This window comes from Choristoneura fumiferana, chromosome 13, assembly GCF_025370935.1.
Source record: "Choristoneura fumiferana chromosome 13, NRCan_CFum_1, whole genome shotgun sequence".
Taxonomy (NCBI): domain Eukaryota; kingdom Metazoa; phylum Arthropoda; class Insecta; order Lepidoptera; family Tortricidae; genus Choristoneura; species Choristoneura fumiferana.
The window spans coordinates 14,290,343-14,362,431 of record NC_133484.1 but is presented as its reverse complement, the minus strand read 5'-3'; the positions used below and the strand labels follow the sequence as shown (position 1 = coordinate 14,362,431).

The following is a 72,089-nucleotide window of genomic DNA, read 5'->3' as shown; positions in this document are numbered from 1 at the left end:
TTAGTAAAATTACAGCGTCGGGTATGTTCGCAGGGGAAAAGGTAGTATGTGCTAAGCGTAGGCGACGTGGCCTCGCGGCTCGAATGTTTCTCACTTTTTTGCTCATTTGTAAATCCGTCATCTAAAGCTGGTCCACATTTATATCATTATGTCGTATGGTATCTCCGTCGTTGCACCGACGCGTATCAAGATCGCTAGTATGGACGCACAAACAGCGCGATCATACGGTGCGCTGTATCTGTATCTGATCGCTCGGGATCGAAGTTACGCGTACCTATATTATATACCTATACAAGGTGTTAATCTGAAAACCTCAAGCACCCAGAAAGTTGATTGCATTAATTTTTTAATACCTTCATTATTTTAAAAGATACTTGTGTGTTTTGCTAAGCCAGTAATTCTACTTCATTTCTAACTCAACACTCATGATTTGTATTTGTCAGTTGCGGTTTGACGTTTTTAGAAGGAAATCACGCAGTGACAGCAAACCGGCCAGTATTAAATTATCGAAATAGTAGGTATGCAACCTCGCTAAAATATTTAATTGGCACCTGTTGCAGTCGTAACTTTAGGCACAATAAAAGAGGGAAACACCAACACAACCTAATTTAAAACATAGTGTAATCGATTATACTCTCGATTCTGAGCAAACTACTTTCTGGTTTTCATATGTATAGGATACGCGTGATCGTGATCGGCAAAATGATACAAATGTGGACCCATCTTAATGTGTGGTGCGCCATCATAGGGCCTCGCAAAATTTTATCTCGCCCACGCCAAATTTAAGTCCTGCGCCGCCACTATGCAGAGGTTGATACTGACGGCTAGACTAGATACTTACCATTCCATCAGAAGGAAGACAATTATGTCTCTGCTGAACAGAGTCTTCGGCAGTTTCAGCACCATCCTAACTATGTTTACTAAGCTCCTGAAATCATACACAATACAATAGTTTTCATCCCACTAATATCATAAATGCGAAAGTTTGTAAATCTGTTTTTTGTTTGTTATTTCATCACGTCTAAACCATTGAACCGATTTAGATGAAATTCGGTACAGTTCGTTTGAATCCCGGAGAAGGAGTTTGATAGTTTTTATCCCGGAAATTGTCCGCGGGATAGCGATAAACGAATTCTACACGGACAGAGTCGCGGGTAGCGGCTAGTGATTTAATAAGATAGAATTGATTTTCAATAAAAATCCTCAAACGAGAAAAATTGACAAGTTCCATTATAAAATTACTTTCACTTACCTGTGCTATAAATGAAAATCGACGAGCGCGGAATCCATTTGAAGATCGCCTTGGGAGCAACGTGGAAAACGTTTTCAGAAACCTGGCTAGCCAAGAAAATTAAGTGTACCATAACTTGAGGTTTCCACAGTCCACAAACTTTCTAGTCATAATCATTCCCAGTAGGCCAGCGTTCAGACTCCTAAATACACGCACAACTTTACACACAGCACTCCCGTGTCCTTTTCCCAAACTCCTTGAAGGTAAAACAACCCGTAGGTCTGCAATTCATATTGAGTGTTATTATTATTGCTGCGTGAAACAGCACCCTATGCTCTGGAGCCAATTTGCTGTAACTACAAGCAAGTTTTAAGAAATGGTGTCCGTAACAAAGTTGAGGGAGGCTGGCCAATTTGCGCGGGCTATTTAGACTTGACACAAGAGGCTGTAGTTAGCGAGAAGCGCTGGAACAGAGTCAAAAATCTTAAAGTCTTATTATCTATCTGCTAGCTTGCTACTTTAGTTCTGTTATTTGACGGGACTGAAATTTGGCATATTTATATTATGCTAAGTTCAGGGACAGGGCTTTGGTTAAGAATTACTTGTTTAACACAAAATATTATTTACCCCTACTTATAGAGTCCTAGAGAGTATGAGTTATTTCCTACTATTTAGAGTCGTCAAAAACGTCCTGAAAAATCATATAGCATTGGTCGGATATAAGTTGATTGAATTAATTGATTGATTATTACATGTTGCCAAACTCCATCCCACAAAAATATACCAATACCTGCCGAAATAAAAGCAAATTTTGTTTTAAATCAGATCCATGTAGCACGTACGTAAAAACATGACGTGAATGTCGTCGCCCGACCATAAAATCCGCCAGATCATGAAGCACGGCCATTAGTAAACTCATTAATACCTAATATTAACAATGTAAGTATAAAAACTTAATTAAGCGATCTTATGCATGTAGCAGTAACATGTCCATATAGACGACCGATCACGACCCGCGCCGATCATATAATCCGCCAGATCACGAAATTCCTAGGCATATCATGAAATGGCGCCATATGCCTAAAAGTTGGCCAGGCATATCACGATGTGCCTGAGAAACAATACGGCAGATCGATTAGAGCAACGCATTCGTCGTACATCGTGATATGCCGAAAAAAAAATTTAGGTACGACGAGCGAAGCAAAGAGTGGCTAGTATGAATTGTGACCACAACGCACGAGCCGAGCGAGCAAAGCGAGCGTGCCGCGACGGCGGCCGGCGAAGTGCCAGAACCGATTCGGCGGCGTTTATGATATGCCTAAGAATTTCATGCTCTGCCTAAACTGGCCAAATCATGAAATGGCGGCGTTTCATTAAAAAAAAAATAGCCTAGGAATTTCATGATCTGCCTAAGCGTTAATAGGCAAATCGTTAAGCCGTGAGTTTCGAACGATATGGCGGATGTCCCTTAGCAAATTCATTAAATGGCGCCATTCCACGATATGCCTAGGAATTTCGTGATCTGACTGATTTTACGATCGGCCGCCAACATAGATAAGTCGACGTTCCACATTTGAAAAATGACTTAAGTTCCACATCAATTCTGTGCACTAATACCAAACAACAGGACATTTACCTACTTAAATTTTTCAGCTATACAAATCCTTGCTTTAATAGCTACAGACATCTCATTATGGTGAAAATCAAAATAACAAAAGACTGTGCTCTCCAAAGCAAACGTAATATGCAATGAGAACTCGCCACAGGCCAAATCCAGCCCCAGGCCAGAGATACCAAAGTTCATCGCAATGCGCAAACTAAAACTACAAATGAGAGCCCCTGCTTTTAATTAATTCGCAAACGTTGGCCGCCATTAGGGCATTAAAATACAGCGTTGATTTTAAGCCCAATCGTGCTGAGTTGGATCGTTGTCTAATAGATGGAAATTTTATTAGGAAGTTTGGTTTTAAAGCAAATCCTATTATCTATTGTTTTAGTACCTTCTAGTACCTTCTACTGCACTCTACTCTACTGCACATCTTGCTTTACAGCGACCCAGACATCACATTAGCTTTAACAAAACGTTTCTAAGAAAGTTTCTCAAGTCGTAAGCCACTAACCATCGCTGTATTCGCTCTAATTAACAGTATTCCATTCTTAATAACACATAATTAATCATCTGTTGCCACCGCTTACCGACTTAGGACCCATCTCCCAGGGCCATTTCCTTACGCGAAACGCCAACTTTGTATTGTTAAGTTAAATTAATGTGAAAGATGTCAGAAAGCGATATTAATTGCCACCTCGTTTAACCAAATATTCACATTTAGGAGGCGACTGCAACGCCATCTCGGGGTAATTACAACATTAATATTAGGAACTCCACACACTGAAGATGTAACCGCGTGATAAACGGCGGCTTCAAGACAACGAGCTTTAATTTTATTTACTTAAATTTATGCTTATGGCAACGTCTTTTGTTGAACGTGACCGTTTCCTTTGAAGCATTACGCTATTAAAGCATTAAAACTTTATATTAACAGAGTTTGGAGTTTGTTATCTGGTACTCGAGAGATTTCAGCTCGTTTGTTCCGCTTTGCGCCTGTTCAAGAATATTTCGATTTGGGACAGATAAATTTGCTAATCGCTCGTTTAACATTCTCACTTGAAGAAAATTTGAATGACTGAATCCCTGTTTTTAATAGTACTCAAGTATAGGTAGCAAGAAAGAAAAACCCCACTTGTTTCTAGTAGTAACGTATCAAGGGTCTATTGCGTAACGTTTCTGGCACTTGCGATCACAATCAAATGACAGTTTTCGCGTACAAAAACTACCACTTCATTGTGATCGCGCCTCAGATTAACCTTGCACAAGTCAATTCATGTGGAGGTAAAGTGTGTACACGAGAAAAACTGGCCATGCATGATCTGGCGTTACTTTGCAATGAATGCTAATTTTCAAGCACCGCTTTTTTTAAGTAATTAGTGGTTATGAAACTACATAATACAAATAATCATAATAAAATGTTATAGCGTCTGTGAGTTTTAGCTTTATGTCTTTCACTGTTCGGGAAGTTTGAGAAAAAACATTTAAAAACTCATATCTCCAAAACCGTGACCCTTAGGACCCAAGGTCCAAGGGTGAAAAGATAGCAAATAACCCTAACAATATCCACAAAAAATTGACGGTCAATGTGCCGAACAACCTGTACCTATATTGTATATATATTATATATACAATATCTTTTCACCCTTGGACCTTGGGTCCTAAGGGTCACGCTTTTGGAGATATGAGTTTTTAAATGTTTTTTTCTCAAATTTCCTGAACAGTGAAATACATAAAGCTAAAACTCACAGACGCTATAACATTTTATTATGATTATTTGTATTATGTAGTTTCATATATATTTTGTGCCATGCCGTGCGTCTTTATAAGGTACCTACAAAATGAACATAGGTTATACACGGCACGTCCCACCGCCACGTTTCCAAGAATTTCTTTTAATTTCCAGAGCAGAAGAATGAATCTATATTAGGCCCAAAACAAAAGCGTAATCAGAAATAATAAGGCCCTGAATTCAATTAAGTGGCTATCGTTAACCGAGCGCGGAAGAATACGGCCCTAATTTGAGGCAAACGGTGTCTATTGCCACCTCGCTCACGTCTCTGCAAATTGATACACCGTACGTGATCCACTCAGGGCGATGACGCTCATTTAGGGTTCACACTACCGCCGCCCTGCCGAATGACTGTATGAAATAACGTGTCTATTTTAGGGAATCGTGCCCGCAATCGCTGGTAGATACTAAAAGCCTTAACTGCTTTAGATATTGAAGCCGATTTTTGGAGCGCCCCTGTGCGGTGAAGTACCGAACCGTTTGATTCCTGAACCGATCATGAAACGTTTCCACAGTAAGTTTTGTAATAAATTCCTTTGTCAAGTGATGTGATATCACTAAGTATATTTTTTTCGGAAAAAGGTTTCACTGTGGGTCACATATCGGTTAGTTACACATTTTTTTACCTATTTTATACTTTCTGCAGGTTATTTTGACACCTACACAAATATCATGCGAGTTGCGATGCGAATTACTGATTGGTCGATTAAATGAATTCGTGGCCTCAAGCTGATCGCTTTAAGCAACATGTGGTAACCGCGAATAGTGCAAAAACATAGTACTTGGCCGCATTCGACGAACGTCAGCTGTAACCGCCTTAACTACCGTTTCGACCAATAATGTGCGAGGAATGTGTATTTCATTAATCAATCTCCACCAGAGATGTGCTGTGCGAGGCGAGGAAAATGAAGCGTTAAGGAAAAACTCTTTCCTCGCAACACATACTCGAACATTATTACTAGTCGAAACGCAACTTTAATATGCCATCGCTGGCGCACAGACGCTACGCGACATTCAAGCGACGTTCGTCGGCCCAAGTAGTTTGAAACGGGTTCAAAAAGGAATTACGGCTAGCCACTATCAATTTTTTAGAATCTTAAATACTAGGTACTACTACTGCTTGCTCGAAGAAAGGATATGAAAAAATTTTATCCAGCCAGAAAATGTATTTTTGTTTTACTTAAAAAAATCTCACTACTTTAAAAAACAGCAGCGACGTATAAGTTTAATTTGAGTATTTTACGATTTTATGTCAAAAATAAAAATGACTAACGTTAAATTTCAATTCACAGTCCCATTCCATTCACTTGGTTTCCTTTACCTCGACAGCTTAACACTTTATGATAATTTTTGGCAAGTCAGTTGTAATTAATTAAGTAATTATGGCTATAAATAACGCTTTACGTTCCTTTTCGCCTTAATATTTTACAAGATAAGACGGGAGTGTGACACTTTTTTAAAATTAAAACGCGATGGTATGAGGTTTTCTTTACTTGATGAAAATTCTTTCGTAAAGCGGCTGTGTTATTCCTACCGGTACCAAAATATTACACAGTTGAGGAATAATTAATTATGCATTTTTTCTGAATTTAATTACATGAGGTTGTTCCATAAGTAAGCCTAATAAAGTATTTTCATAAGAATATTATGCATGCTAGCGATTAAAAAAAACTCTACTTAGGTGGACTGAGGCGTACCTATATTCTAGAGAACCTTATACAAAATCTATTTCAGTTCTAAGTTTTATTTACAGAAACAAATTACTATCGTCCAGTCCTTAAACGCTTATAAATAAATTTTATAAATTATCTTATCTATGTGTAAAGATTTTTTCCTCAAGACCAACCGAGCATTTCTTTGATTATATTTCCATATTTTATTAAAAGAGCTAAATATGTTGTACTTTTTTTTTAATCTGCAGTCCTCATAAAACACGCCACGGCGTTAAAAATGAAATCTTAAACACTGTCAAATAGTCCCGTGATCATTCCAAAGCAACCTTTATTTGGTTTCACTCGAAACCTTTTAAAACAACGAAGCATCCTCTCAAAGGGAAATTCCCAAGGTTTCGCAATGCCACCGGGCATCGTTAAAAGCGGCTTGTACTGTGATTTGTTGTGTTTCGCAGCACTCGGATAATGGCACTTGTCAGTAATAGCTCCTTTACTTTGTCATCCCAGTCATCCCTCACCGGAAGACGGTAAATAATTATATTTGAAGTTTTAAAACAATTGTTACTTTCGACTTCAATTTAGAAGTTAAATTGCTCGCACCATGCGTATTAGAATTCGTTTTGAGCTGCGTCAAAAATAATTCGATGAGTTTAGGGCACATTAGGAAAAAAACCTCTAAATATCCCTTTCTTGAATTTAGGTCTTTGTTTAGATGTTGTTTTTGTAAAAACGTATAGATTTAACCTCGTGAGTATATTATAAAGGATAGGTACTGAAACAAATATAATATATTTTAAAAACTAACCACGGTTCGTGAAATAAAAAGCAAATTGCGTTACTCTGAAAAGAGACTAGATTTTTATTAAAAATAAACTTTTCCTTTACACAGTGTGTGGCGTAATATATGTTAAACAATAGCTAATAACTAAAAAGAAATCTTACCTGAAAAGAGAAACAACATTTAGAGCTATACTAATGTAACCATCATTCTATCTGTCCTAGTCTCAATAACTCTACGAGTATGTATGTAACATCACTAATAAAAAATAGTTTTAATTAAATGAACCGAAGCAACCTTCATTTACGTAAATAATAAGTGTGATTCTCCACAATTACATCCAAAGACGCTAAAGAGACGTGCTTATATGACAATTTCCCAAGGCCTTCGTACTACCTAAAAATTGTATAACAAAAAATTGAACCGTCTACAAAAAACCATGAAAATAATTTCCTACCAGTCTGAAGTCGGTGCCTCAGCACGAGCCAGCAGGAGTGGACTTATCGTCGTCTACCTCACCTACATTACTTATATTTTATATTTAAGTAGGTATTCGGCTTCAATCACTCCTGTTGGCTCGTGCTGAGGCACTGACTTCAGATAGGTAGAAAATTATTGTCGTGGTTTTTTGTAGTCGGTTAAATTTTTTATTATATTTTTTTCTTTCGCTCTTTTTAGTGTAAATAATCTAAGATACAATAGTTTAATGCCAACTGCTCACAAAAGTGCTTTTTCCGATGCAGAAACGTTCATTATTTAGGAGTCCTGGTGCTTTACCACCCGTTCCATTTAACCATATGCATTACGAGGAGCATAAATTGCTTAGCTACTGTGTTAAAGTAGCTAATTGAAATTCAACCCGTGAAATACTTGTGGTCAACTGTGATCTTCATCATCAGTTCCACTTCACCAAATGATGATTTTCAAGAGCATACCACGAGTTACTACTAAATATATCCAATTTATCACCGTTGTCCCTACAATATTTGAAGACTTCCCTCGATTTCTTTAAGATCAAATCATCAGATCCCAATTTGGTGCTTATGGGACCTAATTGAAGGCATTCCTAGACGAACGCAAAAAAAAATCTAATCTGTTCATAAATGACAGAATTCTGAGGTAACAAACGAAAAAAATACAACCGAATTGATAACCTCCTGCTTTTTAGGGTTACGGAGCCAAAATGGCAAAAACGGAACCCTTATAGTTTCATCTGTCTGTCTCTCTGTCTGTCTGTCCGTCTGTCTGTCAGTCCGTCCGTATGTCAACGGCAGGCATTTTACTCGTTGTAAGTATATCAATGAAATTTGGAGTACAGATGTCTTGTCAAAGCCGTAGCAAAAATTGTGTCCCCCCCCCCCCTATCTTGTAAACCGTTTGTACAAAAAATATGGAAAGGTAACGCTTAATAAATACTTTCAACGAAAATTGGTTTCAACATGATCGGATATACCGTTTTTGAGTTATTGCCGAAAAACTGCGCTTCTCAACAAAAGGACGTAAGTGCCGTGAAGATACGCTCTTTTTCTGGTAATAGATTTTAAGACTGTAGTAAGTGTTTTAATTGTGTTATAACGCACATAATATTACTTGTTTTTTTTCGTAATGGCTACGGAACCCTATCTTGGGCGTGTCCGACACGCTCTTGGCCGGTTTTTGAAGTCGGTTAAAAATAGAAATATCTCACTTAAGAAATCCTTATCTAACACGAAAGTTATACGGTAAGAACAAATCAAAAAAAAGAAACCCTGCCGTTACAGCAGAACGTGAAGACGCTACTTACACCGTATCGCTTAGATTTTCCTGGATGCTCGTAATCAGGCCAGTTGACCCAATTTTTCTTAAGTGGGATCAATTTTACGGTTCCTTTATCAACAGCAGATTGGGCATGTGGCTCACGTATTATTGAATAAGCCCGAAATTAATACAAACATCGGACGTGAGGTGGCGCTCGGAACGGCCGTTTTTCGCTACGCTCCCAATGAAATTAGACCGGGCCGCAAAGTTTTACTTTGAGCCCTCATAATATACCTTTCTTGATTGATTGGGATAGTTGGCACACAGTCATCGTGGACACGGATATTGCTACACTTTACGATGCAGTCTTGGCTATGTTTAAGAGCGTTTATACCTGGTGAGCTGGCAACGTTGCATTTTTGTTAGTTTTCTCGATTAGGTATTCCATAAAAAATAATTAATGAAAATTAAAAATGTAGTCTGATAGAACTGTTCTTAGTACCTATATAAGTTTATGTGTCTACTCCAATAATTATTCGTGATAGACTTTTATATTCCTTAACAACGAACAAATGTTCATTAACGGTTTTTTAAGAAAATAAAAGTTTATCACGCATATTTAATAGAGTAGACACATTAACTTATGTATTAAGAACAGTTCTATCAGACCACATTTTTATTTTTTATTAAATTTTTATGGAATAATCGAGAAAAACTAACAAAAATGCAACGTTGCCAGCTCAGCAGGTATAAACGCTCAATATTCAAAGTAACAAAGAAATTCGAATGATGGAACGACATAAACAAGTTCATCAGCTCTTTCACTAGGTGTGCAAACTATTGTTTGATAGAAATAGCTTTTAAGACTTTTGTTACAAATTAAGTGCTATTCTTCAGGAAATATTTTTTAGTAGACTGCCCCAAAGAGGGTTATGTTTTTTCTTCGTCACCTTTGTTGACGTCAACGGGTATCTTCGTTCCAAAATAGAACCCAAAATTATAATTGTATTTATTATTGTGTCAGCAACCATCATGAATATTTAAAACTTTTTCAATTATTCTTGAGTAAATTGATAGAGGTTATCTAGTTATTAGTTCATTAATTAACGAGAAGAAATGAAGAGCTAATTAAATTTATAAACAGAACTGAAGACGTGCCATGAAAGTTTTAATTAACTTTAGCATGTTTTAGACAGATACTGTAGCTTTTTTCTCCTGCGTGTCGACACTCAAATACCTATCTTAACGATATTAATAACTCGTGAACTTACACATAAAGAAAAAACCTAACTGAAATTAACTTAATGTGGAAAGCAGGTACGTTCCGTGTCCCCCGATTTTTGAATTTACAATAGCTTAATCATGCAGGGATCAAAAAACAAGAACCAACCTATTGATATTGGTACAAGCTAAATTCAGCATATTGGTATTAGTTACAGATGTGTCTTCAGCCTATTAGATACACGTCCTACTGCAGGACAAATTCTTCCTCCCAGAATGAGAGGGATTGAGCTATAGGTACTTAGTTGCCTTGCCAGCAGTTCAATCTGAATTGGGATCTTGCCTTACACTACTTCGTAACTGTGCACCGAATTTCTCACGATTTTGTCCTTCATCATTATCATCATCGTAATAATAATATCATCAGGACGTTCACAGTTGGAGATAGGCCTCCCCCATAGATCTCCAGTTGCTTCGATTTCGATTTTGTCTTTCACCGGCAAGCTTAAGATATGTTGCAAATGTACATTTATAATTTAAAATATAATTTAAAACATAATTTTAATAGATAAGTTCAAAAAATATGCTTCAGAGATTTAACTACCGGGCTATCTTGTATAAATAGGTACCTACTGCCACTATTAACTAACACAGTAATAGGTACAATATAACTACTAGAAACACCTATCATTTATAACCCAAATATTAATTGTCTGCCAAATAACTTTACGAAACAGTTAACTAACCGACAGGAAAACTTTCTCTAACCCAAATATTTAACCGCTTTAATGAATGGGTGAAATAATTCAGAACCCTGGCAAAATTAGGGAAAACCATCATAGCACCCCAGGCGGGAATTGGTAGGCAGAACACGTATCTTATTAATTTTCTGCAATAGATTTAAATACATAAAGTTGACTGTGGGACTCGAATGAATTAGAGCAGGTACTTAGACGTTATTGGACTTAATTTAAATGCCTCGTGAAAGACGTCGTTTAATTTGTTAGCAAAGGTAAACTGTTGAGAAAAGTGCTATTGTGATTTTGTTGTAGGTACTTGCCTACATTAAATTAACAGAGGTGCCTTATGATTATCGTTATCGTGCTCCTGAAAGGTTGTTTTTAAAAACATGTTTTTTTTTCAAAATATTAGTATGTAATATATTTTCGTAGTTTGTACAGTCGTTGCCTTAACAAAAGTAACTATTTACCTATTCTTACCCCATTAGAAACCACAGAATTAACAGCAAGAGGAATATTTAAATGTCACGCGATCTACATAAAATCGAGAGTTAGTAGGTATAATGAAATGATTAAGTCCTAGATTTTTTACCCATCTTAGTGTGTTCCAAGCATTTTTATTACTCTTAGATAAGTAATTTAATTACCTAGAATAATGGCGTCATGCAGAAAATGCCAATAGGTTCCTACCAATAATTAGGTAGGGTAGTCAAAAACTTAATTAATTAAATCTCATTCTTTATTTACTTAATCCATAAGATCATTTGTTAAGTAGGTATATATAGATAGTACCTAAAAATGACATATTATGTGCCTTAATTCTTCAAACTGGGTGAATTAAAGCCAGTTTCGTAGAAAATTACCCAGATTCCGAGGGAAATCATTAAAAAAATAGCGACTGAAGTTGTAGACAAAGCCACGCGCTTAAGGTTCGCGGATGCTCATTTCCACGCGGAGAATTATCTCTTGACCTCATCCTTCTGAACTGTAGCTTTTCCACGTCTCATTAGCAAAAGAGGTGAAAAAAATCTCTAAGGTTTTCCCTTTCAAATTTCCTTTGTAAATTACACTCAAAATCTGCTAAGTTGGAAAGAAAGGGAATCAAAGTGGACGTGATCTGGAACCGATCTTCGATGGAATTTCCGGTTGAAGCACTCTCGATATAACAGAGCTGATTACATATTGTGAGGTGTTAATTTTTTTGCTAGGGTTCTGCAAAGGGTTCAATGGGAAACACTTTGCTCTCACTAGTAGTCACCAGAGGGCCTACTACGAAATTCGAAAATCGAATTAAATAGTATAACGGAAACACAAGAACATCGATTTTCGGAGTAGCCCCGCAGCACCGATATCTGACAGAACAAAGAGTCGAATAAATATCTGATACAACTCTATTTAAGTAAGACGTGTGAGATATTTTAGCTCGCTCCGCTGTGGCAGATATTAATGCAGGCGACTGTACGTCCTTCAGTGTTCTTTCTGTCATAAAAGTCACCAGAGAATTTGACTATGGACAGACTATAGACAAGAAAGTCTTTCCATTTTTTTTTGTTATCTTCGTAATGGAAGGTGTACGGTAGTACAACACATCGTATACGAGTCGGCCTTGCTGTTGGCCAGTTTTTTTAATGTTTTACTTGAGTTGTTTAAGTATCTCTGTAATAGTACATTACTGTAGAGGCCGGGAAGTAGGGGGTTGCCGGCCAAGCAGATATAGATGCAATGCGATGGATAGGGATGCGAGGCCGGCAACTCCAGGTTCCGGCCGAGGCCTGTATAGTGCTTTTCTCAAACATAACATGAAATAAAATAAAAAATGAAGCTGGCGGCTGGGTATGTATGTATTTATCTCCATATATAAGTATTAAGCATGTTTATCCATTACTTATGGCCCATAAATAGAAGCTTTGCTTAGTTTGGGACTAGGTGATTTTTTATTAAATAATTGTTCCACGATATTTCTATTTATTTATAACGTTAGTAATATATTTTTTCACGATTATTTACTACTTAATTTCAAAGGAACCTGTTGTAATGGTAAGACGTTAAAGTTGTCATTAGTGTAGCTTAAAATTATAGCAGTTTAAATTCCTTCACGTTCATTATGAGTTCGATGAGTTTTCCAATACGAAGAATTTCTACTTAAACGTGGAATGAAACTTCCTATTAGAAATTGCTAGCCACAAAAGGAAATTATGTTCAAAGATACAACCTTTGAAACTGCTTGCTTATACATTCAGCTCAACTGTAAACGATGTTGCCAACTTAACAGAATAGTTTGGCTCTTTAAAGTTAAATGGAATGAAGTTGAACACTATTTGATTTCAGTTGAATTGAAAATTTGTACCGAACTGCGAGCCTGAATCGGGAATAACTTGTTTTAGTTTATTTGCATTTATATGTAAAATCGAGAAGAGGCTCAGTAAATAACGTATCCGGGCGTGCTACCATTGACGACCGGCAAATTAGTCCTGTAGTTAAAGAACCTGACTACGAAGCATGAGTTCCTGGGTTCGATCCCCGGTCGGGCTAAGAAAGAAAAAAAAATACGAAGTCATGGGATTGGAAACGTAAAAGATGGATGTATACTTTTCTTACTGTTTTGTTATAAAGATGATAAAAAAATACAACCGAATTGATAACCTCCTCCTTTTTAGAAGTCGGTTAAAAATCAACCAACGTAGTCGCATTACATAGGAATTCGCCCTTTACATAGATTTCAATTATGTGATTTGAAAATTCTGTACGCCTCCGCTCCGCTTTGCGTTAGTGACTTTTAGTTTTATTAAATTATTATACTCGAGTCAAGAACTAGGCGAACTAGATTAACAGCTGAAAATGTTACCAGATACAGCAAAAAAATAGGCATAGGAATATGTCGACGCGGAATGGAAATTTTTGTCACTTTTGGACTTTATTTTTATAGCTTTAAGCCTAAAAAAGAACAAAAAGGATAACAACAAATTAACATAAATCAATAACGTAACAAAATTTCACAATACCAGAAATTACATATATGAAATGTCAATAAAACAAAATGGCGGATGGCGTCCTTACCGATGTTTAAGATTATTTTCCAAATCTTTAAAATAAAAGATTTCTTTTATTGGGTATTATTTTGTTTTAAGTTTTTTCTAACATCGATATTAAGTTTTTTTTATCGATATTACAGCACTGGTAAAACTGCGGCAACATAAGTATGTGTGTAAATGAACTGTCAAGTTGGTTCGCCTAATACTAGACTCGAGTATATGACCATTCAAACTCTGTACCCGCAAAAAACCTATACCCACAAAAAAGTGCAAAAATACATCCCATCCCATCAATCTTATTTTTGCGGGAGTAAGTGAAATCTGTGTACATATTTTCGGGATCCGGTGGTTTATACGTGTCGTAATAGTAATCTTGACATTACCTTCAGTCATGTTTTACAAAAGAAAGAACTGTGGAAAACTTTGGTGAAGAAAATAAGACATTAAGGGGCTGTTTCACCATCCATTGATTAGTGTTAAATGACGGTTAAATGTGATGCCGTCCCATCTATTACAACAAATCAAAACAAATCATCTGTCTTACATAATGTGGACTGCTGAAGAATGGTATTCGCTCCCGTCTTCTGTATTTCTGCTGATAAATAATGCGCCTTGTATTTAAATAATTTGTTTGTTTATTTGAAGGGATATTTTCTTATCTCCACGTTATAATTATTTATGTAAGGTCTGTAGGTACATATAATCGAAGAAACTGAATGGCGTTCAACCCAGTTATGCGATTCAGTTTCTTCGATTGTACCTTATATTGTGATTTTATTACGGAACAATAACAATTTCGCCCTTTTCTAGGACTTTTTCTTAATCATCTACGAATAACTTAGAGTATAACGCTACTTTTGATTATTTAGTGTTTTACAACAACACAAAATGTCGTATCCCTCTTGATTGATTACAATTTATTCTACTGCAAAGTCCGAGGTGTCATCCTGAGCTTTGTCTGTACTGAAACAAAAAAACAAGTCAAATTACTTATATGATAGCAGTTCCCTGATTTTCTTTTGTATTATGATGGATGAGCATTACCTATAACCAAACCACCTGTCCCCTACTTGCCGTACGGACAATAATGTCCTTCATCCCTGGAAATTATTTAAGTTTTTAATTTAATCCGCATTCACATTTATCTGTCGTGATAATTTGTGATGCTCTCTGTCTCTCTCACAACAACACAACACAAGCTGTCACAACACACTGCATCAAATAAATGTGAACGCAACCATATAAAACGTATGAAACCGATACCGTTCTGATGCGTCACGACACAACACGACAGATAAATGTAAATGCGGCTTTAGGCTTGTCGATAATAAGTTGTAATTTCAACAAAATATTCACAATTTATAATTACAGATATTCCAAAATTGACTGCCCTTTGCCAGTTACATTTCACTATTCCTACACCTACTCATCCTCATATACGTCTCAATGCTGGGCTCAGGCCTCATCTCACAATAAGAGGGCTTGGGCCGTAGGTGTGCATCGGAAACTTCACACATACCCTAGAATTTCCTCACAGGTGCGTACAGGTTTCCTCGTTATTCGAAATATAATTTCGCTCATAAACTCCGAAAAATTCCGAGGTGTGATCCCCGGGTCGAACCACGCCCTCTGCTTGAAAGCTATAGGTGTACTTAATGCTATCCTATTCCACAATTCCTTATCGATGTATGTTGCATGTAGGTATAATAATATACATATTGCACCTTGCTTAGTAATTATACGTCCTATATTTTTGTTATTTATATGGCCAATGAAATGCTTCCCGTTATTCCCGTACAAAAAATACTTGTGTATTCTTGAGGGCATAAAAATAAAGATATAAATTCGTAATCGACTACACACAGCAGCAACAGGCGACGTGTTGCCGCGACACTATTGGTTCCTACTTATTTCTATGAAATATCTTCTGCAGTGCTACTACGAAATTCGAAAATCGAAGTTCGTGTCGTTCGGTCCCTCTGACAATTATACTTTTATTAATAGGAGAGCGAGAGGGACGGTACGATACGAACTTCGATTTTCGAACTTCAGAGTAGGCCCTCTGTAGCTAGCGACATGTCGCCATCACAGAAATGCTTGTCGCGATTTCAGAAGAGCTTATCGGTTGATTGCTGTCTGTACCTATGTATATAGTTGGCGACGTACTTGTGCATTAAGAGTAATAAGGAAGTGGACTAATATAGGGAGGTTAATTGATGATTAAAATGATGAAGATATCCTCACACGTGATAGGGCTGTTTCCCTTGTAGCATGAGGGATAAGGCAGTCTTTGAGCTCCGTTTGTTCGCCATGCCTTCCGCCCACGACTCCTTATTGAGCATGTGATCTGTGCAAAGAAATCATTAAAATTATTAGCTGAAACCGCTTTGATCTGAAATTTGAGTGATTCAAAAAAAAATTTTTTTATTATTCGACTGGAAAACGAGCAAGTGGGTCTCCTGATGGTAAGAGATGTATGAAACCGGCCGTATTTGGCCGGTTTTACAGTCTGTTTGTAATTGTCACGAAGAAAAACTTTCCTTCACAACATTATGGCTCTTGTTGCCATTTTGGTGCCTACGTATAAGTGTGACTGTTAAGTTTTTGGTACACCATTATATAGAAGTTAAATCACTTACTTTTGAACACATTCCCTGTCCTCTTCTTGTATTCTTGTTCTAGCACTGGCAGTAATCCGGGGTATAGCTGCAGTGGTGTCCGATAGAAATCTGGCAAAGAGGAAAAAATACTAAGGCGCTTATGTGCAAGCCTTTCGGAAACATTGGATAGGGTTTCCTATTTTTCGGGACCTAGCTTGCTCGGGCCATCACTCAACGGAAATTCGTACGTACACCCGTCCTTAATTTTACCCCTCGTCTACATCATTTATAGAACTTCTACGTAAATGAAGCTTTCTAGAGTTAGGCTATTATTCCGGTCAATATAGACATTCCAATTTACATAAATTCCGACAAAGCTGAATTTTGGTGGACACCCAGGGTATATATCCATGGGCGTAGCCACGTTGAGGCAGGGTGGGGCGCTTGCCCCACCCTGGCTCTGACCTGTAAGGTACCTAGTCAAACTCAAAGGGGTAAGTTTGCTAGTTACATAATATATTAGACTGCTGCCCCACCCTGATCCCATGGCTGGCTACGCTGATGCATATATCCCATGTGTGCTAAAAAAGTTATTCGGGGTCAAAGGTAAAAATTTGAGGTTTTTGTTTTTTTTTCTAAAACGGTAAGTTTTATCAAAAAGCCGCTTAGGCAAAAATTATAGATCTTAAAATTATATACAAAAATGGGTTTTATACTTTTTTTTCTAAGACTTACAAAGCATCCGTTCTGCGGTCGCAGGTTCTGGCAATTCATCAGAGCGAGCGCGTAGATAATCTGTAATCGAAGATAAACGTATTTAGTTTTACATAGATAGATTCAATGAATGGATAGAATCAATATTGATTTTTTCTTATCTGAGAAAATTGAAAACAGAAATGAAAAACCGAATTTTTCGCAAACGACGTCACGGGCGACAGACCCCTCCCTTAGCTTTCTCCCTGTTGTCATGTATTTGAAGTACTCAGTTACGCACAATTTACCATTTTCAGTTTGTCTTTACGTCATACTTAATCGCCGGGTGGGACATGAGAGACAGATCGACAGGTGTCATTCACTTAATGCATGAATTTTTAATATATTTTCCCATAATAAAATGTAAAAAGATAAATTCTGGATATTTAGCTTAATTTCTCTAATGAATCAAAATCAAAAATTCACTGTCATATCGTCTAAACTATTCTAGTTAATAACCGAAATGAGAGCTCTCAAATTCAAAACTAATTCTTGGCATAAATATTTAGGTGTTCATTGCTCGACGCCGCGACGAATCTTGTCTTTAAATATTCTAAAAGCTGTTTTACAAGTCCTCAAATCAAGTAGTGTAGGTACACAATGAAAACGAAAATCTACCTTTATAGTAATTGACATCTTTGCCAAGGTCCAAGCACCGCGCTGCCGACACCAGCAGCAATATTGAAACAAATGTTTCGCGCATCGTGGCCGTTATGAAGAATAATGAACGTCGACGAATGCAAGGGAACTGAGAGAATAAGACGCGGGAACTCTTTTATAATCTACTTTCCTAGTGGCTTTCCGCGTCGTGGGCGGAGGGTTGGGAGTTCGATTCTGGTACGTAGATGGGATTATTTTTAACTGGGGAAAAAAGTAGTCAGTCTGTGTCGGCTTTTATTACGTAAGAATTAGAACCGTATTTTCACTGATTAGGATCGGATTCGGATTGTTGTTATACAAAACCGCTCTTAGTTTCAGACAGATTTTTGGTTTTGGTTTGGATTCGGCTCTCTGCTGAAACCGAAACTGGGTTCGTGCGCCTTCGTGCGCCATTCGGGTCGGGAGCCATCGGCGTCCTAGAGTGGTTCCGTCCACCGCGCACCGGCCTTTTTTATTGTGACTGTGGTATTATTTCACATCAGTTAAAAATGTAATTAATGCATGTTTCAAAAATATACCTACTCTAGGTAAGATATTATTATTCCTCGAATAAATTTTCGGGTTCGATTTTGGCTGAAACTTAAACACAGACCGAAAATGATTTTCGGTTTTGGTTGGAAATACTAGTTTCGGTCGGACATACCTGTGCTTCATTTCATCTTAGTTGATAATGATAAATTAATTATAACTATCACCACCTACGTGTAGGTATATGTAATTATAGTAAATACTTACAAAATTGTGTATATGTAAGTATTTACTATTTTCATGTGTCTTTCTGTCATTTATTGTTTTTTTTTTTTTTAGTTTATTTGTGTACATTTTGCTGCATATGTGTGTCTTCTGTGTTAGTGAATAAATGTCTTCTTTATTTCTTTCTAGTAAAGTGTATTTAAGTCTGACATTTTAACACATTCTGACACTTTAAACGAATAGATAGGTTTTAGACCATTTATGTTATTTCAAAGCTGACATTTCCAGGTTAGATTAGACCGGAAATTGGATCAGACTAACCATTTCCAATCCAATCATTTAACTTAGCATTTCTACGTATAATATTATTGATTACGTATTTCGTTTAATTCAATCTTAGTGTGAAGAGTCCAACGTTTATCTGTATAATAATAGTTGGCCTTCCTTCATTAGTGATGGGTGGTCGTTGAGAGAGTCTGTACATTTACTGTTGTACGTCTAAATCTATACTGAATATTCAAAAGTTCTACATTATCAAAAACACATAATGATCATAATGTTTCTACCTCATTAAAGCCGTGTTAACCTGGTTTGACCTATGGCGTCTCAAGCAAAGGGTCGCGGATTTGAACCCGAGCTCGCTCCTCTGTAGTTTTCAGAATTTATGTGTGAAATTACATTTAAATCATCATCATCATCTCAGCCTATATATGTCCCACTGCTGGGCACAGGCCTCCTCTCAGAACAAGAGGGCTTGGGCCATAGTTCCCACGCGGGCCCAGTGCGGATTGGGAACTTCACACGCACCATTGAATTGCTTCGCAGGTTTGTGCAGATTTCCTCACGATGTTTTCCTTCACCGCAAAGCTCGTGGTAAACTTCAAATGTAATTCTGCACATGAATTTCAAAAAACTCAGAGGTGCGAGCCGGGGTTTGAACCCACGACCCTCTGCTTGAGAGGCGATAGGTCAAACCACTAGGCCACCACGGCTAGTCCGGCTAGTAGGTGTACTTAATGCTATCCTATTCCACAATTCCTATCCTATATAAATGGCTTTACGGTAAAGGAAAACATCGTAGGGAATCCTGCGGACACCTACAAAGCAATTTAACGGTAACTACGACCTAAACCCTCTCATTAAAAGGAGAGGTCTATGCTCTACAATGCGACGCACATAGTCCGAAATAAGATGCTATTATATAGGAATCTCTTAGTCTTATTTTAAGATACGGTCTATCTCTTGTTTCTAATTTCAAATAGGTTGATATAAAGTAGGTATACTTAGTAGAAAAATACCTACCTAGGTATCTCACTTAACTTACGCTTTACCTAATAGAAACGGCAGAAATAAACATAATCCCGTTTTATATTATTCTTATTTGGCATCTCAAAAATATTACCCAGACTGATATAAAAGTTCATTACAGAGCCCTGGAATCTTTAAATTACGTCATAAAATCAAATAGCTGGAAGGAAAGTGAAGCTACCAGGCTCTGGCAGAATGAGGTAGTAATAAAATGGGAGAGAAATACCATAAATAGGACTGCTTTCTTCGGCTCAGTCAGAGACAGGGACAGCCCAGCACGAGGGCCTAATGCAAATGACAGGCGTTACGTAGATGGCCTTTTATTTAGACTGCACAGTTGAATTGAATTGCGTCTTCCGAAAAAAGGTGAATGGTAAACGTAAAGAAAGGAAACTTTCTGGTTACCTGTTACGTCATTGTGTAGGTACAGAACTCGGTCGATGTTTTGGTAACCACCAGTTACCAGGTTTACTACTATTTTATTGCTCTACGAGAGCATTAAATAACAGATTATTCTGACCCAAAGTGCGCAAATGGGCAAGGTGTAATTCTAAAGATGCAAATTTAATTTAAAACACAGAAAAATAACATAGCATATGACAAAATAATGATAAAATAAGAACAAAACTATAATTTAAAATAAAAGCAACTAATAACTAAACTAAAACAAATATGGCTTCTCCCGTAGATACGCTATACGAGAAAAATGCCAGCTCTTCGGTTTTGAATATTACATATTCTATGTAACTTTGATGTACTAAGTCCATTCCACTTGATTTCAACGTTATTTAAGTACATCAAAATTCGAACAAATCTTCAATGGTAGGTATAATAACGCTACACGCATAATTGTGGTAATATATTTTTGACCCAGTACATTTAACTATAACGGTGAATGTAAGTTGCACATAAAGAAACTGAAAACGTCATAGTGAACTAGAGACTTGAAGCGAAGGCTTTCAGCAAATGAGCGACGTGGCCTTTACACCGCTCAGTGCAACATGGACAAAGGCGCCCTCGTGCTCTCGGGTCTTACAGCCGACCGACTTAAACGGGCCTCCCGTGCTCTCACGACACCCTTCACATAACAAGTGGAAACGCCAAGCCGGAGATCTCTCTAAAATTGTTGTTGAAATCCCAAGCACTCGTTGCACATTTCAGCACCAGCCAGTGTGATAATTATCGTCACAATTTTCCCTCTTTAAGATTCCGCCTCGCATATTTTTAATGATCGTGTACTGTTACATTTTTAAATAGAAGAGCTACGGGTTTTGTTTCGAATTCGCGGTTTCCCGTAATTAAAAGTTTATTCAAAGTTGGCGCGAAACTGGCTCTGCACTGATTTCACTGACGACTGCCTCCGGAATTATTTTTTCTTTACATAAAACACAATATTGAAACTACAAAAAATCTCGGCGAAATGCTGATTTAATATTAATTACAGCAACTCAAAACATCAAAATGTCAACGACAAAAGTTGCGGTTGCATCACGTTGTTATTTGTTCAACGTGTAGTGCGGTAAATCATTTAACTTTTACGACATTTCAAATATTTACATAGGATTTTTAAGTACGCAATACTTTTTAGGGTTCCGCAGCCGAAATGGCAAAAACCGAACCCTTATTGTTTCGCCATGTCTGTCTGTCTGTCTGTCCGACCGCGGCTTTGCTCAGGGACTATCAATGCTAGAAAGCAAGAATGTTGCACGAATATATATATATATATATATATATATATATATATGCAAAATTATATAATAAATATGCCGACAAAATGGTACAATAAAAAATTAAAAAAAAATCTATGTCTCCCATAGACGTAAAGGGGGTGATTTTTTTTCTCATCCAACCTTGTAGTGTTGGGTATCGTTGGATAGGTCTTTTAAAACCATTAGGGGGTTGCTAAAACAATTTTTCGATTTAGTGATATGTTTGCAAAATATTCAACTTTAAAGCGCAAATTTTCATTAAAATCGGGCGTCGTTTGCAAAAATTTGAAAAAAAACAGGATGGTAGTAAGTAAGTATATCAAACTTACAAGGAAAACTATAAAGGTTAAGTTTTCTTGAGAATCATTAGTAGTTTAAGAGTAAATAGAAGCCTAGGTACCTAGGTATCAAATATACCTAAACTTGGAATATTCCGTACAAAATACGAAATCCTTAGAAAAATATTACTTATTTTTTTCGTAATGGCTGCGGAACCCTATTTCAGGCGTGTCCGACATGCTTTTGGCCGGTTTTTATTTAAAGGGTATACGAGTAGGTACCTACTGTGTACTTGAATGACATACTTAGGATGTTAAAGACCGTGACAAAAGCAAAGCACCACTTTAGATTGATTAAGGTAACTACTTTTCAAACCATTCCCCTTTTACAGACTTAACTGAAAAAAAAGATTTACTAACAGTAACAAAAAAATTGTTGCTTGTAACATATTCGATCTTGAATGACTACAAAAGTAACTAAGGCCTACTGGTATTTAGCTAAAAGTTAGGTAATGTCTTACAAAATCAGTTTTGTAATTTTAGCATAATTTGGTTCCTATTTAGTCAATTTTGGCTAAATGTCATGTAGCCAAACTAGTTCAGCTATCCTTTTTTTGAGTGTATAAGTTGTTAGTTTGTCATGCGGACACTTCAATTTTGCTGTTTAAATTTGCTACATAATTCCTACGTCATTCCCAGGATCTTAAACTTTCTCTGAAATATTGACATCTATAACGGTTCAGCGAAATTATTTTCGAATATGGATTAGCTTTATGCACGCAGCTTTAGCCGCATTAATGAATAAAATAAGATAGGTAGTTTCTATTTATACGGTGAGAGTTCCGAAAAATCCGTACCTACTTACGCTTTTACGCTATACAAAAGGAATATTTAGTCGAAATTTCAGCTTTCGACGTGCGGAATCTGAATTTAGTCGTAAAAAATATTTAAGTAAGTAGAATTAAAAAAAAATAGTAAAAGTCTGAAGTGACACAATTTAATTGAGAGCATAACCAAGATCGAGTAATTAACGAGTCTAGCAAAGTTTTACGTTATTTACTCCTAAGTCTGCCGCTGTCTCCAAAACGGGCAGAAATTTATTTGTTTTCTCACACATTGTGCGTTACAAATTAATTAATTCTATGAGCTACTTACCGCGTGAATGCTTCTTTTGTCTTGGCCGGTGATTTAGCGACGAAGTCAAGGGACTGTCTGGGCTAATGTTCAAGCACTAGGCCGTTAAGTCAGCAGTTTTCTGATTAGTTGCCTAACATCTTTTAGCCACAAAAGTGATAAGAAGATTCCTTTGAGTACTATTTATTTTTGCTATAGGCCACGAAATAATTAAGTTTCATACTTGGACCAGAAAGTTCTCTGTCTTAATTAGAAACAGTTTTGGTTTATGTAGCTCGTAATATGCTGCTGGGCAAAGGCTGCCCTTTCCTTTTCTTTTTCAGATACAGTTACAAAATGGAAAATTTACAACTGACTGAGTAATAAGAAAGAAACCCAATTTCATGATCTCATGACTTTAATTCATGGGCCACCATGGAACCATTTCACAATAAACGTCATAGTGGCATCGCATTAATTGACAAGGAAAATCGTAATGACTTTTCCTTTGAAAAGGTTCCATGGGCGCTCATGAATTAACCCTTTGACTGCCACGGTCGGTAAAACACGAAAAAAAGTGCCAAGTGGCCATGTCGGCATTTCGTGGCGCATATGGAACGATTTTCAGAAAAAAAATAATGTGGCGGTTAAAAGGTTAAAGTCCTTGACTGTAGGTACCTACATCTTTTTGTATAGGTAAACTTTTAATTTTTTGTAAACAGTGTCGTAACATGCAGGCTACCTTGGTTGCAACCCCCCAAATAAAACTCTCGACCTTAATGTGCTTCTCATGAAACCCGTGGTCGGTAAATGAGTCATTCCCCGTACTAATTCTCATGTCATGAAGCCCAAGGTCGGTAAATGAGTTTGTTACTGCATGGTGTGCAGGAGCGCGGCGCGCGCACGTGGGGCACATGCACATGCTGTGGGGAAGGGGGGCGCGGAGCTGGCGCTGCCAAGAGTGTAGTCAGCGGTATCGGCAATTATTGAAAAAATATTACTTTTTCTTTTTACAAATATACAATTTTACTCGCAAATGTGATGAAAAACATTGTATGTCGCACGGGCGGTACTAGAATTACGAACATCGACTCATTAAAGCCCTCAGTCTTCGACTTCGGGCTTCTAATAGACTCTCGTTCGTAATTCCTTGTTTACCGCCCTTAAGACACAATGTACTATTACGAGCAATACATACGACAAGTTTACATATACGAGTACATACTTTCCACAGTTCGAATATTACCTACCTATAATACTTAATACAATATTCTACGATAGCCATGATAAAGTTATACTCTTTACGTATATAGGTATACATAATAACAAAATAACTAAAACATAATTCTGTAGGAGCTACATTTATGTTGCTCGCTAATCCTGCCGTGAAGCAGCAGTGCTTGCACTGTTGTGTTTCGGCGTGGAGAGTAAGACAGCCGGTGAAATTACTGGCACGTGAGGTATCCCATCTTAGGCCTCTAGGTTGGCAACGCGTCTACAATACCCCTGGTGTTGCAGATGTTTATGGGCGGTGGTGATCTCTTACCATCAGGAGCCCCACTTGCTCGTTTGCCATTCAGTCGTATAAAAAAAAACATTTATGTATAGGTAGACGCAAGGTCTCGCATGGCAGTTCTGACGGATGGCGACCACTCGAGAAACTGTCCACCCCTCTTAGCTCCTAATGCTTAAGGTATTTGTTAATATGCCCTAAGAGAGTTGATTTATCGCCTCCATCAAGCTACAAGTTCCTTGTAATTTACAGATTAATGTCCCCTGCCAGGTCTTGAACAAAAACGCGGTCAAACTCGACTAGGCCGGCTATTAGTCAGTTCTAGTTCATTTCGCATTATTCATTAAGTATACCTACCTACCTACCAATTCTAGATTCTTTCTATGTCTGGATTAGATCGCATTGAAGCGATCTTGCGACCTTGTGTTCCTCTAACTGATTTGTAAGGTTTTGTTATGTACCTACCTATTTCTACTACGGAACTGTATTTAAACGGATGATACACTGGTATCATGAGTCATCTTTGCATGTTAGGTATACACTTTGCTTTTTTTGTCTTTGAGTATAAACTATTTGGTGTTTTAAGTGTTTATTAATATAAATCATACAAGTATGCACAATACACGGTTATCACGGCACTGATGTGTGGAGTTGCACTTACGTGTTGTGGAGAAATAGAATGGAAAAGAGAGGGAATTCAGCTCTGCAAAGCGTTATATACTGAACCCATTCGTCATTCCGTTCAGAGTGAACAGAATGTACTTGCGACTGGCTCAACCAATCAGTGGCCCGATCTTCGCTAGAAGACCGGGTCACTGTGGCCACCATAGACACACGTAAGTGATTCGGCATCCAGGCTTTCTGCCCGGGAGTGAGTGGCGTTTCAGACGCCACATCACCCCCCTAGGGAGAAAACAAGGATGTGGTTAACAAAGTTCTTAAAGTAATTATGATTAATGGTTGTACATATAACTACTGTAGGTAAGTACAAGGGCATATGTGACTTTAAGTTAAACATGATCCAGAAAATGACTAAATGAGGCAAATATTCAACACAATAGTACAACCAGGTTAATATGACTAGTGTTAATCAAAAACAGGCCAGCCAAAATTCTACTTTAAGTACATAAGAGTAAAGGCTGGTATAACAGCTATTAAGTTATAAATGAATACAAGAAAATAGGCCAGTCGAAAGTCGACCTTATCGAAATTACAATAAAGGCTGGTATAACAGCTATTAAGTTACAAAGTAATTGAAGAAAAATAGGCCAGTCAAAAATCGACCTTATCAAAATTAGAATAAAAACTGGTATATATCAGCTGTATAATTATACATTATGCAGAGAAAAGAATTGGGCCAGTCAAAATTCGGCCTTAAGAAAATACAAATAAAGCACAGTTAAGAAAAAATATAACAAACTTAGAGATCTAGAATTTCTTTGAATTTAACTGAGCGACCCGACCGAGTGGTAACGAGCTTAGGTACTACGTTAGGTACTGGAGCGGTTTCAGGGACTAGGGGCGCTGGCGGTCGCGCTGAGGGCGCTGGCGATTGCACTGGCAGTGCTGGGGACGGCGCCGGAGGCGATGGCAGCAGCGCTGGTCGGCCTGGTGCGGCAGGTTCGCTGTGGGTGAGATAGTCATTATTAGAAGTGATGTATGCGGGTTTGACCCGGTCTATACTGACGGTGGTCCGTCGTCCGGCAATATCTATAGTCATAGTCTTGTCGCTTCTAAACAAAACCTTATAGGGGCCCGTGTAGGGTGGCTGCAAAGCCCGGCGGACCGTGTCATCGCGCAGGAAAATATGGCTCGTTGTGGCTAAATCTTTAAAAATAAACGTTTTAGGCTGCGCGTGACGGGAGGCCGGAATTGGACGGAGATCAGCCATTCTGGCCCTCAATTGGCCAACAAAGTCATCTGTCTCATATGAAGGGGAGGCGTTGGGTACCAGAAATTCTCCTGGTAGGCGCAGCGGTTCCCCATAGACGAGGTCTGCGGCTGAACAATTTAGATCTTCTTTAAGGGCTGTACGGACACCTAACAGTACTAATGGAAGTGCTCTATGCCAGCTGTCATTGTGGCACATTAGGGCAGCTTTTAACTGGCGGTGAAAACGTTCAATACAGCCGTTAGCTTGAGGGTGGTAGCTAGTCGTTCGCGTGCGTTTAGAGGTGCCCAGGTCCATGAGGCGGTTAAATAAAACAGACTCAAACTGTCGGCCTCTATCTGTAGTGACTGTGGCGGGCACACCAAAACGCGCGATCCAACCGTCGACGAAACGATCGGCTACCTCCTCGGCAGTGATAGACATCATAGGCCATGCCTCAGGCCATCGTGAGAAACGGTCAATTGCTGTCAGGCAGTATGTGTAGCCATTTGACACAGGCATCGGGCCGATGATGTCTATATGCACATGTTTAAATCTAGCCGTCGGAGCAATGAAATCTCCAAGTGGGGACGATACATGACGGGTTACCTTACTCCTTTGGCACGGAAGGCACTCACGAGCCCACGTGCGACAATCTTTGTTGACGCCAGGCCACACGTAGCGGTCGGCCACAAGTCGCGCTGTGGCTCGAGCGCCGGGATGACTCAGGCCGTGCAGGCGCTCGAACGCAGGTCGGCGGTGCTGCAGCGGCAGGTACGGTCTCGGCTTGCCCGTCGTCATGTCGCACAGGACTGTGATGTCTGTTCCTGGAATAAGAGTTGGCATTAGTTTCAGCGAAGACTTATTTGAGATACTTTTAAGCTCATCATCTGTCTGTTGGGCTTGAGCGAGGCTAGTATAGTCTTCTGAGAGGGAAATGGCTTCAATGCGAGACATGGTGTCCGCTACCACATTGTCCTCTCCCTTAACATGTCGAATATCAGTGGTGAACTGAGATATAAATGTCAGCTGATTTAACTGAGCCGGTGGTAATTTCTCTCTACGTTGTTGAAAAGCATAGAGCAACGGTTTATGGTCCGTATATATTGTGGCATGTTGTGCCTCTAATATATGACGGAAATGTTGGACTGCTGCATAGACAGCCAACAGCTCTCTGTAATAGGCGGGCCAAACAGCTTGGCTCGCTGTGAGCTTCTTACTGAAAAATGCTAATGGTTGCCACCCCTGCTCAGTTTGTTGTTCAAGAGATGCACCAACCTGCGTACCGGAGGCATCCGTGTATAAAGCTAAAGGAGCGTTAAGTACTGGATGTGCCAGCTGGGTTACCTTTGACAAACTGTCTTTGCAGTTGTGGAAAGCGTTCTCGAGTTCAGGGGTCCATGGCATTGGCTTTGCACCTTTAAGTTTTGTAGCTGTGAGGAAGTCTATGAGTGGAGCTTGTGTCTCTGCAGCATTAGGTATGAACTGTCGGTAGTAATTAATCATACCTAGAAACCTTCTCAAACCTTGGGCTGTTTTGGGTAAGGCAAAGTCTTGGAGAGCAGATATCTTATCTGCAGGAGGCTTGAGACCATCCTTGGAAACATGGTAGCCAAGAAAAATGACTTCTGCAGCACCAAGTACACATTTAGCAGCATTGACAACCATACCATAGTCAGCTAAACGCCTGAACAATGTGCGGAGGTGAGCAGCATGCTCTTCAGCATCTCGGGAGAAAACCAAGATGTCATCTACATAAGGAAAACAAAAATCCATACCTCTCACTACTTCGTCGATGAAACGTTGGAACGTCTGTCCAGCATTGCGGAGTCCGAAGCCCATGTAGGGGAATTCGAAGAGCCCAAATGGAGTTGTTATAGCTGTCTTGCAAACGTCTGCAGGTTCCACTCGGATCTGTTGGTAAGCTTTAACAAGATCGATAGTGCTAAATATAGTGGAGCCAGCCAGGTTGTGGCTGAAGTCCCCTATGTGACGCACAGGGTACCTGTCCGGCACGGTGCGGGCGTTGAGCGCCCTATAGTCACCACACGGTCTCCATGTTGCATCTTTCTTGGCCGCGAGGTGAAGGGGCGACGACCACGGGCTCTTGGACGGACGCGCTGTCCCAACTCGCACCATCTCAGCGAATTCTTTCTGCGCAGCGCGTAGCTTGTCGGGCGCGAGGCGGCGCGGCCGAGCCACGACTGGTGGGCCGTCGACTGTCTTTATGTGATGCACGGTGTTGTGCTTCACCTCACGTGTGATGCCAGGAGGTCGGGTTATTTCTGGAAATTCAGAAAGAATTGTGTTATTAGGAGTAATATTTATGGCTTTTACACTTAACTGCCCACAGTTAGCGATGGTGGCCGGAGTTGTTAACCCTGTGACACCACACCGCAGTACTTTGTTACGACAGTCAGGCAGAAGGTTGTAGTATGCTAAAAAGTCTGCTCCTATTATTGGAGTTTCCACATCGGCAATGATGAAATTCCAGGTAAAATCCCGACGGAGGCCAAGATTTAAATTTAATCTGCGGCAGCCATATGTTTTGATATTTGAGCCGTTAGCTGCACACAGAGAGTAGTCCACAGGTTGTATCCTATTTGTTAACAGCTTCCTGGGAAAGCAACAAAGGTCTGAGCCGGTATCTAAGAGGAATGAATACTTAGTGTCTTTGTCTGTAACAAAAAGGCGGCTACTACAGTGACGGTCAGATGCCGCCGCTACTGACCGTCGGGCTGGTTTCCCGACCAGCTACATGGAGACGTGCACTTAGTAGCCTTGCTTTTATAATTGTTATGGTACCAGCACAACCTACCTTTGCTACTGTCCCTAGGTTTGGATTTTGATCTAGATCGAGAGCGAGCCCTGCCCCTTGTTCTGTCGGCTGTTAAAGCAGCCACTTGTGAACAAAGCTCATTAAGTCGAGTGTTAATTGCATTCCAGTCTGGTATAGGCGCGGGGCTAGCAATTGTTGCAACAGTATTATGGACTGGACTCACCTCTAATATTCTATCGGCCAGTTCTGCAACCTTGTCCAGGTTAAGGTCACTCTGGGCCGTCAGTATGCCTTGTGCATTGTGGGGCAGTCGCTGGAACCATAGCTCCCGCAGCACTGTATCATCCTTCAGGGAGTTCCCCGCCAAGGAACGGAGATGTCTAAGAAATTGAGACGGCTTTCGCTCACCCAACTCTTCACCAGAGAGCAGTTGTCTGACCTTCTGGGATTCCGAAGTTGAGAACCTGTGGATCATTTGCTCCTTAATATATAAATACCTTTCTCCCTTGGGTGGAGGGTTAATCACCAAGTCCTCCATTTCTTTAGACAGACGGGCGTCCATCTGGCCGACGACGTAGTTGTATTTCGTTTCGTCTGCCGTGATGTGCGCGAGTGCGAAGTTTGACTCGATATGCGCAAACCACGCCGCGGGCCGGTCCGACCAGAAAGGCGCTAGATGTGGGCGGATGGCATGCGCAGACATTTGGGGAGTCCGCGCGGGGTCTGCCGCCGCCAGCGTCCTCAGCTCTTCATTGGTACCTGCTAAAATTCTGTTTTGCTCCTCTAATTGTTGGAGCTTTCGCTCGATTTCCTCTAATTGAGACATTACGCTCGATTATTACACTCGATCGGTCGGCTAAAGACAAAGTATAAGTAATTACAATAACGTGCTTCGACTTTAAACAGTGGACAAAACAGCAAATTACAAACTAAAGTACGCTATACGAAAAAGTCACTAAAAGTTCGTAAGTAATTCTTCTTTTTTCGTTGCGCGATGACTGCGCGATGACAGATGAATGAAGGTTAGGTTGTCCACGAGGTACCAGCAGGCGTTCGGATACTTGTACAGAGCGTGGTCGCGAAGTTGCGCGTACGTTCTAGTTGGATAAAAATCGATGCCCGCATCCAAGATGGACGATCGATGAAAAATTAATTTTACGCCAGACCATGCGTTTAGTAGAAAGTTAGTATGAAGGTTATAATATTGTGCACACATACACACACCAACACCACAGAAAAAGTCTCTGCCCTCGCAGGCCGACGACGTATCGCTCCTCAAACTTCCAAATAAGCACGTGCGTGGTTAGTACTTTGGAAAGCGAAAAACCCTTGCAGCGAGGCACGCCCGCCCGGCGGCTGATGGTAGCCCGCCCAGGCAATCAGGCAATGCGGGTTAAAAATGGGGGCTTCCGTTGTGCGTTGGGGTCGGCGCCTAGCGCGCCGCGTGTCGGAGAAGCTGGCGTGTTTTTCTATATAGCACGGGCCGGCTTTCTAGGCCGGATCACGTCGGGGTCACCAGTTTGGTGTTTTAAGTGTTTATTAATATAAATCATACAAGTATGCACAATACACGGTTATCACGGCACTGATGTGTGGAGTTGCACTTACGTGTTGTGGAGAAATAGAATGGAAAAGAGAGGGAATTCAGCTCTGCAAAGCGTTATATACTGAACCCATTCGTCATTCCGTTCAGAGTGAACAGAATGTACTTGCGACTGGCTCAACCAATCAGTGGCCCGATCTTCGCTAGAAGACCGGGTCACTGTGGCCACCATAGACACACGTAAGTGATTCGGCATCCAGGCTTTCTGCCCGGGAGTGAGTGGCGTTTCAGACGCCACAACTACATTGACGCGATCGTGGGTTTACACTATTCAGCAGCCCGAACAATACCGACCCAAAGTTTTGTGTACACGCCCATAGAATAGAATATCATGTCAGTTTGACACGAGTTGGTATGGGCGTGTACACGAAAAATCGGGTCGGTGTTCCACCCGGTAAACCGTGCCGTGATCCGTGCCGGTAAATGTAAATAGTGTCACCCGCGATCGTTACGTGTAACAGAAGCGAAAATAGTGGGTTGTGTGTGCGTAAGTAACGTTCATTAAGATCTCTGTCGCACTATACCTAGGTACGTCTCAGCATAATATCGTATAAATAAATACCTACCATCTATTTTTAAATACCGTATGAAAGACACATCTTCACAGAAAATTAAATCCACAGCTCCATTCGCAGCTGTAATCTATAAATCCAATGTAAGTCCGTATAAATACAGGCTTGCAGGATCGCTGTCGAGGTGACAAATGACGCTCGACGTGGAGTGGCGTTATCCGAGCGAAGCGACGGCGATTCGATATGACGCGTAATCGAATGGGGACAAGTGAAATGCCTCTTATTTATTGCCTCTCATCTAATTTGGGAGCAATTCCCACTCGCTTCTTACGGAGGCGAGAATTTTTTTGGGTCGACTCTTGATTACTTTTTAACCAAATAAGTTGGATAGGTTGAAATTTTCACGGACTTTCCTACCTGAATGTACCTTGTATTTTATGCCTAGAATTACTGGAATTGGGTAGTGTTGAAAGTATATTTCTAGGGAGTTTTCGAAATACAACTTGAACAATCAGTTAGAATATAATGTGAACTTGATTATTACGAGTAGGTACATTCCCTACAACTTTTTTTTTCAAAGATATATATTTTGTGGCAGACAGGTTTCTAAGCTAAGCCGAATAGGCTCAGCCCATGACACCGAAGTTGGATAGAATAGGTGACCAATCTCTACTATAGGCATAGTAATTGACCGAGTGCAGAGAAGCAACGAAGATCGGCATCAGATCAGATCTGTAAACTGTAACCCAGACGTTCTTCACCATAATTAAATATCCCGTTTAGATACACAAACAAAACAAATAGCAAAAGTCACCTAGCTCCTTCCTTCTAGTTTCTCGGCGGTATTGCGGCCGTATTTTACGCGGCCAATAGTCTCCGTATTAGTATGTGTCCCTGTGCTGGCTTAACTCACAATTCGTTGCGGAGTCCATTCGGAAGCTAAATGAAAGTAACGCACCATTTCTGTCGGACTTACTGTGCTTTACGTCCGGACGTGCTGTCGAACAAACTACTTTACGGACCAGAGCAACGACGGAGTAATGGACATGGAATAATGTATTGTTTTATTAACTTGTAAAACTTCTTAATACCTGCAATAATCATACTCATGGGTAGACGTCGTTTGTTTACTCGTATACACTCACTCTGGGCATCTGGAGTCAGTTCAGTCCATCATTCTGGTTGTCCGTCAGTCAAAATGGATTGACGAATATTATTGAATTCATTTAATTTTCATCAGTCCGTGAAGGTTACATGTGAATTCTTCGTCATTCTTACCAGAATGATGGGCCGAATTAGTCCAGAATTAGAGTGTAACCGATGTACTTATACCTACTAGATTATAGTACTCAAAGAAATAAAGGTAGGCTCATCAGCGGTGTAGCGGCCTACCGTGGAGGCTTATGTCAAGACAGGACTTTTTAGCAAGTACAATACTACTGGCACGTTGTATCGAGTGGCGGGGTCGTACCTCGACGTAGCACTACCTACTCGTCGTTGGAGAACGTCGTCCCATTGGATAAAGCCTTACGTTTTGTTTTGAACATGAAACTACCGTGAGACTCGTGGGATTTCGTGCTCGTGAGGGCTACGCCCGAAACATGTCAAGCTAAACTCCGTTTAAGATGAGAGTTATCCGGTGTTTATTATGCTACGAAGTCTTACGGCAATCCAAGACTGAGCAAATTGATCGCTTGAAAGATTGATTGATTGAATTTATTAATTTAACTTGTATTTAAGATTTTTATTTAAAATTTTACTTTATGCACAAAAGCTGGAAAGTTATTAAGCCTACCCCAGCCTACGGCCAGCATAAATTATGCACAAATGATTAGTAAAAGAAATTCTAGGAACACAACACGGTACGGTTATACGGTATTTATTATGTTATCATCATCATGAGTATCATCTCAGACATAGGACGTCCACTGTTGGACATAGGCCCCTCCCATAGACCTCCAGTTGCTTCGGTTGGAAGTGGCCTTTATCCACCGTGAACCCGCGGCTTTTTATGTAGGGTAGGATATTCGGGAAGGTAGTAAAACGTGTTTATATCGTCATAATTATATAACTATATTTGCGTATAAAATATTTTACATTAGGTACGTCTTTCTGCCAAGCAATATAAAATCCTACGTCCTACTACATACTTAATTTCCATAAATTGATGTACTTTAGGTGTCGTTATAACGTTTCTATATGTAAAAAAATTCTTAGCCAACCCAAGGAACAAAAATTATTTGTTAAGTATAAAGTTTCAAAAATAATTTACATAATTTAAATAAAACTTTATCACTGTACAAAGTGATCACATAGTCTGTTCGGTTCTTGTAAACATATTTCAAATTGCAATTTATGTTTTAAACTTACAAGTCTTTATTTGATATTAGAACTATTTGCACTTATTTTTATAAACATCAAAATTACATCAAATTCACATAAAAATGGGAAGCATGCACAATTTATAAATTACATAGTTTGCGAACCTGAGCAATATTAATACATTTTTTTATTAAGATTCCTATCAATAAATAAAAATAAAATAGCCAATCATAATTATACAACCCACACAGCATTATAATAATTGTGTCAATGTAGGTATTTGCTAAATTTTTCGGTACTGGAGATATTTTCATACAGCTAAAATGGCTGCGTTGATTTTACTTCCGTTTTTAACAAGCCACCTTTAATAGGGCCGATACCTATACGTAAATAGTCATGTATTCGAAATCTACTGATCTTCTTTCAACAAATAAAATATAAAATATTTTATTTCAGTTCTCCTTAAACATATTTATTACATGTCAGAATATGTATTAACATAAAAGCATCAGGAAACGTTTTTCGAGATCGGAACAACTATTTTGCAGTTGCCGGTAAACTTCTTGAGCTTAAAAGCCAGAAGCGATTTCAACTTCTGTGTAGTACTTAAACTACACTTTAATTAGGTGTTTGTTAATTTCATTCGGAACTCGAAACAAAAGATGGGTTTTCTTTTTCCTCCTCATTTCAATCGTTAGGAAAACGAAGAATACCGACGAGTCCCGAGTGACATTAACATTCAGGTTGTAGTGTGCATGCGCCTAAGCCGTTATCCAATGCTCAAGAAATTTGTCGGCACCTGAGTCATTTGTTTAATACAGGCACATGTACACTTTTCACTCTCGGATAGGTTTACACTTTAGTTCGTTTAATAGGTCTCCTTTATCGTATCGGTATTTATTCTACAAGACGTAGCCTATATAATGTATGTAAACTGTTTATTATACAAAAATGGAAAAACAAACAATTGCCAAACGTTACATGTACAGAGGCGAACTTATCCTTCTAATGGATATCTACCAGGAGAGAATGAGAGGAGCATTCAGTTAGCGATCGACAAAGAGTAATTTAAAAATTAGAAAGAGTGGAAGCTACCTCAGCTCATAAAAATTAACTACTATATACAAGCATAATAAGAACAATACATTTAAAAAATTTACGAAGGTGTGAGCCACGTCTTTCTCAAGCCTTGCCTGAACGATTCTATAGTGGGAGATTGTCTGATGTCGGTTGGTAACCAATGTATGTAGTTGTATGAGCGAGTTCACATGCATAGTTTACAGTACATCAGTACCTACTGTACGGTGTGTGAGCTCACCATATATATACCGATACGATAAAATGAACCTGTTAAATGGACCGCTGCGTGACCGTGCCCTTAGATATACAGGTGTGACATCCTGTATACAATTTAAAACAAGATGTTTAGAAAATAATCCCTGAAGCAGGCGAAAGAAGTTACACTTAACTCGGATTTTTAATCCCATGGGAAAAATGTAAACAAAGGTGTTGCCGTTATCAAAAAAACATTTGCAGAATTTAAGATATTTTATTCTTTCTACATGTGCCAGAAATCGACTTCCCATTAAAAACTGTATTTCTTAATCAAGATAAAACATTTTTATTTACTGATGAAAATCTTTACTTTGGCATTTACTACGCTTTGATATATTCATTTACAAAGAGAGTACTGTTTTCGTATGCATAATTTATTTATTGTTCTGGTATTACACCTGGGTTTTTAAGCTGTGGGCCGCTTGACGCGAGACGTCACTCAATGCACTAAAATTCGAGACTGAATTCGTAATCGTTTTCCAGTGACTCATGTTCTGTTATTTTTTTTACTGTCGACATTTTTGTTATATTTTTATTGTACTTGAGTTGTTCATGGTTACGTTTTCCGTTGCTTTTCGTTATTTTTTGTATGAAAGGATGGACCCCGGTCCGAGTACTTCTCGGTCAAAAGACGACTTGTAAGTTGTCTCCCATAAACACGGCTCTTTTATCGAAAATAGAAAAAGACAGAACTTTATATAATATTTTCTAGCGGGCCCCTAGCTTGAAATCCCCTGAAATGTCACTTTGACAATGACGAATTTTTTTTCCGTGGGATTAAAAATCCGGGTTTATGTATCGCAAGTCAGTTTTAAGACCATCGAATAAACTAAACGGAATAGGTAATTGTCATTTAAAAAAATATATTCGGTGGTTAGTAAAACATTTTAACCTAACACATGAAAAATATCTAATGTTTGTAGACAGAAACAATCAAAAATATCAAAGATCTCTAATATCAATTATGGCTATTGAAGCAACAACAATGTTCAAGTACTTAGTCAAACGGTCTTAAACGTTTTAAAAAGCAAATAACTGTATTCGATTTTGTACTTCAAATTGAAGCCCTAAGAAACTTCTCGAAGTTATTTCAATTGGACGATAGTTACGAAATAATCAAGATACAACAGAATTTCTACAAAATCAGTTGAGTAAACGTTTCAAAATATTTAAAGCTCTAATCCTCTATAAATTTATAGGAGAAATTCTACAAGTAGGTACACATCTAGGAGTAAATTGAACACTTTATAATTCATTTGTGCAAATAAATTTAAGATTTAAATAAAGGTCGATTCACATTAAATAAGTTATATACATACCGTTGATTGACATAGAATAATTAAACTTTGAAATAATCTTAATTTTAGATGCAAAGATCAAATGTTAACTTAAAACGATGAGTATTCCTTATACTAAGATTCGTTAGTGATTCATAAGATATACACATATAATAGTAGTAAATAATACTTATAATTTTTATAGAGCATAGCCATTATTCTCCTGCAGCATGGCTCACAACCCCTGACGCTCGACTACAATTCAATTATCTAAAGCACTTTGTAAAGCATTCGCAAGGCTTAAATATATGCTAACGACAATAATCTTAAACGGAATAGCTAGAGGCACCTCCCTAAAGTTACCTGCAGTCTAAATTTTGACGATAGTATATTAGTATATTCGAATATTTAGTGAATGGTAAGATCCAGGCTGACCAAAAAAATCCCAATAAATGATTAAATAAATACATAATCGCCTCCGGGATATAATATACGTGCGGATGCTTCCTCCTGAAGAGGGCCTAGGCTATAGATTCATCGCAAGCCCAGTGTGGATTGGGAACCACATACATATTATTGAACGCGTAGGTGTGTGAAATCGTTAATATAACCATACGTATTAAGTTAGGTTTGTGTGCGGAGTGGAAGCGTTATTTTTTTGCCAGCCGAAACGAAAGTGCATTTTTCTGAATATTCGAACACTACCTATACAAAATGGATGCACGTGTAACAAATACATAATAAATCATAGTTAAATAAATATTATGTTCATTTGGAAGAATTTAATCGTTCATTCACATGATACACCTAATCGAGATATACCTCTAATTTCCATAATTATACTATATTTTAACTATACAACCAAGGTGGCAAAGAGAATCGCAATACATATTGGAATGAGCTGTAAATACTTTCGTCTCTTCACTCACATTTATATAATAGGTTATTCCAATACTATTTCTCACAGCTCTTTTAAGGCTTGCATAGTTGGCCGAATCATGAACACATTAATGTGCAGTCAGTCTAAAATCAGTCTATACTTATCAAATATATTTTTATAGAAAGACTATAAATTAACGTATTAACAAGTACATTATGTGCGTCGACATATACGAGTAATGTGTGCAAAAACTAAACTGAAGCAAGACAAATTCAACTATATAAAATCAATACCTAATAAAGCTACACAGATAATAAATTCATCAGCAGATATTATAATAATCACCATAGCAATGTAAAAACAAAACACAACTAAAAAAAACTCTATTTCATTACCGTACAACAGAGCAAGATACTGAACAAAATAGCCAGTCGAAATTATAAGTATTTCTTGATAAATCGAACTGACTGCACCTTCGTCATAAGAACATTTACACATCGAACAACAACGTCAACATTTATTCATAAACTTTGTCACAGTCGAGATAACGTTAATTATTCTCTGAGGAAAGAGCGTGAAAGTGTCAGATTGGGAAGTGGTGAGACGTTATGAAAAGCTATTAAACATGAGTGCAGAAGCTAAACATAGGTATATGATAATTTAGGTCAGATACATCCAAACTAAATAAAGATTTACTTTTACTTACTACGAGTACACAAAAAACACTAATTTTGAAAGTTCTGTAATGGAAATTTAAATAAAAGGTATTATTTTGAAGTAGGTATTGCAGTCAAAAACAATAACATTTTTTTTTCTAGTAAGTAACGTTCAAGTTTAAAATATTTAGCTAAATAGTTGGTTTGTCGTGCGGTGAGCACTGAGTATAAAATTTTTCAGGAACGAAGTAAAGAAGCTACATTAAAAACTACTAGTAACTTTATCTCGGGTCATGCTAGGCGGATGTAACTGGCCCAAACAATCGATTAACAATTTGCCTAACTCTAGCGTTAAGTCTCATTTAACAGCGCCATCTAGACTAAGCTTAAAAAACTAGTAAGCATCGCGGCTGGTTATACATGAACAGGCACAAAAATTTCTGATAGAGTATTTATTTATATTCTTCCAGTGGTAATTATTTGGCTCTTTATTCACCCCCATATTTATTTTCAAGTCTCAATAATTGGCAAAAGGGGTCACTATGTATATTTTTTTACACAGGCTAAGATGGCTAAAGAGGAATTGGTGGACACTTCGCGCGCTACGTTTACATGCAGGTTCATACGGGAGACGTGAGCATGACTTACCCTACCGGATTCATTTAGTTGAGGCTACGATATCGTACCAGTATTAGTGAGATACACTTTTTGTTTAATTGTGTGAACAAAAACCATTACATTATTTACTAAGTGCAGTCACTCTGCAATTAAAACTGTGGGGATTTTACTTGAATATGATTGTGATCTATCCATTATCAATTACTGAGGAAGTAGGGTTGGTCCTGCTCACGTCTTCTGAAACCCTACCTATATATTATCAATGTACGTGTGTCTGGGTGCCCTCAAAATACAATCATCCTCGGCTGCAAGACGGGCAAAAGCCAAGCCAATACCGACTTCTAGTGGCCATAACTAATTAATTACCCATTACTCCTGTTTATTCTCTATTGTCAGAAACTTTTGCACCCGCCTATCTCACGTATCGTTTTAGTCTCCTAACTCTCACCTGTTACAGGTGAAGTTAGGTTCAGGCAGGGTAGCGTTGGGGATTGGTATGGAGTAGAGCGCTTCGTAGGGGTTGGAGGTGTGACGCGTATTACGTCACACGGCCGCAGGAGTGGCTGATTGTCAGTGCCATTTAGCTTTCTGAGCGAAGATGTCCGCTCGGAGGTTCTGAGCGAAGCATATTCCGAGTATCTGGTGGAAAAAGGCGAGGTTATAATAGAAACTAGTGTATATTATTATCCTGGTAACCGTCCTCTCCTCTCTAGGTACGAATCGTCCTTGATATGACTCTCGTGAATGTTGTCAACTATCTTAATTAGTCGTTAATGACATTGTAATGTGAACCACGGCACGCGTCATCGTGAATGACTCTACTCTACCTATAATTGCTTAATTTTCTTTCAGACTTGTTCAAAATATAAAGTACCTACTTCGTCTGCGAAGAATTCGTGTATCGTTACATACGTCTTCGGGAAAAAGTAATATTTCCAGTTTAACAGGTAAGTATCCTTTTATTTATTCTGGCTTCTAATATGATGTATGAAAAATTTCATGGCAATCGGTTTAGTAGTTAAGACGTGAAAGCGAAAAAACAAACAAACTCACATTCCCATTTATAATAATAGTAAGGATTGCAATAATTGTATTATTTTACCATGTAAAACAAAGTACGGTTTTTGCTTTAATGAATTATTTAACATTCAAACAAAACAAACTAAAATTCACAAATCGTGCCACACTAATGTCATTCATGTCCGTGCATGCCAAAACAACAAAATCACACAAAATAAGCGTTCACTACTTACTTGAGCAAAAGTAGCACACACAGCAGAGGTAGCAACAACCAACAAGTTTCGGTCAAACCATTCTTCGGCCGCCTCTAAGCAGCCTTTGTCATGAATTATTTTAGCAATGTCATAATTCTAGAAAGAAAAGAAAAACGGAACTTAAAAAAAAACGCAAACACAAACAAACTAATCTACAACATGCTTAAAAGCCTGGAGAACGCTAGGAGCTCCGAGTTAAGCCGAATCGAGTCGTTCACAAAATATAAACAAACCCTGGAATATCTGGGGATTGACGTCCAAAAGTGTTGATAACCCCTCCTTCAAACGTTGTGTAGAACATGCAAAAAACAGAGGCCTATTTCTTCCGTTCTTTACAAAATGACGTTAAAAACTCTACACCAATCGCAAACCAAAATGTGAGGCCTTATTTGAAAGCATCTGATTTACTTTGCGGCTCTACAGTGATCAAAATTACGAATTACGACTCGATTCAGCAGGAATCGGCGAACCTTAGCCCAACCATGACTACGCGCGACCAGCAGCGCGACACACCAATTCTCAATTCATTGCTCGGTCGACACGCCCGCCGATTTACACGGGGCTCTGAAGCGTTACTACCGCCATTTCCCGTATGTTACGAAAATTAAAAGACGGTCCATGAACTAAAAACCAATTGCAATTCTACGACAACACAATGTGTGCTTGAGACTTTTAGTTGGCACTTGGCAGGCATATTATTAGTCGATTTTCGTAACAGTGTTAGTGTGTTACGGTAACACACGGGAACGGATGTTAAAACGTTTCAGAACCACACTATAATCAACACACGCAACGTCTTTCTTACTCATGTGTTTCGCGCCGGTCGCGCGTTGTCCCGGCCTGTATGATACCAGGCTTACTAACGCAGTTAATTGTCATGCGATAGCTTATAAAGCTATGTTGAACCTTGAGGGCTATGAATGCCAGGAAGGCAGCGGCGACGACGACGAGCCGGCGTTGGAGCCAATCCTCGCCCGCGGCCAGGCAGCCTCTCTCGTGGATCACGCGCTCGCTCAGTTGCTACACCGATTTGATCATTGAATTAACTCATCATCATCATATCAGCCGTAGGAGGACATCCACTGTTGGACATAAGCCTCCCACATAGACCTCCAGTTGCTTCGGTTGTAAGTGGCCTGCATTCAACCAGGCTTTAACCAGGTCATTTTGTTAGGGAGGCCATAGTGGGAAAGTATGTCGGTGCTCTCATTTATTCTCATTCCCAAGAAAGCGCAATCCTAACTTGAGCCCTTATTTGTTTAAGTAGTTATGTAACTTTGCTAACCAACCTATACTTAATCTTGAGGTATACTCACATAAGAAGGTTTCCTCACGTCGTAGCCGCACTGTTTGTTCCGTATGATGTCTTGCGGCTTGCTTCGGCAGCAGCTGAAGGGGACGCCGCACGCCTCGCGCGAGCCCACGGCACCGCTCGAGCAGTTAAAATATGCGTTGCGGTCCCAGTCGCGGGGGCCTTCTACGCCGCAGCATTGCAGCTGAAATAAGTTTTTTAATACAAGCTTGTTTGCTGACTATACTTGCATTGTCATCCAAACAACATATCCGCACCACATTCAACTCGATACCATTAGCGTTGAGGAATTCCGTCCTGCGGGGACGATTCTGGTTGAACCACCAGGATGACATTTCCAGATTATGATATTGTCACCAGATTACATAAGTATGCCAAATTTCAAGTCATACCGAGCACTGGAAGTGGGTCTTTAGCTAGCGAGATTTGACCCAGACATACGTGTAACTGTCAAGGACTTTCATTCATGAGCCACCATGGAACCTTTTCAAAGGAAAAGTCATTACGATTTTCCTTGTTTATTAGTACGATGTCATTATGGCGTTTACTGTAAAATGTTTCCATGGTGGCTCGTGAATTAAAGTCCTTAACCATACATACATACTAGTACATACATTGCAAGTTAAATAAAAGCTTCTAAAATAAAGTCATATATATCTTTATTCAATTCAGGCTATTAAAAGCACTTACGAATGTCAAAAAAAAAACACCGTTTCGGAAAAACCTCCGAATAATAAAAATAATAATAGAATATTGCGTTTGAAGTCGACTGTTAGTTAGTTGGTAGCGAGTAACGCGGATTTCTCCATTGTTTTCACTTTATCGTACAGGTCCATATACGTGTTTATAATACTGGACTTTACACGCGGCTTCGTACGCCTAACCCATTAGATTCGGCAATTGAATTTAAATTCCGAAATAAATTCCCACGCTAAATGCCATCGGGGATTTATTAACATTGCATATAAAACACCCGCATCAAATTTCATGTCCCTAAAGTCCCTACTAATCCTAGGGACACTAGCAGTAAATACTTCTGGATTTTATCCCAATCCTGTAAGAATATCGGGTTAAAAAGTAGCCTATGTGTTATTCCAGGCGTCCAGCTAACTAACTATATATAATCAAATTTTATGAAAATCCGCCCAGCCATTTTAGCGTGAAGGAGTAACAAACAGACACACATTTATTGCTTTCCAAGTATTCTAAACTGCGTTAAAAATCGATAATACATCAATATTTAACAACAAAGACACAGTAGTTATATTAACAAGAAAATTAAGGAATTACCCAGTCCTCTTGAATCCAGTCAATCAGGTTTTGTTGATCGGGATCTTCTCTGTAATGGGTGATGAAGGTCTGGAAACCTGTCGTCGCTTGAAGTTTTATCTGAAAAACATACCCATTATTAAGTTTTCTCTAATATTAACAAAATCACTATTGGATTAGCGTACAATTAAGCGTTAATAAGAAGTCAAGCTTAAAATGTTTTCTCTCTCACTTACAAAGTTTAATTTATTGCGTTGAAATGTAGGGTTTTAAGGCCTATTGGGGGACAAAAACACTACAAAAAGCATGTATTTTATTTTAGTGTAGAGAATACGTGACGGTTTAAATAAATAGATACTATGACTACTATGAGATTATTTTGCTGCCAATACGCGCCGCTAGAATGATTCGGCAAGCCATACGCAGCAAGCATAAGCCGATGCGCGCAATGCTCAACAAATTTACTATGGACAAATTGCTGCCAATTCGTCCATAATTACTCGTACTTATGAAACTGCGATGATAATGTGAATAAAGACATTTTGATTTCTTAAAAACTAATACTACGTAGGTAAGTATTTAAAAATTAATAAGGACTATTGACGAATATAATGGTTGCTTGATTTGATTGAACACTAATGAAAACCTGCATTAAAGGTTTTTCTTTGGAGTTATTTTAATAACGATTTTTATTATCGTAAGTAGTACCAACTAGACGGACGCGTGATCTGAGACCTTATTGTCTAACACGCACTTTTCTTTTGTACAATAAAGATTTTACATACATATTTACATACATATTACATACATATTATGTAGTACCAATGTACGAAAACATTTATCAACCTCAAATAAAAAGCTGATACAGGGGTGTTCAGTGAAAATAAGCTAACTCAGGATCAATTTTATAACGCCTTGAGTACATATTAGTAGAGTCAGAAATCACGTTCCACTAACAAGCAACTAGTTAATTGCAGTGAAAGTTTTTTTTTTATGTATTTGCAGCCTACGGTGTTTTGTAATGTATGCTTTGTATGATGCGACGGAAGATATCACCATTACTTTGCATCTCCGTCGCTTGCGTGAAAAATAATGTTAAGTGACTATTTATTATAGGTACTTACCCAGTCTTTGAATACAAAGAACAGTATTCCAGTAGTCATCTCGGCGAGCAAAAGCAATGCGAGGAAAACCGCGTACTGTAACGAATAAAGATAATAAATTAGAAAACAGTTAAAACTAGGCCTATTTTTATCATGTCCGATATTTTATCTTTGTACTAATGATGTCATATCATATTGACATTACTAACCTACACCTGCCAAAGAAATCGTAGCAAAATTGATTATGAAAAGGTCCCACCCTGAAGCCTTATTGTCTAACGGGCGGGCTCTGGGCATCGCTTTCACCATCTCTTTCTGTCATCATTTTACACCGTTAGACAGAAACAAAATAAATAATGAATGCGATAGCAAGCGTCCGCGCGTTAGACAATACGGCCTCTGGCCTTATTGGTAACACACTCGGAATCACAAACGTTATCACCATTTCTTTCTATCACACAGTTTAAGTATGAGAGTAAATAGAGATAGTGAATGTAATCGCGAGCGCCTACACGTTAGACAATACGGCCTCTGGTAGCTGTGAGATTCAGCGGGGCTACTATAAAATACGAAGTCCCTCTCAGTCAGCAGGACGGCAAGATATGAAATTCGAATTTTGCACTTCGTAAGTACAGGCCCAGTGTTCTCGACTGTACCGTCAATAAACTAGTGGTAATCTGTGTACTAATTACTAACATAGTTATACTCACGCAAGCTAACAGACAAGTGTTCTCACGCAGTGCGCCGACGCAGCCCGTGAAGCCAATTATGAAGGTTATGGTCCCTGGAAAGAAACACCATAGTACTCAGAATGGAAGGTCAAACGCAAAACATGTAGATTATAATCTGTACTATACTCTGTATGTCGACAGTTGATGGTTGTAAGTATTATGTGTGTGTGTGTGTGTGTGTGTGTGTGTATATATATAGTCAGTGAGATTGCCAATTCCGTTATATGTATTTCTTCACATAATTGATTTTGGCACATATTACTAACTATGGCTTTCAAATTAAATGGCAAAATCCGTATATCAAAAAACCGGCCAAGAGCGTGTCGGACACGCCCAATATAGAGTTCCGTAGCCATTACGAAAAAAAATAGTAATATTTTTCTATTGATTTCGTATTTTATACGGAATCTTCCAAGTTTAGGTATATTTTAAACCTTAGGCTGCTGTTTAAGAGTACTACTAATAATTCTCAAGCAAACTTAGCCGTTATAGTTTTCCTTGAAAGTTTGATATACTTACTACCATCCTGAGTTTTTTCAATCCACCCACCGGTTTAGATTTTAGAGCGGGGGACAGTGGATTTTAATGAAAATTTGCACTTTCAAGTTGAATATTTCGGAAAAAAAATTGTGAATGAACAATGCTCTTTGAAAAATTATAATTTGTACATACTATGTAGTACAAGAGTAATTAAATATTGTTATCTGCGTAAGAATAATAATTGATACCTTGTTGGTATGGGTGAAGTTCAAAAAGTTGGACAATTAACTCCATTAGTTGAAAATAGTATGAGACATTCCATTGTGTGGCAGACAATTAAGCTGTAACAGTATGGGTACATGAGTTTTTGTTTACGGGTTGTATAAATTTTTAAATGTATCGATAACTAACAGATAACGCGGTCAATCTTTTTGAACTCCACTTGTATCAGATAAAAATTATAAATAATACAGGACATTAAATAACAGCAATCAACCTATTAGCAGTAGGGAAGTCATGCTCTATTCCATGTCAAGTTATGCCTGTGTTCCACTGCGAGCAGAACAGACTCCTAACTCCGCACAGACTAAGTTTAACATACAATGATCAGCGGCATGGAAGTTGAAGGAAGGATGTCAGGTGGAAAAGTCAACATTTGCTCAGTCATGTCCTAAATTTAGTACAATGGGCCTATGGAGGTTATGGTGACATGATTAATTACTTATTACTTTACACCAGGGTTTCTCAAACTTCTAGCTCCACGTACCCCTGTGTTAAAGTTTCTAGATGACAGCAAACCCCCTATCTCCCTCCCCCCCCCCCGAGTGGAGCTCGAGAAACAGATTTTCTATTTCAATCATGATCATAATATAATATAACATTTATATTACAATAATATACAGTTAAGAAGCATCTTGTCAGTTTTACAGCCACCATTACATATATCTTGTCTTGAACCCCCTACTGTCGACTGGCGAACCCCGTACCCCACTTTGAGAAACCCTGATTAAACCATTACATTTAGCAAATTACAGCTTTCCACTACAATGTCATGTGAATATTATACTTACCAACACACATCAATATGAAAGCAGGGTCCAGTGCGATGTTGGTCATTTGTGACAGGTTGCTGAAGGTGTCCTTTTCCGTCCATGCCCACACACCCACAGCCAGGATGATTAGACCCAAGAACTATAAAATTATTAAGATAGAACCTTTATTATTTGAGCAGATTTTAGCAGTCTGGTTCACACTATTTTAGTGATAAAAAAAAAACTTGTCATGATTCTATAATGGATTGTGCGTGCAGATCACTTACATTTATGATCAAGATCCAAATGTTTTGCTTAAATTGAATGACCTGTTTTTGAATGTGTAGGTACTTATGTAATTATTTTTTAAATTCCAAATAATGTGAAATAGGATTTCATTTACAAAAACAAATTTGCTACACGATTATTATAATTTCTTGGTTCAAGTGTTGAGGATGTGTAACGTCAAGTAAGTACTGTTAGAATTATTGAGGTGGCCTCATTATAAAACACCTAAACAAAAGAAAACTGTAACACATTGGCTCCTGCGTAAATATGTAAATAAAATCGTTTCTAATCCGTAAGACCGTATAACTTGTTTCTTTTTTGTTTTTATTAGCCTTGAACTGCACTTACTGATTAGGTACAATGCATTAGCGAAACGAAAAATGTAATCATTGATTACAAAGAATTCTAAGTGGCGATAAAAAAAACAATAAAACTTTTTTACATAACTAGAATAATAGAAATACTCACCCAAAACAATACATTTACGCCAAAAATAACATATTTTAAACAACAGCTGACTTCGCTGGTGTCCCGTCGATATTTCCTAATGCCAGGCATTTTGATGGTATTATTTTAATACATGACACTCTTATTTAACGATGTTAAAGAGAAATAACTTATTTTTTACTACATTGGTCACAAAACCGCTTAAATCGAAATATGGAAAGTCCTACAAACTAATTGATTTGATTGAACACCAAGCTCATTGCACTGCACAATAGAAACAACGACCGACCGACCGACACGCCACCGACACACACGAAGAAATACATTCGTATCGAATCGAACGAGCGAAACAAACTTATGCGATTTACCAAGAGGGAAAGTAGGATAGCATTATGGCACTGTCAATTCTGACAGCAGGACAGCAAATATTAAACCTGCTGTGTGCACCAGAGAGAACACTATCCTAATGAATGAGTGGTATTCTTCATGAAGGTGTTGCCTGAACCTGAACGACTCGACTGCCCTTTCATTGTGTAGACTGTGCCTATATTCAAAATAGGCAGAATCAAGTAATTTTGTAAGTAATTTAAATTTTATTAAATTTTAATTTTAATTTTATAATTTTATTCAATTTTACTTTTTAACTGTAGGTTAAATTTTAGTTTTAATATAAATTTTATTTTAACTTATATTATAACTAACAATTAACTAAATATTTTCTTTATGTATTTTACTAACCATTCCATGGATCGTTTTTATAAGTTATAATTATTTTATTTATTTTTTTATTTATTCCAAGTAGTATTCCAATTTCATATGTCGAATTGTACCTATGTAATACAATAGGTCTTTGAGTATTTATATACTTAATTGAAAACTCATTTTATTAATTTGATTATTTAATTAAAAATAAAATAATTGAGAAAAATGTGAACTGTTATTATTTTAATTATAAATAAATATACATATTTTTCTAATCCATGAAAAAGTAAAAAAAATGCATCACAGTTCATCATTAAAAGTGTGTCGAAATTATAAAGGGAGGATAAAAAACCCCAATAAAATTACTTTCCATCGGTAAGTACTACAGAATCCATATCATTTCGTAAGAAAACATTAAATTATTTTGGTTAGTATTTTTTGTCATTTTAGTTGGTAATACCAGTATTCAGTGCAAAATTCCCCACAATTCAGTCCAAATCGTATTTAACTTTGTATTGGGCACAAAGCCGAAATGCATCGATTTCACGCATCAATTTACTTTTAAACGACTTGAGAAAATGAAAGAAAAAGAAGAAATGATAAGTAAACTGTCAAACAAATAATCGATTTAATAAAAAATATACTAATAATTACGAAAACATTACGTTAGATTGGTACGAGTACACTTTACACACATAATCTTTGCATGAAAATATACTACATAAATCAATTTGTTTTCAGGAATCCTCTGCAACTGTTGAAGATTCCTTTGCAGCTTCTATTTCAAGAGACGTCCGACCCTCTACCTCAGCTGTTACAATTAATTGTGATGAAGCTGATGTTGGAGATTTTTCAGATCTTGAGTCTTTATTTGATTCTCCAAGAGAAGCGAAGTTGCGCAAAGCTTTATGTAGAAAAATTGCTTTGGAAAAGAAGCATGCACTGAAAATACAATGTCTTAAGAGAAAAAACTTGAGACTCAAAAAGAAACTTGCTTATTTTAAAAATATCCTAAAAACTCAAAAAAAATATAAGTAGATACGAGTACATAGACAGTGATACACATGACATTTTATCTAGTAATGTATTTACTGCAGATTTATATCCCATCACGTGTCCTAGAGACTACATTAGTCCCTAACTTTTTTTGTGCGGGAAATGTCCTTAAGACTACTGGTCTAAACAAATGTAAAACTTTATTGTTTGTTTTCTCCCTACAACAGTCTTTGATATATAAAAATAGAGTTTTAATTTGAACTATTGAATAATTTAAACAAAGTCAATAACTTATGTTAACTTGTGATATGTTATGTCTGGAAGAGATCGATCTGAAGCGATAAAGTCACCTATTGCTCACCTTGGTAAATCTCCATATACTTGTGTTTTCTGTACTGCTTAATATATGTTGGTGTGCAATAAAGAGTTATTGTATTGTATTGTGCTACTTAAACAATTCGATTGTTTGGAAAATATCTCTAATATTAAAAAAACATTGTAATATTATTGAGTTAAATATTTGTTGAATAAAACATATTGAGCGGTAAAAATGTGGCCCTTAAATTTATGCTTAAAAAGTTAAACAGTTTTTTTAGCTTTCTTTATTCATATTTTATTTAATTACATTGACCATCTATCGAGGCCTAATAATGTTCCCCCGAATATTGGGGGATTTAACATTACCTGGTATCATTTTGCACGCACACATTAACACCCGTATTGACGTAAAGCGAGCGGCGGCCAACTTGCCAAAGTGGTCGCCACGCCACGCACACAAGCAAGAAAAAGTTGGAACGTTTTGAATGGCATTGTTTTTTTCCTACTGACACTAGCCAGTGTTTAAATAATCAAAGGGGAAAAACCTGGGGTTCGAAGTATCGGCCTCAGGTATCGATACCAAGTAGGTACTCACGTGGTATCGAGGGATTCGAGGGGAATGGTATCGATACTACTCAGTATCGAGTAGTTACGGTGATCATTTTTATTTATTTCGAATCGAAACTCCGAAACGGAATGAGGGCTATCGTTTTTTGTCTCACTAGATGGCGCACTGTTGCGTGAGGTTTTTAAGTATGGCTTTCAAAGTCTGTTTTTACGGGCGTGAAAACAAAGTTTAGATTAAAATCATATTTAATACACCTTAAAACCGTACCCGTAACATAAAAATATCGAGCATGCCACAGTGTTCCATAGTCCCCGTTTTGTTCGGAAAAAAGGGAGGACAAAGGTTTCCGAAAGACAAAACTTTTTCAAAACACAGACATTCATTTCCCCGGAACGCGTATTTGCCATAATTAATTATAGATATTGCAAAATATTCACAAAATTATTCTAATTATAAATAAACGCGCGTAGCTCACCCAAAGACTAGGTATGAGATTTGACATTTCGGAGACCTCACGCTATACTAGCGCCTCTAGTGGCGAATTCGCGCGATAGCCCTCATTCCGAGTGTGTGGCACTCTAAGAGTAAGTTAACGTAGGTACCTAATAATAATAATAATGAAACACTGTGTTTGATAAAATAATTGCATTTTTATTTGCATGTTTTCCCGGAGGCTATGTGTTCCTTGATCCAGTCAATGTAGTTGCTAACTTTGGTGTAAACCCCTGTAAACGAAAGTAAAACAAGTTAAAAACAAAAAAAAAACATTCTGAACTTAAACGGAATATATTTTGCATTTTTTGTATCTTTTGCAATCCTGGTGTTGCAGCATCGGTGGGTGATGGTGTTCATTTAACTATAAAAAAAAATTAAAAGCTGTTTATTTCAATAAAAAAATACACGTACATTTCATTAATTAACTACTAATCCTTAATTAATAGGATTGTTGCAGTCGTGTTTATAATTTTACTTGATTATTTGGAATGAGTGGATACAATAATTATAATTTTAATATTTTACTCTGAGTAGGTAGGTATACAATTTTTATTTAAGGAGGTGGGTTTAACCATCGCACAAAGATATGCTTAATCTTGTTGTGTTTGCTATTCAGAATTTGTTGCAGTTTCAAATGGAAATTTATTAAGAATGCGAGGCAGAGTGGACGTCCACACTCTCTGGCCATAAACATTATGACTAGTTGATTAATGTGATTCTCAGAAGACCCACTTGCTCGTTTCCCACACTATTTCACTAAAAGGGCGTTTATTCGTGCGTTTCAGCCGTCTCATTTTCCTGGACACTTTTCTGTAAAAACGGCCGAATATTCTGATACAGTTTTTTAGTTATCTGGTAGAAATACAGGAACACTTATAAATAATCAAAAACGACATCAGAATCTATAACCAATTCGTAAAAAATGTGACCAGATAAATGAGGCGGTTGTAACGCTCGAATAAACGCCCAAAAAACCAATTTAACCTCCTGGGGTTCAGTGATAATACTAGTAGGTACATATTGTTAGCAATAGAATTTATATCTTTTGAAAAAGGAATAGTGTCATTTTCTCTGTATCATTCAAATTAACAAAAAAATAAATTCAACTTTATCTATGAGACATTAAGCTTAAATTTAAATAAGATTACTACTTAAATTAAAACCCTCTAGCATCATAACTTACCTGGATAGCGAGGATTGGCACATCCAATACCCCAAGACGTAATACCTGCAAGTTTGCTAACTTATAATTTTGCTAACTAAAAACGCTTTTGCTATAATACAAATAATAGGCGCAATTCGGAAAAGAATAATTTTAATTTAACTAATTCGTCATAGTCATAGGCAGACCCGGAATTTTCACGGCATTTTGAATCTGTCATAATGACTTCTCACTTATCTACTTGCGATATTCAAAATCAATATATCGATGCACAAAATGTAAAAAAAAACATTAAAACTAGAGGTCAGCAATGAGGGCTATCGTTTTTTGTCTTTCTAGATGGCGCCACTGTTGCGTGAGGTTTTAAATTGTGGCTTTGAAAGTCTGTTATTACAGGCGTGAAAACAAAGTTTAGATTAAAATAATATTTAATACACCTTAAAACCGTACCATAATAATATCGAGTAACCAGTTTTGCGTAAGCCCGTTTTGTTCGGAAAAAAGGGAGGACAAAAGTTTCCGAAATACAAAATTGTCTCAAAACACAGATATTCATTGCCCCGTAATGCATAATGGCCATAATTAATTTCAGGTAATGCAAAATATTCACAAAATTATTCTAATTATAAATAAACCCGCGTAGCTCACCCAAAAACTATGAGATTTGACATTTCGGAGACCTCACGCTACACTAGCGCCTCTAGCGGCGAATTCATACGCGATAGCCCTCATTTTATCGTTAAAGAGTGATCTCTTCCAATTAACTATTGAGCAGTCGAAAATGTGAAATAGACGTAAAGTACGCATTATGCAATGAAAACAATGTATAGTTAACAATTTCTAATTTAATAAGTAATTCAATTTCTTATTCAAAGTCTTCTGTAGTGCAAATAAGTGCACTATTAGTACATTTATTTATTGACACTATTTTAATTTAACGATAATATTATTATTGACATAATTTAGGTAGAGTCGATAAGTGAGAAGTCGTAGGTCGTCATAGTATTAAACTCGGCTCAGCTCAGTTGCTTAGCGAGCTATGAAGAGGGCGTGCTCAGGGTTTTCTACGGGATCGAATCAGAAATGCGGAGTATACTCTAATCTAGGGTGAGCAACATAATCAAGTGAATTAGCTCGTTAATTGTCTGTACCTTAATCCATACGCAATCAATTTCATTGTTAATTGTGCAACTATACTCAAACATTTGCATTTGCGGAGCAGCAGGGCTACTACGAAACTCGAAACTCGAAGTTCGTGTCGTGCGGTCCCTCTGACACTTTAATACGAGAGCGAGAGGGACTGCACGATACGAACTTTGAGTTTCGAGTTTCGTAGTAGCCCTGCAGACCGCTTCCAACCGAAGCAACTGGAGGTCTTTGGGGGAGGCCTATGTGTAGCGGATCTCCTACGGCTGATAGTTTTGATAATGATGGTGATGATTACGATTATATTGAGCGGCAAAAAATCTGGCCATCAAATATATGCAATAATCGGTAATTTTTGTATGTAGTGTTGGACAAATTTTGTGCCGCTGGGTTTACTAATGTTTCGGCGAATAACGTTTGGCAACCTGTTTCATTTCGCAACTTTTCATTTCCCAACTGTTTAATATTTCTGAAACTGTAAATGTTTCAGGATTTTTATAAAACTAACCTAACCTAACCCAAAGGGCTCTACACGATGGCCCTGAAATAAATCCTGAAATTTTGAACATGAAACTACCGTGAGACTCACTCATATTAAATATAATGACCCGGATAACTCACGTCTTAAATCGAGTTTAGCTCGACATGTTTCGGGCTAATCCGTAGCCCTTCGTCTTCGGAGCAACGCGACTCAGCGGCTGCTGCAACACGCGCACTGCGCGCCGCCGCTCTGCTCGCGCGACTACCCGACGAAACTGACACCGGCACACAACTACCCGCGTTTTCATCATCATTACAACTGTCAAATGTAGGGTAGCACACAACACTAACAACATCGCTCTGTAAAGGTACGTTCACACACACCGATGACGCAGCACGAGTATTTAACACCGTTTTCCAACTCGGAGGTACCGTCCAACCACTATCCCGGTTGAAATTCGGCCGACGACTAATCTCGATGGCTCCGAAGACGAAGGGCTACGGATTAGCCCGAAACATGTCGAGCTAAACTCGATTTAAGACGTGAGTTATCCGGGTCATTATATTTAAATCCTGAAATGTTTACAGTTTTAGAGTTCGCGAAATGAAAATTTGCGAAATGAAACAGGTTGCCAAACGTTACGTTGCGAAAAGGCAGTACTCGGTGCCGCTGACTAATACTATCTTACTCTGGAGAAAATAACATGAATCAATAACTTGGTCCACATAAAACAGCTAAGTGACAATTAAATCATTCGGTTTTTTTAAATTGACGGATTCGTCATTCACAAACCTTGGAAATAAGTACTTAATAAAATCTACCTGCTTGTACATATCTTCCACTCGGGTCAAAAATTATAAGCGGTCCACCACTGTCTCCCTGAAACATAATGCATCCATGTACGTGAGTGTAAACAAAATAAGTATGTTGACGGAGTTCATATAGAGACAGTACCACTATGTAATGGAGGAGCTGCTACCTACAACGTATTAGCTAGCTAGCACTGGTGACGGAAATTGTTTTCTACATCGGGTTATCGCAGTTTACACTCTTCCTTTGGACTTGGATCACCAGGAAAACATCTCTCCAGGAAAATATTTCTATTGTGGCCTCCCTCTATACCCTGCGCAACGAACACAACCGACACAACCTACACTTCCACTTATTTTATTTTGAAAAAATTACATGTAAATGTGCCCATTGCGGCCTATTTACTGAATAAATGATTTGAAATTTGATGCAGCTTTTCGCTGCAGATGGTAAACTGTGCGTCGTCTGCCAGTCGATCGGTCAATCAGTCAGTTGGTCACGACTCACGGTATTTTTTATATGTATGTATAAATTGGAACAAAACAAAGGACATCATAAACCTCAGAGTGGTCTAGGTGCTCGAAACTATCTACGCACCAGACTGCTTTGTTAATCCTATAAGATTCTATTCAGACCTTTTTGGACACCTAGCTACGTTGTTGATAGCGACTGTACCTGGCAACCGTCGATCCCCTTAGCGTTAGCACAAATCATGTTATCCGTAAGATGTTCCCTCAACTTGGAATTCATACAATCAGAATCGGAAAGAATTTTCAGTTTTGCTTCTAGGAGATCCTTTGAAGGAGGTCTGTTCACGGCTTGTCGGCCCCAGCCGACGATAGTACCCGTATAAGCGCCAAAGTTTTCGACTGAAACAAAAAAAACACAAACCGAGTCAAGAAAAGAAAGAAACTAAGTAAAAGGATTTTTACTCCGCTGGATTAGAAGAGGAAGCGGCGATTGTGTAGAACTGTCTTTACGCTCTTGCACCTGAATATTATCTAGCGTACCTGATTGCTTTATTGATTTTGTTTAAAATAGCCGCAGCGTAAAGGCAGAGTAGGATAAGAAGGCAGCCAGGAGGAAGATTAACATAAGATATAGACACATTTAAGATGTTTTTTTTCTTACATGGTTTAGGCAAGCATATCGGTATTATAGTCTGTCCGAACGGGACCGGGGAAGTGAGTGTGGCAATGGCTATGTCGTTGTCATCTCTTGTCTCCGTAGAAGTGAAGTTTTCATGCACAATCACGTCAGACAAGGTCCTCTTTACTACACCTTCCAAGTTATTCATATTGTCCATGCCGGCGAGAACACGCATTATTTGGATAATATCCCTAAAAAATGGTAAGCTTAGATTAAAATAATTATCTTTTTATATAAGTATTCTATCTCTAAAACTGTATTATGCTAGGTATTATATGCTATGCTATATATATATACCACCATAAAACGTTCCTTTCTTTTTAAACCGACTGCAAAAAAGGAGGAGGTTCTATGTTCCAATGTTTGTATTTTATAATCACCAACTGGTGCTCCTTTCATCCTTTGTAATCTAATTATTCTAAGCAAATAAAGAATTATTATTATTATTATTAATGGCAATTCTTAGTGCAAACGGGAGGACCTGGTCTCGTCAAAACACCTTTATTACATTAGAAGAGGTTTGTACCCAGCTCGTAGGTACCCAGCATGGTAGGTTACAGACCTAAAATGGAGAGAACGACAAACAAAATTAACTTAATTATTGTTTGTTTTTATCCCTTAGGGCCTAAGGCCTAAAGACTTAGGTCCTGGTCGTTTTGGTCTGCGGCTCACGTCAAATCAAATCTAGATGATTAGAACGAGGTCAAAACGAGGTATTCCTTACTGCAGCCTTAGGTATACAATACAAGGTGCAATCTGTGAGGGTCACTGGTCACAGATTCTCAAGATTTTTGGTTGACGCTCTTGAGAAACTACACCAACATAGGGGAGACCGAGGAGAGTTGTAACAGAGGAGAATAGTGACAACGTCGATTTTTTGCCGCTTATTACCAGCTAGTGAGCTCGCAATAGCGCGCGTTACTTAGTTCAAGTCTCGAACTATCAAACGCTTGCTGCTGCGAGCTCGCTAGCAGTTAATAAGTTCCCAAAAATCGACGTTGTCACTACTCTCCTCTGTCACAACTCTCCTCGGTCTCCCCTGCGAGTAGTTCGAAGAATATGTAAGTTACGAGTAAAGTGACAATGGGCAGGCAGAAGCAGGATGGAAGAACAAATAACTGGGGAAGTAGAAAGGTTTTCGAATGGCGATCACGAACTGCAAATCGCAGCGTTGACAGGCATCTATCCAGGTGGAACAATGATTTAGCAAGGGTTGCAGAAAACCGGTGGATGCAGATAGCAGGTGCTCATCTTTGTGGAATTCCAAGGGGCCTTTGCTCTACAGTGGAGATGATGATGACTGGGGCCTTACCACTCCTTACCCGATAAAACAATGACCAGCTGAGAGCACATGCCGGTCCGTCACAAGAGCCCCACCGCAGTGCAAGAAATCCATTCGAAATATAGCGACGGTCCAAGGGTAAGCGTGTGGTGCCGTCTTCGTGCCTCCGACAATACGCATTGCTACTACATCATCGGATGGCATTCCGCACTCTAAAGGAAAACGTTCTCCGTTATAAAAATTTAATAATACTGAACTGGTAACGCCAGCGAGATGTATTAACTTGCGGGGCTACAAGCTTTCCGGCAGAGAAACTTACTTCTTATATAAATAAACACCTTAACATTACGTACAACTTTAAAATATCAAGGTTAAAGTTTAATTCGTTTAGAAGTTACCTATATTAAGGTTGCAAACATACGCTTATTTTATACTGACTGACTGATTGATTAAACATCATTCAAAGTAAATTATACTTCCACAATACCGATAAAGCTAAAACTTGGCACAGATATTATAGTGTATGATAGCTACATATAAGAAAAACCAGAAAAACTTGTGATTTAGATAAAGACCAAAGCGTGAAATAAAAAATAAATCTATTACTGACTAGGCATTGTTTCAAATGGGAAATTAAACGAAGTGAACCAGAAAAGAATATCTAGGTACTTGCAGAAGGACAAAGGACGGTGTCCATAAATTACGTAAAGCGTTTTGACGATCGATGGGGGGATTGAGCCTCGGGTGTGTAATGATCGTTATAAAAACATTTGATATAATTTGAAAGGACATGTGTATTCTCCACTAAGTATACCTACTCTATATACCTACAGGTTGAGTATTATGATTTGCATGCCAACCATTGTTATAATTTTTACAAGTAAACGAAATGCATAGCAACAATGCACATAGTCTGCATAAACGGCTTAGTTTACTGCATAATAGTCAAATGAAAATAATGTTTAAAACGCTGAATGTACATAACATTTATATTTTTTCTTTCAATTAAACAAATATGAGACGCATACGACGACGGAGCTCTGCTTCGCGCAGCTCCTATTCCGCGTAGTTTAAACTTGCACTTGGTCGTTCCGTTAAACGTTCATACTTATTATGATTTACGTTTGTAGCCGGAACATTGTTACCATTATCATCATCATCAGCAACAAGTTTTTCTATTGATTTACTTATTGGCACCCATACAGGTTCTTCTGTAAGTAGTAAATACTTGTCCTATAGTGGCTGGATAGAGCAGTTATAAGTGGCCCTCTTAGGTATATTTTAAGAGGTTTAACTTTTTTTATTTACTACTAACTTCACCTTTAATCCTTCAATCGGGTTTTGTGGCGTTTCCTCAAATTCATTATCCCAAAGAAATTTTGCATTTATTCAATTCGAAAAAATTTAGCATCAATTTTATAACTGCTTGTTTGTGAAATTTCACTGGAATTGGTAGTATGCATATTATTTTTTTAGCTATTGCCCGCGGCTTCGCCCGCGTAGAATTCGGTTATCGCGCGCTGTTCCCTCGGGAACTATGCATTTTCCGGTATATAAAGTAGCCTATGTTAATCTCTGGCCCATAAACTACCTCTATGCCAAAAATCACGTCGATCCGTCGCTCCGTTTCGACGTCAAAGACGGACAAACACACAAGCATGCAAACACACACTTTCACATTTATAAATATTCGTATGGATATGAATTAAAGCAAACGCATTATGGTAATGGTACAATTGAAGTATACTATACTGCCCTAAAAATAATTTAACTATACAGTATACAGTTCCCCCAAGTCTTGTGGTATTCATTTTACTTTTGCTAAGTAAGTGCCTAATTATGTACTTATATTCCTCAAAGTTGAAGTGAAATGATGTGAAGTGAAGTGAAGATGGGTGACTAATATCGTTGAATATTTATGATTTAAAATTAAATTTGTCTATTACAATAAAAAATATTTCATCAAATTAATCTAGTCACTTCTGTAGGTAATAAAAAATCGATAAACCGCGTTTTACCTACTTACTTTAGATTTAATAACTGAACTAGATTTAGTTTTTGCCCAGAAATTTTCGTGACATGAGCATAAAGAATTAAAAAAAAATGATCCAGCAATGGTTATTAAAAAAATGTTTTTATAATAATAATAAATTCATTTATTTCGGGCAACTTGGCCCATACAATAAATACCTTACAGACTAACATACATATTTATAATCAATATTATTTAAAACTAATTTGGTGACAAAACGGCGTGACACCGTTGAGTCACCGTCCCCGACGTCGCTATTCGGCGTTTTTTATTCGGTCAGTGAATTTTGAAGTGATGATGGCTATTAGTGTTGTGACTACAATTTTAAAAGCCTGAAGTGGCAGAAAATGATACACCAAGTTTAATTTTAAGGCCCGATAATATAGCACATGTTCCACAATGAATTATTTCATTTAATTTCAACTAATACGCAAATAAATTATCTTTAAAGTAGGTAAATAATAATTATAAATAAATAATGTATAATTAATTAAACAAAAACTCACGGCACTCTTCGCCACATATCGGCTGGACCTAAAATATAAAATATCACCCAGAAATAGTTAACCAATCTCATCCACGAGTTCTAATATTGATGTGCACTGTGTGATACCAACCTGTGTAACTCCCAATAAGGCTATTACACAATATATAATACAGAACATAGTGTCTGTATATGCCAATAACCACTCACTGTAAACCACAAACACAACACTGATTGTCGTCCGATCTTTGATACATATATTTACGCTCTACACAAAATTTACACGGAAGAAAATTAGTTATCCACGCGATTATTTGCTTGTAATTTTACCATGTCAAAAGTTATAGTAAATCGATTTAAATGCAGCTCTTTTACTTCAGACTTATGCAATTTGACTTATTTGATAATTCTCGCAAGATCTTATTTGCCGAAAATACAAGTAAATAAAAATATAACAAAAAATTGAACTAACTACAAAAACCATGAATATATTTTTCTACCAGTTTGAAGTCGGTGCCTCAGCCCGAGCCAGCAGGAGTGGACCTATAGTCGTCTACCTCACCTACATCTTAGCTTCTATCACTTCTGCTGGCTCGTGCTGAGGCACCGACTCAAAACTGGTAGAAAATGATTTTGATGGTTTTTGTCGTCGGTTAATTTTTTATCATAATCTTTTTCTCGCTTTTTAGTGTAGGTAACGGTAACTAATCTAAGATAAAATAGTTTAATGTCAACTGTTCCTAATGGTGGCTTTCAAGAGCAAATGCACACGTTACTAAGAAATATACCTATATAAATTACCATAGGTGTCCCTGCAGTATTTAAAGAGTCCCTTCGATTTCTTTAGGTTCTAATCATCAGATCCTGATTTGGTGGTTATTTATGGTACGAAAAATACCAACAGGCTTTGATCGTTGATGAAAATTAAATTATATTTCAGATTAACAGAGATCGCTTTGTCTATTTAACTGGGATAAAAATGTTTTATTTTGGAAACACAGTATTATTGTTGAATTCGAACAAACATCATGCACCGCACTAACTTTTTTTATTTTAATCATTACACGTCGCTCCATCCGTGATACGGTCATTTATCCAGTTTATATAGTTGCTAACTTTCGTATAAACGCCTGAAACAAACGGAGATTTTTAAAATTTTGATAAGTTGTCGTAAGATTAAGAGCGGTTTTGCACTACTTTCAATCGGAATCCGATCTAAAATGTAGAATTAGATCATTCACTATATCTGATTGATCACTAGACTGTGACTCACCAGGATAACGTGGATCTGCACACCCAATACCCCAGGACACTATACCTGAAAATATAGGATTTGTTTTTAAAAAGTTTTTTTTTAAATGAATGTAATGTAGGTATGTAGTGTAGGTACTTAATAAATTAATATATTTTAAGCTTATTAGAGTAATCCAAAAAACAGAAAATTACAAAATTAAATTGCAACTATTTATATATATGTCACAGGGAAATGGCCAAAACGCAGATTTAAACAAATCTCTTAAGGATATGAGTAGGTATAACAAAATCGAGCAAGATATGTATTGTATATAAACGACGAATTATTTTTATCATTTGCCTAGAAAAAACAGTCATTCGATCAAATCCCTGAATCTTTTTAATGCCGAAATCAGCCACAAAAGGCAACTCGCTTTTTTCATTTCACCAGAATTGATTAGTGATTTAATAAAATCCCTGAAGCACGCCGACTTTGACTTTGACTTTGACTTACAAGAAATAAAGAAACCAATGCAATTGGCAAACGTTTGTAAGTAGGTGAGCTTTTCCCTTTATGGGATCTCTATACTTATCAACCCTTGAATGTACCTATGTAAGGAGCGTTTATTGTTTAGGGAACGACATAGAATGAGTTTTTAAAATAGTGGAAAATTTATTTCTAATAAACTCCTGAAAAAAATCTGATAAAAAATAACAGATAAAGAAGTGAACGTGAAGGAACATACCCGCCTGCACGTATCTTCCGCTCGGCTCGAAGACTAGGAAAGGTCCACCACTGTCGCCCTGAAATACAAATATTAGGTTTTTAAATGTTTAATGGGCCGTTTCACCACTCATTCATTAATTTAAACTAACGGATAAATAAATGAGATGCCGTCTCAGTCTATTCGAACAAAACAAACAAAGACGACATCACATTTATCCGTCAAATAAATTTAATCATTGGATGGTGAAACAGGGGGTAAGTTTTGAATGATAAATGATGTTACTTTTTTACTCTGACGTATTAACACATGTATTAATCTTATATGAAGAACCTATCTAACTAAGTAGGTACATGACTGTAAATCAAAGTACAGAGGTGTGCAGCTTCTTTGGGGGCTGACCCTTCAATTTCATGATCAATTTCACTAGGCCGACACGCTCGCCGTTCAATGGTCACCATTATGACAGGAGCCCTGTGCCCGGCAGTGAGATGAGTAAAATTATTAATATGTCGGCGGCCGATCGTAAAATCCGCCAGATCACGAAATTCCTAGGCATGAAAATGCTAGTCGTGAAATGCCGCCATTTCATGAATTGGCTAAGGGACATCCGCCATATCGTTCAAAACTCACCGTTTAGCGATTTGCCTAGTGACGTTTAGGCAGATCATGAAATTCCTAGGCATATCATGAAGTGCCGCCATTTCATGATTTGGCCAGTTTAGGCAGATCATGAAATTCCTAGGCGTATCATGAAACGCCGTCATATCGGTTCTGGCACTTCGCCGGCCGCTGCCGCGGCACGCTCGCTTCGCTCGCTCGGCTCGTGCGTCGTGATCACAATTAATACTAACCACTCCTCGCTTCGCTCGTCGTACCTAAATTTTTCTATGTAAATAAATAACAACTAGTGACTACTTTATTTATCAACAAAATGCTAACCTCTAAAATACGGGCAGACGTGCATGGTTTTTTCACATTGTGCACAGAATCCGTTTGATTCACATAAAAAGAACGGAGCTGATGTTCAAAAGCTTCTTTTGCACTTCTATTTTGAATTCAATCACTATTTTCGGTTTAAAGATCATTTTGTTGCGACGCCGACATTTTTCACGCGCTAAACAAACACGGCCGGTCAGCTGGTCACGGCCGCCATTGCATACGCAGCGCCACCAGTGGCCAAAAAAGAAACTATTTTACGATGTGCCCGGTATAGAGCTAGGAATATCGACGAATGCGTTGCTCTAATCGATCTGCCGTATTATTTCTCAGGCACATCGTGACATGCCTGGTTAACGTTTAGGCATATCATGAAATGGCGGCGTTTCACGATATGCCTAGGAATTTCGTGATCTGGCGGATTTTACGATCGGCCGCCGACAAATATTTAAAACTAACTAGGTGACAAAACGGCGTGACCCCGTCGAGTCACCGTCCCTGACGTCGCATTCATCTGCGGCATGGTGCCCCGGAACTGCCGAAACACGACGTATAGGCTGGGATGATGATAATGATGATAATGATGACGCGTGCCTAGGCCATTAAGTTTTTACGATATCTAACGATATAAGTAAATTTAAACCTTTTTACCTTTCCCTTAATTTCTTACCTGACAACCGTCTTTTCCTTTAGAGAAAGCGCACATCATAGTAGGCTTGAGATGTTGAGCCAACTTGGACTTCAGGCACTCTTCGTCCGTGAGTATCTTTAGTGATGCCTTTAAAAGTACTTTTGAAGATGTCTGTTCCACGCCGATTCTACCCCAACCCACAATAGTGCCTACCATGTTGCTAAATTCTTGCCCTAAAAAAAATAATCACTTTAACGTTATGAATAATGAACCGTGGTTTTTTGTTGACATGGTAAAACATTTTGCTACAGTTTCCAGATTAACTGGTACAAGTACATACCGGACGTCAAAAAAAAACAAAAAAGTCATCAAATTCTACAGCCCATTCATAAAAAAATGTGATCACGAAAATAAGACGGTCAAAACGTTCAGGTAAGGTACCATAAATTCCACTAGAAAAAGGACTCTTCGAGAAGTCGACTTGATCGCCAAGTTTCTTAACACCAAAGGGGGGGTTCTACTTCTTTCTGCTGAGAGTCCGGTAATGTGATCAAAGTACCCAGCAACGTTTTTCCATTCAGCGAAATTGACCTTGCCAAATTTACTCACCAATGATGAAGACGAGGTTTAGTACTTAAAATAAGGTTCAAATCTTTCTCACCTGGTTGGGGTAAGCAAATTGGTACTATAGTTGGTCCAAACGGCACCGGAGCACTAAGCCTGGCAATTGCTATATCATTTTCGTCTCTAACAGTACTCGAAGTGAATTTTTCGTGTATGACTGTGCTAGTAATGTTCCTCTTTTCTACATCCTCCAGGTTATCAAGGTTGTCCAAGCCAATGAGGACTAGCATTTGAGTGATATCGTCCCTATAAATAATGATTTATATTAATAAGATAAAATTGTCTACGAATCCAACATTAAGAGAACACTACTGAATTGTTGTATTTAAAGCTACAATAGGTTATGCGATTCTAAACTAATATTTTCAGTGAATGTAACACATACATCAATCAAAATTAAAACATGACTTTAATTAATATTGTGTGTGTGTGTAATATAACATTTTCAAGCTATAATTTATATAGTCCGTTTTGTATAATGATTGGAATGGATAATTTTTTTTATTAATAGAGAAAGCGCACATCATAGTAGGCTTCAGATCCCCTAGAAAGAAACCCTAACTGGTTTAAAAAAACATGAAATAAAAATAATAATAGAGATTTCTAGCGACTTTTGTAAAAGCTCCCCTTTCTTTCGAAACGTCTCTATGCTCTTACCATTTAAAGCAATGCCCTGCAGTGAGCACATGTCGGTCTGTGACGAGGGCCCCGCCGCAGTGCATACGGTCCCCTTTCAGTATGGCGACCGCCCATGGGAAGGAGTAGGGTTCTGCTCGCCGTCCTCCCACTATACGCTGCGAGACTATGGTGTCAGAAGGTACGCCGCATTCTGAAGGAAAAAATAACTGTAGTCCATTTATAATGCAAGCCTTTTGCTAACTGCACAATGCACATCCTGTTGACTTTACCTGCATTGACATTATAATCTTGTATACTTATTTGTACCAAATTTCAAGTTATCCTAAAATTACGTAACAGCTATTTGATCATTATTGAGCCCCCTCTTCCTCTATCTATTTTATTGTCCGTGTATCACAAATACGTGATACCTCGTAATGGTCTGTAATGCCGTGGTAAAAGTAAATCATCTATGCCGTAAGTTTGGTTAAAAAATATGTTCTTTAATGTACAATTCTGTACTTACAATATACAAAGTATCTTACAATTTATCTGGAATATTTCCGTGGATGCTGGTTGGGGTAGTTTGACAGAACTGTCCTGTAAGAATTTTCAATGCAACTTTTGATTCAAGACAATTATATCTAACTTTGACGTTGTACACTTGAAACCAATGCTTAGAAACATTTGTCAACCACAGTAACCAGAATTATTTCAAACAATTTCAACCATCTATCGAAATATTCCGGATTAATTTAAAAACACTTTGTATAAATATCCAATTCATAGACTTACTTACAGATCGCGGTACAGGAAACAATAGGAGCAAGGCCTTAATTTAATGATTTAATTTAATGTGTGTATGTATAATCGGTCAAGGCTACCATGCCATTTATTTATTTTGGGATTATGGTATTTTTTGATCGATCGTTTTGACTCTACCGCATCGATTCAAATATTGAAACAAATCCCGCTTCATCACCTACACTTTTTTACCTCGGTATGTGTGTTAAAAGAAGGTACCACATCACCTTGAAAAGGCTTGACCAAATAAGTAAACAAGCAATTTTGTTCCTTACGTTGCATCCTCCACTCAAGAGGCACATTGGTGACTTTTGTTTATACGAATAGTTACATATTGCAAAGAACTCATAATCTAAGCTGGATGAAAATAAGATAGGTAATAATATGACTAACGAGTAGGTTAAGCTTTACTATTTTTTGCAAGGTTGATCTAAACAAAAAAACGTTCCAATTTTAACCTGCATAACCTTAGAACGGTGTAACTCACCGCATTTTGTTTCTTCATAACCACGTATGGGGTCGACCTATAACATATGTTTTTGTTTATTTATATTGAGATTTGTCACGCGGATAGTATCATACGAATGAATACTAACCTTTAGCATCCCCAGTACAGTAACTACACAAAATATAACATGAAGCATAGTGTTTGTGTTCGGCAACACTCACTGTGAACCACAAACACAACACTGCTACTTCGTCCGATCTTTGATTCTTATTTACGCTCCACACAGATTTAACACGGGTAAATTATCCACGCGATAATTTCCTTGTAAATTCACCATGCCAGGAGCTATAAATTGAATGCGCTGGGGCTCTTTTATTGCGAACTAATACATGATAACTTATAACAAACAATATCCTAAACTAAAACATGCACTAACAGTTAATTCATTTTGTTTTGTCCAAATATGTTCGTAAGAAATTGAATTCTGTTCTTTTACCACGATAAAAAAAACAATGCGAATGGAAAGGAAATTATATTTTACTTATCGTCATATTTTACATTATTACCAAACATAAAAAGGCAAATAAAAGTATACAGTGCATTTTACTGCACAGGTAGGTTACATTCCAGTTTATAAATTTTCATTTTTAGATGTTACAATACACGTGTGGTGAGGGTTAAAAAATTGAAGTCGGGTTGCAATAAAATTTAATTAAATAGTAACATAAATATCTTCAATTACTTAAAATAAGTGGAACACTAAATCTCTAGATACAGTACATTCCATCTCTAGTCTGTTGTCTAATCCACGATAAGTACTTCGCCACGATGGTGTACACACCTGAAAAATATGATTTATTAATACATACCTGCAAGAAAAAAATAGGAACTTAAAACAACGGCTATTTTTTAACCTGGGTAATCCGGCATTGCACAGTCTATTCCCCATGACACGATACCTAAAAAAAAAAATTTTTTCTTGATCAATGGATCAGCAAAAAAACGAATGACGGTGACATTACATTATATTGCGTACACCTACCTACTTGGTACCACTTGCTGTTGTCCGTCCTTTCATGGGTAGAAAACAGTGGTCCGCCGCTATCCCCCTGTTGTAAATATTTTTAAAATTACAATAAATTCTATATTAAAAAAATTTGCTTGACATTTTGTAGTCCTCTAACCTGACAAGCATCTTTTCCATAACTATAAGCGCACATCATTGTTTCGCTAACAAGGTTGTCCTTGTAGATTGTGGATTTCATACATTTGTCACCAGGTACTTGTTTTACTTTGGTCTCAAGTAAATGTCTAGATGACGTCAAAGCACCTTGTCTCGTCTTGCCCCAACCAGCCACCGTCAAAGGAATTCCGTCAAATTCCATACCTGGAAATAGAAATTGAGAAGAATACAAATAAAACACCAACTTAAAGACTTTTACGAAGTATTAGTAAAGATATTCTGCAGTAAATGTGTTACTGGCACTTGAGGTATTCCATCTTAGGCCTCTAGGTTGGCAACGCATCTGCAATCCCCCTGGTGTTGCAGGTGTCTATGGGCGGTGGTGATCTCTTATCATCAGGAGACCCACTTGCTCGTTTGCCATCCAGTTGAATAAAACAAAAAAAAAATACATATACACATAGATGAAGTTTAGGTGTGAAGGATGATCCATAGAGCAAGGTTCTAGCAATAAACAAGACTGCATCAGCATCATAATCATGGAGTCCGAACAGAAAAAGGTACGTGTTTTATTTAATTTACAAACAAATCGTAATCCCACTAATATTATAAATGCGAAAGTTTGTGTCTGTTTGTTAGTTTGTTTGTTTGTTATTTCATCACGTCTAAACGGCTGAACCGATTTAGATGAAATTCGGTATACAGATAGTTTGAGTCCCGGGGAAGGACATAGGATAGTTTTTATCCCGGAAAATCGCATAGTTCCCGCGGGACAGCGATAACCGAATTCTACGCGGGTGGAGTCGCGGGTAACGGATAGTATAATATAATACAGTAAATATGTGACAGCAAACTAGCAAGAACATCACAAAATTGATAAGTGAAAGTGATGGGTAGTTTTTGATTTTTTGAATAACTATCAGCTATCGTCCTGTAATTAAAGCTTACAATGCTCAAAGTACAGCTCAGGCGATCTGAAGTGGAATAAATCGCTAGTACCTCCCAACAAAACGAAAGTTCCTTTTAACTCCTCCCGAACTCTAAATAACAATAACTCTTTATTGAACACCAAAAATTTTTAACAAAAAATGGAACCGACTTCAAAAACCCTGAAAATAAATTTCTACTAGTTTGAAGTCGGTGCCTCAGCACCACGAGCCAGCAGGAGTGGAACTATATATTGGGCTTCAAACACTCCTGCTGGCTCGTGCTGAGGCACCGAGTTCAAACTAGTAGAAAAATATTTTCAAGGTTTTTGAAGACGGTTCTACTTTTTGTTAAAAAATTTTTTTCATTGTTTTTAGTGATTTGTATCTCTCACAACGATTCCATTAAGCTCAAACACAGCATAGTTATATCAGTACCGGTACCTGCGGTCTTCTTTATCAGGGTCCAGTTCACCAAATTATACTTTCTGAATGTAAATACTTGACTTAATGTTAAAAATGCGAAAATCGCTATAGGTGTACTTTAAAAATTCGAGGGTTGCCCTCGATTTCTTTAAGATCCCATCATCAGATCCTGACTTGGTGTCAATGGGACTACCTCGGAAGTATGTCCTTTAGAACTAAAAAAGAATTTTGAAATTTGGCCCACAATTGGCGGAGTTATCGCGTAACAAACATACATTAAAAAAATACACCCGAATTGAGAACCTCCTCCTTTTTTGAAGTCGGTTGAAAACATAGTAAGCAGTACAGAAAATACAGGTAACTATATAGAGATTTAGATTTTATTTTTAGAAATTTAGAGGGATGTTGAAATCATTTTTTAAAGATATATTACCTTTATCGGGTAAGCATATAGGTGCAATTTTTTCAGAGAACTTCATCCTACTGTCCAGAGTTAAAACTGCTATGTCGTTGATGTCTCGTACCGCGTTGGAAGTGAACTTCTGGTGCTTGACTCCGTTGGTAACACCGTATTTCAAGTGTTTGTCGTCTAAACGGTCGTGCATACCCACGTATACAGTAAGATCTTTATAGTGAACCCTTTAAACAAATGATAGTATTAGCTACAGTGAAAGCAAATAAGAAAATTATTAACACAGCTATTTAATAAGAGACGTTTTACATCTGAATTTTATATATCAGTCACGAACTCCCACTCCTGGTCCTCAAAAAAGTAAGTAAAAATACCCGACTATGAATAGCGAAGCGTACTTAATATCAGCGATACAATCTGTTACAGATAGCAGTTTCTTCCACGTCTACATAAAATGTTGACAACTCTTGAAAATAATTGTTACCCGAATGTAATACAATGTCCAGCCGTAAGAATGTGTAAGTCTGTGATGATGGCACCTCCGCAGTGCAACTTGGGCCCCAGCATGAGAGAGACGAGCCACGGGTACTGATGCGGATGGACTGTGGTCCCCCCGACGATACGACGGCTTTTTCCGGCTATACCACATTCTGAAAAATAAATTGACGTAGGTATATACTGAATTGCGGGAACTATACTTAAATAAGCAGGTACTGCCTCCTCCACAAAAGTTACAAGAGCTACAAATCTACATAATTGTTAAGTTTTTCGTACAATAAAGTAAAAATTATGTAGAATTGTGGAATTCTAAGATGCTTTGAGTATGTGTGGTGATCAACACCAACCTTATTTCTCTGATCATTTGATCATACTTCCGTGTGCTCTACCAGCTCCTATGCCACAAAAGTTTTGTGCTAGAATTTTACATAATTGATACTTTTTTTGTAAGAGAACCTTAACTTAACAATTATGTATACTTAATTGTAGCACTAGCATATCTTTTGTGGTACTTATAGGGGGCTGGTAGCACACACGGAAGTATGATCAAATGATCAAAGACATGAAGTTGGTATTGATCATTACACTTACTCAAAGCACCTTAGACTGTATTATTATTTATGATACAACATGTCTTCAAATTAAACCGGAATATTTCAGCAGGTTTTTTTTTTAATTAAAGTTGACATGATCGAAGTAAAACGAGGGTGCGACTACATTTGGATTTCGAGGGCATTCAGATAAACTAAGCTAGCCATGCCAGCTGAAATACTCCGAAATCCGAAATCTCTTCAAATATGAAGGGACCTTGTACACAAACAAACACAAAATAAAATTGAATACAAAGGAGACCTTACCACATGACTTATTGATGAGTCCGGAAACCTAAAAGAACAATTTCTTATTAAATACAATGTTAATAATAGAAAAGCTGTACAGAATTTACGCTACATCTGCAGTTTTTCGTAGTACCAATATAAGAAAAGAAGTTTTTATTTGAAAGAATCGTCGAAGTCACATAATTTCATGGTATAATTTTTTTTTACAGTCATAATGAGGATTTGTATACAAAAATATTACCCCTACTTAAAGATATTTTGTTAGTCATTATAATTAACATGACAGACTTACCAATTCTACAGAAAAGTAAAGCATAGCCCATATTTGTTTCATTTTATAGGTGTACATAATACCGTGTATATCGTTAAGAGGAAATCCGTCGTGATCAGCATCGCTGCAAACAATTCTATACCAGTAAATTGAACTCGCGCAAATTTTTAATTAAGAAGCACACAATGCCATCACGTTTAAGAGCTGGGCATGGTTGATCGGAGTTGTTTTTCTGCGCTTGATTACAATTTCATTTCGTTCTGATGAAAATTTGTGATTTTTTGAACAAAGATGCGAGCTATATTCGAAGAAGTTAATAATTAAGTATAGCTTTTAGCTGCATGCTTCATTTATTTAGCAACAGATAACGTATAAAATTATGAATTATCGTAAAACCTTGCCTTTAAATTTAAATTAGGTATAATGTTAACTTTTTTACCAGTTTTCTACGCAGCTCAAAAATGTGTAGGGATAAAACTGGAATGAAATTCGTAATGTTATTGACCTCCAAACATGAACGCTTAGTAAAACAGGATGACCTAGACAATACAAAGGTACGTTGTTAGCCTTCCTCATCAAACTCCTAAAGTTGTTCACTAGCCATTGCCTGCGACTCTATCCGCGTAGTATTTGTTTATCGCTATCCCGGGGGAACCATGCAATTTTCCGAGATACAAACTATCCTATGTCCTTCCCGGGGACTCAAACTATGTGTATACCGAATTTCATCCAAATCGGTTTAGCGGTTTAGACGTGATTGAGTAACAAACATCTAAACTTTTTTTTTTATTCGACTGGATGGAAAACGAGCAAGTGGGTCTCCTGATGGTAAGAGATCACCACCGCCCTACAACACCAGGGGGATTGCAACCTAGAGGCCTAAGATGGAATACCTCAAGTCAAGTAAATTCACCGGCTGTCTTACTCTCCACGCCGAAACACAACAGTGCAAGCACTGCTGCTTCACGGCAGGATTAGCGAGCAAGATGGTAGTAGCAATCCGGGCGGACCTTGCACAAGGTCCTACCATCCAAACATCTTCACAAACTTTCACAAGATATGAGGTAATAAAGGAAAAGAAAACCGATGAAAATATCGCCTAAATGAAACTAAAGCTACTGATTATTTCATCAAACTACATTTATTTTATGTTCTAAGTCACTGTGGCATATGGTATTTACATGCATCGGGCTTTGATTTTGTACTGGTTTCTTAATTTATGGCAAATGTGCATGAGAGTTGCGGGCAACCGGTGGATGCAAGTGGTGAGTTGTCGTTCATTGCGGCGTTCTAGGGAGGAGCCCTTTGTTCAGCAGTGGACGTCTTTCGGCTGATGTGATGATGATGATGATTTTACACTATACTAACATTCATTAACCTCATCAAATTAAACCGAATATGAACAATCAGTGGAAATCATTCAAGTGGTTTATAAAATTATACAGTTATACTCGTAGGTAGTCGTACTTTGCGGTATCCAGATGAACACTGACAACAATTTAGGGTGGATGTTATGCTGAAGATGTACTTAGGGGAATTGGAATTGAAGGTAATTTTTTTAGGTTTTGATCATATTGCAAGTACGAATAGCGTTATAGCACAAAACAGATAGTTCAGAAATCAATCCCCATACAACACGCACACATAGACACTTCACACACGATACGGACACGATATCTCGGACCGATTGTGAACTTTTTTGTGCAATAATGGAGCAAGGAAAAAAAAAAGTTATTATAACTGTTCAGTGGTCGGTCGTTAAAATTAAATAATCGTGAATTTCGCCCATAATGAAATCGTCGCAAGATATTTTCTGTGATAAATTTATAATATAATAATGACATTAAATAAAAATATTTTATTTACCAAATTAACATAAGTTTACCAAATTTCAAGTCGAATGAACTACTGGAAATGGGTTCAATTTAACTTGCAAGATTTGACCAAAATAAATAAGTAAACAAATAAATAAACGAACAAGAAAAACTTGTAAAAAATGACTTGCATTGACTTACTGCGCATTTAAAAAAAAATCTTGATTACCTTTACACGGTATGAGTTTGGCCAATAGTGTCTTGGAGTAATTAACTTCATTAGACTGCGAGGAAATAAAAAACATTTATCACAAAACAACAATTATTATTATTATATTCCCTTGATGGCGGCCAGGCTTGGGCCAATGCAAAACAAACAATAAAACCATCCAAAGACGGCGTTGCTCCCGCCGATTTTAGTTTTTCTTTGTGATATAGTTTTTTTTTTTAATGAGCCAGTACCCAAAACCTTACATATTTTAATATTTGTGTAGCTTGTGTTTTATTTTGCAGGTGGTAGGACCTTGTGCAAGGTCCGCCCGGATTGCTACCACCATCTTGCTCGGTAATCCTGCCGTGAAGCAGCAGTGCTTGCAATGTTGTGTTTCGGCGTGGAGAGTAAGACAGCCGGTGAATTTACTGGCACTTGAGGTATCCCATCTTAGGCTTCTAGGTTTGCAACGAATCTGCAATACCCCTGGTGTTGCAGATGTTTATGGGCGGTGGTGATCTCTTACCATCTTACACTTGCTCGTTTGCCATCCAGTTGAATAAAGAAAAAATAACAAAAAAGTAAAACCGACTCCAAAAATAAAAATAACAAAAATGGAACCGACTACAAAACCCTTGAAAATATTTTTCTAGGTACCTACTAGCTCGAAGTCGGTCACTCAGCAAGAGCCAGCAGGAATGGAACAGTCGTCTACCTCACCTACATACTATGGGTTTCAATCCCTCCTGCTGGGTCGCGGTGAGTCACCGACTTCGACCTAGTAGGTATTTTCAAGTGGTTTTGTAGTCGGTTCCATTTTTTGTTATTTTTTATTTTTTTGGAGACGGGTTTTCACTTTTTAGTCATTTGTAGCAAAAGAACATCTCACAACAATTCCATTAAGCCCAAATACATTTTATAACAGAGTTCCGTTGCCTACCTTCCGGCTTCAGCATCAGATCAGTTCGAAAGAATCATTAACTTAAAGCTTCTTAGTCGCTTATCTGGGTACATTTGGTTCCTATTGCATAAATTTGACTTAGATTTAAGAATATTCTTGTTTTACTTCTAATTATTATTATTGAATTGAATTCTAATTTGAACTTTCAATTTATTTTTTATTTTTATTCTCGCTGACTATTTATTATACTTAATGAGATTTATTTTTTGTATACATTTGACGATCCTTTTGTGAATTTCTTGTAATTAACTGACATGTGCTTATAATGTATTTTTTCAAAAGGTAAAAAATAAATCTAACCTAATCTATTAATCATGATCGTTTATAGACGAGCGAGCAATACTAAGCTTTGACCTTCCTGAATGTAAATGCTTATTTTAATGCTTAAAATGCCAAAATCGCCATAGGAGTGCCTATAAAATTGAGGTTGCCCTCAATTATTCTATAATAAGAATTTAAAAAGTGCGGGTATTTTTGCGACTTAAAGTAAGGCATTTGACTGCGTGGATCACGAAATCCTGCTGAGTAAACTGAAATACTACGGCATCCGAGGTCTGTTTTGAGCCTAATTTCATCATATCTCATAACCGTAGACAATTTGTTGAACTTAAATATACAGATAATTTGGGAAACATAGAGACCAGTAAATCTGAAGAATGCATTATTAGACGAGGTGT

General features: G+C 37.7%; 5 protein-coding genes across 9 annotated transcripts; all 5 read right to left on the bottom strand.

The window, feature by feature from the left end:
* Nucleotides 1–14,433: 14,433 nt before the first annotated feature.
* Nucleotides 14,434–17,910, bottom strand: LOC141434134 (uncharacterized). Of its 3 annotated transcripts, none has more exons than XM_074096427.1 (6): nt 17,782–17,910; nt 17,146–17,205; nt 16,450–16,539; nt 16,055–16,157; nt 14,855–14,910; nt 14,434–14,773 (listed from the first exon to the last, which is right to left on the bottom strand). In XM_074096427.1, exons 1-5 carry the CDS (start codon nt 17,864–17,866, stop codon nt 14,877–14,879), a joined length of 372 nt encoding a protein of 123 aa, XP_073952528.1. In that variant the 5' UTR covers nt 17,867–17,910; the 3' UTR covers nt 14,434–14,773; nt 14,855–14,876. The 3 variants fall into 3 exon arrangements, with proteins under 3 accessions (XP_073952528.1, XP_073952529.1, XP_073952527.1); XM_074096428.1 differs by having other exon boundaries at nt 14,434–14,768; XM_074096426.1 differs by lacking the exon at nt 14,855–14,910.
* Nucleotides 17,911–28,511: 10,601 nt separating this feature from the next.
* On the bottom strand, nt 28,512–30,929 carry LOC141434133 (uncharacterized). The gene is made up of 2 exons (XM_074096425.1): nt 29,584–30,929; nt 28,512–28,592 (listed from the first exon to the last, which is right to left on the bottom strand). Exons 1-2 carry the CDS (start codon nt 29,910–29,912, stop codon nt 28,562–28,564), a joined length of 360 nt encoding a protein of 119 aa, XP_073952526.1. The 5' UTR covers nt 29,913–30,929; the 3' UTR covers nt 28,512–28,561.
* A 2,320-nt stretch (nt 30,930–33,249) lies between these two features.
* Tsp26A (Tetraspanin 26A) lies at nt 33,250–46,359 on the bottom strand. 3 transcript variants are annotated; one of them, XM_074096424.1, is made up of 9 exons: nt 46,246–46,359; nt 45,529–45,649; nt 43,958–44,031; nt 43,269–43,343; nt 42,166–42,264; nt 40,880–41,059; nt 40,470–40,583; nt 39,543–39,659; nt 33,250–38,928 (listed from the first exon to the last, which is right to left on the bottom strand). In XM_074096424.1, the coding sequence occupies exons 1-9, from the start codon at nt 46,333–46,335 to the stop codon at nt 38,860–38,862; spliced, it is 939 nt and encodes a 312-aa protein (XP_073952525.1). In that variant the 5' UTR covers nt 46,336–46,359; the 3' UTR covers nt 33,250–38,859. The 3 variants fall into 3 exon arrangements, with proteins under 3 accessions (XP_073952525.1, XP_073952523.1, XP_073952522.1); XM_074096422.1 differs by lacking the exon at nt 39,543–39,659; XM_074096421.1 differs by lacking the exon at nt 40,470–40,583.
* Nucleotides 46,360–49,438: 3,079 nt separating this feature from the next.
* Nucleotides 49,439–58,226, bottom strand: LOC141434128 (trypsin-1-like). Its single transcript, XM_074096418.1, has 8 exons — nt 57,983–58,226; nt 57,872–57,899; nt 55,374–55,545; nt 54,034–54,242; nt 53,578–53,771; nt 52,914–52,971; nt 50,487–50,531; nt 49,439–49,533 (listed from the first exon to the last, which is right to left on the bottom strand). Exons 1-8 carry the CDS (start codon nt 58,028–58,030, stop codon nt 49,460–49,462), a joined length of 828 nt encoding a protein of 275 aa, XP_073952519.1. The 5' UTR covers nt 58,031–58,226; the 3' UTR covers nt 49,439–49,459.
* A 586-nt stretch (nt 58,227–58,812) lies between these two features.
* Nucleotides 58,813–70,318, bottom strand: LOC141434131 (transmembrane protease serine 9-like). Its single transcript, XM_074096420.1, has 14 exons — nt 70,293–70,318; nt 68,448–68,550; nt 68,174–68,201; nt 67,303–67,468; nt 66,840–67,045; nt 65,056–65,258; nt 64,914–64,980; nt 64,786–64,830; nt 62,659–62,830; nt 62,039–62,247; nt 61,417–61,610; nt 59,829–59,886; nt 59,123–59,167; nt 58,813–58,979 (listed from the first exon to the last, which is right to left on the bottom strand). Exons 1-14 carry the CDS (start codon nt 70,301–70,303, stop codon nt 58,903–58,905), a joined length of 1,584 nt encoding a protein of 527 aa, XP_073952521.1. The 5' UTR covers nt 70,304–70,318; the 3' UTR covers nt 58,813–58,902.
* Between the last annotated feature and the right edge of the window lie 1,771 nt (nt 70,319–72,089).

Excerpts from the sequence above, each read along its gene's own strand:
- LOC141434134 (XM_074096426.1), bottom strand. The coding sequence starts at position 17,866 with ATGCGCGAAACATTTGTTTCAATATTGCTGCTGGTGTCGGCAGCGCGG. Across the intron at positions 16,540-17,145 it reads GACCGCAGAACGGATGCTTT|ATTTCTATCGGACACCACTG; the intron begins GTAAGTCTTAGA and ends CCTCTTTGCCAG. Across the intron at positions 14,774-16,054 it reads GGGAAACAGCCCTATCACGT|TACAGACAAAGCTCAGGATG; the intron begins GTGAGGATATCT and ends TTTTTGTTTCAG.
- LOC141434133 (XM_074096425.1), bottom strand. The coding sequence starts at position 29,912 with ATGTCTCAATTAGAGGAAATCGAGCGAAAGCTCCAACAATTAGAGGAG. Across the intron at positions 28,593-29,583 it reads CCTCCACCCAAGGGAGAAAG|AAATAACCCGACCTCCTGGC; the intron begins GTATTTATATAT and ends CTGAATTTCCAG.
- Tsp26A (XM_074096424.1), bottom strand. The coding sequence starts at position 46,335 with ATGCCTGGCATTAGGAAATATCGACGGGACACCAGCGAAGTCAGCTGT. Across the intron at positions 45,650-46,245 it reads GCGTAAATGTATTGTTTTGG|TTCTTGGGTCTAATCATCCT; the intron begins GTGAGTATTTCT and ends ATAATTTTATAG. Across the intron at positions 40,584-40,879 it reads ACGTGAGGAAACCTTCTTAT|CAACTGAGCGAGCGCGTGAT; the intron begins GTGAGTATACCT and ends AAATCGGTGTAG.
- LOC141434128 (XM_074096418.1), bottom strand. The coding sequence starts at position 58,030 with ATGTTCTGTATTATATATTGTGTAATAGCCTTATTGGGAGTTACACAG. Across the intron at positions 55,546-57,871 it reads GATATGTGGCGAAGAGTGCC|AGTGCGGAATGCCATCCGAT; the intron begins GTGAGTTTTTGT and ends GTTTTCCTTTAG. Across the intron at positions 54,243-55,373 it reads GCTGGTCATTGTTTTATCGG|GGATATTATCCAAATAATGC; the intron begins GTAAGGAGTGGT and ends ACCATTTTTTAG.
- LOC141434131 (XM_074096420.1), bottom strand. Across the intron at positions 68,202-68,447 it reads TTTACTTTTCTGTAGAATTG|GTTTCCGGACTCATCAATAA; the intron begins GTAAGTCTGTCA and ends TTGTTCTTTTAG. Across the intron at positions 61,611-62,038 it reads AATTTGCTTACCCCAACCAG|GGCAAGAATTTAGCAACATG; the intron begins GTGAGAAAGATT and ends TATTTTTTTTAG.